This window comes from Panicum virgatum, chromosome 9N (genome assembly GCF_016808335.1).
Source record: "Panicum virgatum strain AP13 chromosome 9N, P.virgatum_v5, whole genome shotgun sequence".
Classification (NCBI taxonomy): domain Eukaryota; kingdom Viridiplantae; phylum Streptophyta; class Magnoliopsida; order Poales; family Poaceae; genus Panicum; species Panicum virgatum.
In genome coordinates this window covers 42,876,050-42,947,604 of record NC_053153.1, presented here as the reverse complement: position 1 = coordinate 42,947,604, position 71,555 = coordinate 42,876,050, and the positions used below count along the sequence as shown (strand labels likewise).

Sequence of the window (71,555 nt, the reverse complement as noted above, 5' to 3'; positions counted from 1 at the left end):
AGAAAATAAGAATATGATAGCTGCAAAATAAAAACCACCAATATCTGTAATTTGTTCCTGAGCAGATCAAATAGGCAAGCAATAAACATGAAAGTGCTCCAAATAGACATTTTTTAGGGCAACAGAATTACAGTGCTGGCCTGGACGCACCAACCTTTGCATGTTGCTATCTCAAGTTTGATAAATTTTAGGAACTATATTATTTCAGTGTAGAGACAAAAGGGCCATATATATTTCATAACTCCCAACAGTACAAGACACACAGATGCCAACAGCTTCAACTGATCAAATGTTAGAAGGCTTAGCTTTTTTAAAAAAATCATTTTTTTGTCAAAATATGTTATGGCTTCTACTGATTTAGAGAAGAGAGAAATGCTACCACACATTAACCAATAGTTAACACACCAGGGATCATCCCATACATATTAACAAATGCTAGTACAAGAGTAAAAATTCAAAGTATAAGCAGTCACTCATGAGTCATGAGCAGGTTTTCTGATATATTTATATTAATCTCTACTACTGTGTAGCACCACCATGAACCAAATTAGAAGCATATATCTGTACAAATTTGATGATCACAAGCATGCCAGATTATGCAGCAAACAACAATATATATAGAACCTATGCTCCATGGTCTGTTAGAATTATTGCGCGGAAGCGATAACCCCAAGAGCACAAAACCAAATCACAAGATCGCACGAACGACAACGACACCGAGGCACGATGTATTTTAACGAGGTTCAACGATGTGCCTACATCCTCGGGGTATGACTACGGGCGCTCCTCCCATAAACAGCAGCTACACCGGCATCCGGGCACCACCGCGGCAATGCTGCCGCCCACACCAGCCGCCAAGTCGTCTCATGGTTACACGGTAGTGCCCTCATATTTATGGACTCTAGGGATACAAAGTACGAACCAAACTCTATCTCTAACCTACCAAATTACAACCAGGGGCGAAGCCAGCCGAAAATCCCACCGGGGTCCGCAGTGTTGGATAACGGGGTCATCTACCATAGTGTACAGTAGTTTTCTATAGGAAATGCTGAAATTCGTCGGGTCTGACGACCCCAATGCTAAAGGGCAGCTCCGCCCCTGATTACAACTCAACTCCAATCGTAACTGAACTGTACACATATTCGACACATATCCAACAAACTTCACCTTGGTGAATATGCACGCCACCTTGAAGCCATCTATACTCGAACCTCTATGTACCGGATTTAAGTTGTCTTCCTTTGCTGCTCACTTAGAACAGCCCAATTAGGCTGATTCCGCCGCCTTGTCGACCTTCGGACAGAACACTGCGACTATTTCAATGCCATCTATGACTCCACCTTCAACAACGCTTCCCATCAATTTGTTTTAGTGTGCACTTGACTTCTCACCAATCATGATTGTCTTGCCTTCCCGCATGACTCTCAAGGTCTTCTTATTAGGTGCCACCTGATACAGCCATCCTTCATCATGCAATAACCCAAGCGAAATCAGATTCCTCTGTAGCCTCGGCACATGATTCACACCTTTAAGTGGCATCTCATATTCATCACACATCTTGAATTTGATATCACCCACTCCTATGATACGATAACCCGAATCATCTCCCTAGTGAGCAAGACCACCATCCTTCTCAATGTATAACGAGAACCACTCCTTCTTTGGTGTTGCATGGAACAAGCTAGCTGAATCCAACAACCACGCTTCACAAGACTTTTCACTTAATGTTGTGAGAACATCACCATCACTATCCGAGTGATCCTGATTTCTGGCAATCACCACACTTACGGTTCCTCCGCCCTTCTTTAGTTTCGGACACTCAACCTTTTTATGTCCCTAGCACTGTGGGCCTTTCTTCTTCCTGTTGCCCTTTTTATCTTCAGTATTATGATGACCTCTGACTACAAAAGCACCTCCAGAAGGATCTTTTAGATAAATTATTCTTCCTCCTTTGCTCATAACCGAGTAATGCAGTAACAATTTCATCCACCTTAACATCCTCCTTACTATATGTCAGTGTAGTAACCAAGTGCTTATAAATCCCTGGCAATGAATATAGAAGAATAATTGCCCTATCTTCATCATCAATCTTCACATCGACCTTTCCAAGATCAGCAATTAATTGATTGAGGACATTAATATGCTCTGCAAGATTCGAACTCTCCTGCATCTTCAGCCCATTCTCATGGTTTTATCTTCCATTCTCGTAAATTAAATTAACACGGCAGAATCGGCACATTGGTTCACCAAACAAAAGAAAAAAAATCACATCTGGAATTTGAGCAGTGAGACACCGTTTGATGCGGAGCCACACCAAACACGCTGCTCCATGGAGCACTTCTGCGGGAGTTTTCGTGAGAACCGAAAAGTCCGTTTTTTTTTTGGAACCGAAGTCTTTGTTTGGTGTGGAGCCACACCAAACACGCTGCTCCGCCTGCTTCAGCTCCTCTACCCCATAGGCAGCACTGCCAAACGGCATTTTAGAGCAATTATTATAAGTGGCGGTAAGCCGGCTAAATGATGAGGTAAAGGAGAGAAAAGAGAGGAGAAGCGGGCTGTAAGTTTAAAATCAGCATAGACATAAGAACTAAAAAAAATTTATGAGAGAGACAAGTGGGTCATGTATTAATTGTGAAAAGCTAACTATTGTACAGCTAGGTTGAGAGAAAACTGAAAAAATCTTTACAACTGGCTTGTTGGCTATATTATTAGACTTGCTCTTAGTTATTCACGAGTGCTACTACCTAAGCATCTGCAAGGAAACGGTTAGGAGTTGGCAAGAGAATATGTATGGTGGTACAGATTACCATTGCCGGCTGCCACACCGAAGTCTCCAGAGGCCGTGCCCAACGGTTATCGCCGACTACTAGCTCTTAGAATTACGTGCAAGTTCCACATCAACACCCATGGGTCCAATTTTTCTCACGCCTCTTGAGTTTCTTAATAGACCCCACTTTTAGGCATTTTTACTCCCTCCATGGCGCTCCATCCCGTGATTCTATCTTTCTCATCGTCTCCTTGGTCTTAGAGCATCTCCAGTAAGGTGATTAAATTAGAATGACTAAATTTTATTTTAATCATCCACTCCTAACATTTAGTCACCTAATATTTGTTTCCAACTCCAGCAGTACTGATCAACTCACTCCCTATTATTCATCCTGACATGTGGGTCCACCATGTCATAGAAAAATCAAACAACCCCCGCTCGCCCCTCCACGCCCGTGCTCCCGACCGCGCGCGCGCCGGCGCCGCCCCCGCTCCGCCCGCCGGCCGCCGCCAGGGCCGCCTACTAGCACCGCTGACCTGGGCCGCCTCCTCCCGACGCCGACGCCGACGCCCCACCCTGGTCGGGCGTCCCTCCTCTGCTCGGTCCGGCGGCGCCTCCCCACCCTCGTCACGCCCCCCCCCCCCTCACTGCCATCGCTGCGAGGGGGATCCTGCCCTCCTTCATCAGATCCACCCCGGCTTGCTTCTCCTCACCTTCCCTGCCTCAGCATCGCTGCGAGGTGAAGGTGAAAAAGTTTAAACTTTTGTCTCAATGTTTACTCAGTTTTCTTGGCTTTCTGAAGTAGCATCAAGTTATTTGTTACCTCTACTAGCCCTGCTATGCTCTTTAACTATGAATACTGAAGTAATGAATCAACTACAATATGAAAATCAAGTTTTGCTGAATGCCTTCTGGAAACACTAAGTTGGATGTGCATTTTTCTTGCAAAGGTTCACAAATAGTGTGGCTCTGCATACCTGGATTGTTGCTGAGTAGCCTGATTTAACTGCAAACAATACCACACCACAGTGGAGCATGACAAGCATAACCTTTTCATTAGGACAATTGTCTCATTAGGACACGTTTTCTGATTCTTGCATTATGTTCCACTATTTTGTTTCTCACCTGCCTATATCTACTTCATTGTAGTGACTTTGCAGTGCTTATTGTTGTACAGGTCAGATATTGTAAATGGATAGCCTTCTTAAGCATTGGTGGGATAAAGAGGAGGAATTTGACGATGATGACCTTTTCATGGTTGGTGCCGTTCTTACTGGATGAGGAAGCAGAGCAAGAAGAAATTTCATGGCTCGTTGCTAGGTCGGCACAGTGTGCAAAGAGGCATCCAGGGAGGGCACCAGAGACTTTACTTGGACTACTTCACGCCCCAGCCTGTGTACAACAATAAGCACTTCAGGTGAGTACCATTATCGAGTGCTTGCAGCATTTTGTCAGAGGAGTTGTTGATGTCTTTGGTGAGGAGTACCTAAGAGCCCCCAATGTCCAGGACACACGGAGTTTGATGGCCATGAACACCGCAAGAGGATTCCTCGGAATAGGCAAGCATTCTGAGAGCTACAGCTGCCTTCTGCCAAGAGCCCCAACCTGGTCTCTGCCTGAAATACTCGTCATGAGCCTCTAGTGCCGCTGCTATCCGTAAGAAGAGGGACTTGGGATAAGTGCCCAACAACGTGGAAAGGGATGTACACAGGCCACAAGGAAGGCCCTACTATGATCCTGGAGGCCGTTGCGTCTCATGATCTTTGGATCTGACATGCTTTCTTTGGTATGCCTGGTTCGCTTAACGACATCAACGTCCTGCGTCGTTCTCCCCTTTTCGACAGATTCACTTCTGGGACGGCACCTCAGTTGGAATATACAGTCAATGGAAACAAGTACACGATGGGGTACTCTCGTTGACGTGATATATCCTACTTGGGCAACATTTGTCAAAGCTTTCCGAAACCCGCAGGGGAACAAGAAAGTTCACTTCACGGCGGCACAAGAAGCTGTAAGAAAAGATGTAGAAAGGGCATTTGGGGTACTCCAGCTACGGTTTGCTATGATACAGGGGCCTGCGAGAATGTGGAGCAAGGAGGACCTATGGTACATCATGCAGGCTTGTGTCGTCCTTCACAACATAATCATTGAAGATGAGAGAGAGGACGAGGATGACTTCAACTACAATTAGGAAGGTACCGTTACCAAGGTGTTGGACCCTAAGGACTACGAGCATCATGATCCGCAGCTGTTGGAGGAGTTCCTCAAGATGCGTCAAGAGATCGAGGATAAATCGACACATGAGCAGCTCCGAAACGATCTCATCGAGCATTTGTGGACGATCCATAGGTAGTTGAGGTATTTCTTTGAGATGTCATATAATCTACTTGACTAGCCATAATAAGCTATTGTCCTTCTCTGCTCTCCAGGTAAAGGCAAGGGTGGTGCTGAGGCTAAGCCTGTCCCAACTATTGAACAACTGCATGCTGTTGTTACCAGAATTCTTGGCTAGGTAGACTCATGATGGTGCTGAGGAAGACTCAGAAGATGATGGGTTTAGTAGCTTTGTTGCCTAGGTAGCTTGCCTGACTGTAATATGCACAATAAGTGGTTTTTGTACATTCTTGGCTAGGTAGACTCATGATGGTGCTGAGGAAGACTCATCCATATATGTGTACCCTGTTTGTGCTAAAGCAGTGTGATCTAAATTATAATTATGAAAGCAGTGTCCCCTTTGAGCTGCCATTTGTTCATTCTGAATTATGTCTGACATTTTTGTTACTTCTGCTGTAAATGGCAATGGTGGATGTTGTCTGTTGTTCGATTTTCAGACAAATGATTGTTTGTGCTAATGGAAACTGGATGATTTCAGACAAATGCTGTGTCCGTGTCTGCTACTTCTGCTAATGGAAACCTGTTGATCTTTTTGTATGAAATAGGGGAATGGTGGAAACTGTATGGCAAGTGAGGTCTGTTGATCTTTGTCACATATGCTAAAATAGGGGAATGATACATTTTGTGATTACTTCTGCAGATGCAAAGCAGGATGTAGTTGATTCATTGCTCAGGGCATCAGGATGCTTAGACTACTATGTGCATCGCATACTTGTTCAGATACCTGCACATGTCAAGTATGCACTCACCCTGCAAATTATATTAGCCATGAGAAATTGTCAGCTCTGAATTTTCCTCCAAGCAAGTATTTACTGTACCTTACCTCTGAATTGTTTTTGGATGTTATGGTGCTGAATTAGTAATTAGCTTGTCCTGTCCAAACTGCACAAAACAGTGTGTAGAAATACAACTTGGTCTAGCTTATGAATGTGAAAAGGCAACACTGTCAGTAAAGAGGAGGCTAGCCTGTAGTTAGTTATTTTTCTCAGGTCAGTATTAACAAAGTCGATATCGAATGAACATTTTCCTGAAGTGGAAATGCTTCCAGTGTGTTCTCAAATGGAAAGAAGCTTCTATTGTTCCTGAAGTGGAAATGCTTCCGGTGTGTCATCTTCATGGATTGAAGCACTCGAACCAGTTGCCTAGTCTCAGTGAACTTTCAGCAGATTTACAGTGCCAACCAGGTCATCAGCAGATTTACGGTGCAGGTCATCAGCAGATTGCCAAGCACTCGAACCAGTAGTTTTTTATTTAAAATTGTTGTATGCCATTGGGCATGTTTTAGCCTGAGTCAGCAAGCTTGAGCACCTTGTATAGTTCAGCAAGATTTACAGTGCTTCCTGGTGTTGCCCAAACTTGATGCATGTTGACTGTTTTTGGATATTATCTCACATGTAAATCCTTGAACGAGACACAAGTCACACTTTCAGTCTTCAGTGTGTCAGCACAACCTGACGTAAAAATAGGCCAAACATAGCATGTCTGAAGCTGCTTCTCTGAAGATCACTGCATGAAATGTTCAGAACTTGCAGGGTCATGAGATGCATGCATGACAATCACTGAAAATAATATCCAAGCAGCATCAGTTTCGTTCATCAGCCGACGATTCCCTTCCTCCTTCAGGGCGCCTACTTGGATCTCTGCCTTCCACTGCACACCAAAACAAACCAAGCTGCATCAGTTTCGTTCATTAGATAATATCCAAGAAACAGATACCAAACAAGAAACAGACAACAAAAAGGCCAGACCTTTTGTTAGAACCAAAGCTTTTGTTAATTTTAAATCAAAAACTGTACAAAGGGCCAGCTATTCTGCTAAAAGGAAAAAATCAAAAATGTATACATTCCTTCAAAAATACAATCACTCCACAATCACAAGAGATTGAACAGAACTGAAATTAGCAAGATGAATAATGTACAGGGTCATATTTGGCTTGCTCTCATGTCAGTCTCAAGTTTGCAAGGAAAAATACAAGTAGTTTACTAGCACATCAGTCTCAAGTTTGAACAAAAATCTAAAGCATATAAGCACATAAGCATACCTCGGGAAAAGGATCACACGGAGCTTACGTCATCCCCAGCCGCCCCGCTGGCATGCTCGTTTGCCCCCGAATTGAGTGAGGCAACCTTTGCAGCTGCAATCTGTGCCCTCATTGCTCGAACATAGACCCTCTGACTCTCGTCCATCAAGCTGAGATCACAGAACATAATCTTTTGCTCTTGCTCCCACATCAACCGCCGTCCTCTATCTCTAGCTTCTTCTCCTCAATCCTGGTAGATTCTTCAAGCTTCGTTCTGCTCAATCCTGGCACTTTCTTCAATCTTCCTCTCCCCAAGCCTGGTTGATTCTTTCCATCTATCTTCTTTTTGTTTTGCTTCTTCCACCTTCATCTGAACAAAGCTGCCCCAAACCTCTATGCACTCATCAACTCCTCGTCCATTCCTCTTCAGCTTCTCCTTCGACTGTTTCCGACTCGGAGGTCGACCTTGCTTGGCAGGAGGCATGGAAGAGTTAGTTGGTGTCGAGTCTTGACCTCCTTCATTTCCTTCAGCTTCAGCTGGTGTAGCACGCTTGTCTGATGTGCATGGCCTCTTTGATTGCTTCATGGTCTCTTGCGGAGATAGGAACTTCTCGGTGTGCCTAACCTCCAACGAGTAGTGGATGAAGGCGAAGGAGTTGTTTTTGGAGTCACATTGAGCATATCGAGCTTGAGCTTCTTTTATCTGCAAAAAAAGAGAAAACAATAAAGCAATTATTAGAAGATAATAAGCATTCGAACATTGAAAGTAACAAAGGTGATGTTCGATGCCACTTACATGCTCAGTGTAAGGAACACCACTTAGATGTCGACGCTCGATCTCGTCGTAGAATCCTTGAAATCTCATGCAGTCCTTCAGTATGCCTCCCATTCTTTTCTCGAGCGAAGCAGCAGTCCTATCGGACTCAAAACATTTGTTGTCGTGGAAGTGGTCAGCGATCCTTGCCCAATACGACTTGCTCGACTGGTCATTTGCAGTGATGGGATCGGTTGTGATGTCGCTCCAAGATCTGCAAAGCTGGATATCCTCATCGTGGTGGTAGTTGCCACCTCTCTTGGTTCCACTGCCTTGATGTTGCGTCAGCACATCCAACCCCGACTCAATTTCTTGTGTCATAAGATTGACGAAACCTTCTGGGGGGAATGGAATCCTACAAAAAGGTCGACAAGTTAGAAGGTAATAGAAATGTGAAAACATATAACTAGGACAAATAAGCCACAAAACTATATAAATCTCTAACTTGTTGGGTGGAGTCCGAGGTGGGGGTCCAGTCAAAGAGGTTGGGTGCACTGAAGTCGTCCACGGTGGCCTCGTAGTCGAGTGCTGGTGTCGAGGAGGTGCTTTGAGTGTCCCAGTCAGCGGCGTGGCCGAAGGATGACATGGAGACTTGTCGCAGAGATGGTAGGCGAGACGACTCAGAGATGCTTGGCATCGGGGTCTTCATGGTGCTTTGATGGTAGCCGCCGCCGGGAAGTGGACGCTGGCCGCCGCCGGTACTTGGTTGATGCAGGCCGCCGCCGATACTTGGTTGATGCAGGCCGCCACCGGGAGGAGCCGTCGGTCGGGGAAGCGAAGCGACGAAGGATTGGCGCTTTTTCTTGGACGCAGTAGAGGTAGTCAGCCGAGGAGGCTTGCGGTCGCTGGAGATGGAGCGGGCCGGCAGCGCCACGTTCCTCGAGCTCAACCCGCCGCCGGTAGCCTGTTGCAGATGACGTCTCTTCATGGCGGCGTCGAATCGGTCCTCGGCGGCTAGGGCGGGGCCGGGGCGGAAGCTGGAGGCCAAGTTTTTCGACGGCAAGTCGCAGTTGTTCACGTCTCTGGTGGCGGTGGCCGGCCTAGAGGACCTACCCAAGCCGCCAGCGAAGCGGCTCAAGACGTCGCGGAGCTGCGGCGTCGGCATGGAGGATGCACACCGCGGCCACCTCCCCGCGCCCGCGGCCGGCAAGAAGCAGGCGCCGGCAGCTCCGGCGGCGGATCCGGGGAGGAGGCGGACCGGAGGCGTGCCGGCCGGCGGCGGCAGCTAGGGCAGCCGGTGGCGTGGCATCGGCGGGGGCGGGGCTGGGGCAGCGGCATGGTGTCGGCGGGGCGGGGCTGGGGCGGCGGCGGCATGCGGGGCGGGGGCGCTCGCCGCTGGCGCTGGGATCGGGCGCCGCTCGGTGGAAATGAAAAAAATAAAGAAATCGGTGGGGCTCAAAGTTAGCAGCCCAAATATAGTGCCACCAATTTTGGGGTGGGGGTAAGAAATTTGAAAGGTCTACCAAAATGACAATCCATTTAGAAGACCTGTTGAAAATAAAATTTTTACACCCACCAATTAAATATGGAGATGATAACCCATTTAGTCACCCTACTGGAGGAGATGCTCTTGTGCCTCTTCTGCTTCTTCACGCGCACATGTAGCCATCGCCGCCACCGCCCGCAGCCCGTCGATTTCCTATCCTGCTTCCCTGCCAATACTACCGGCCTCTAGCCCTCTACTACTTCTCCTGCGCCGGCTGCCATCGCCGACCACCCAATCCCTTCCTCCCGTGCCTCCCTCAATCGAGACAAAGAAGCCAATGGTGGTCTGTTCATTCTCTCAAGCACCGGCAGAGGGCAGCACACATGCAAGCAACCTATGACCGCCAGCTTTATTGGCGCCACAGGCTGCCGGACCCGGCAGATTATTTGAGCCGCATCTGCTCATGACCCACCGGCCCCTACCTGCCATGCATCGGTCCCCTCCCGATGAGGGCCGCGAGGTAGCTCGGGCTCCATCTGCTCAAGCACCGCGCAGCGTGCTCCGTCGCCGGCTGCACGTCCACCTGAACACCTCCACCCGCTCGTGCGCGGTCGCGCCGCGCTACCGCTGGCCGCACACTCGTCTCCGACGGCTTGTGCATATAGATTTCCAAATGGACCGGGTCTGGTGGGAGTAGGGCTGGAAACGAGCCGAGCCGAGCCAGGCTCGGCTCGGCTCGGTGCGGCTCGGCACATGAGCGAGCCGAGCCAGGCTCGGCTCGGTCTTCGAACGAGCTGGCCGATGAGGCTCGGCTCGGCTCGTATGAGGCTCGCGAGCCGGCTCGAGCCGGCTCGCGAGCTGCCGTACTTGGACAGCAACACAGCGTTCTAGCCATATTTACATCATTTGCATCATCCAAGATCAATATATATATATTATGCAATTGAAAAATGACAAGTTCACACATGACATGATGCATATCTCCTGCGTCTTTGAGACCATGACTCCGTGCCGATTGGAGGAGGTAAGGAATAAGGTAGGATTTGCCTTCTGGGCCGGCTTGAGCCATGTTGGGCCGAGCTCGCGAGCCGGCTCGCGAGCCTGACCGAGCTGGCTCGGCTCGGCTCGGAGTTTTTACGAGCCAGAGAAATAGGCTCGGCTCGGCTCGCATGAGGCTCGCGAGCTGGCTCGAACCGAGCCGAGCCACCTCGAGCCCGAGCCGGCTCGCGAGCCTCGAGCTTTTTTTCCAGCCCTAGGTGGGAGGCCCGAGACACGGCCCTAAAATACACGGTCCTAGGCTCCTAGCCCAGCCCTAGGTACGGCTGCCGCGGGCTGGCCTGGCTTGATGGATAATTAGTGCTTAGGCTAGTGCCGGGTTAGGGCCGGGCCGCCCATTTGGAAATTTATACTTGTGCGTCGCCACAGTGTGTCGCGGCTTGCCTTACTGTTAGGCATGCATGTCGGAGCTGAGTTCACCGGCGATGAGAGGTTGGGAGGAGCAGCGCAGTGCATATGGAAGAATTTCACTTCGGACCCAAGGCGGAGAGGAGTGTCACGACATAGACTAGAGGGGGTCTACCTCGATTCTTGCAAGGTCCCATACTAACCGGGGGGCTCGGGTGCTATCAGCTAGCGACAAAACACTCGCCTTGTTTGGTTCCTCCTAGAACGTCTTGGAACGCATTTTCTAGGCTCCGCATTAAGTACTAAATAAAATTTATTTGTAAAAAATTTTCAGAAATGGATGTAACTTTTCGCATAAATCTAATGACAGTAATTAATCGATGATTGGCTACAGTGATGCTACAGTAGCCATCCTCTAATTATGCGATCAAAGACCTCATCAGATTCTTCAAAGTTCCTAGCGCAAGGGTTCTGAAATTGATTTTATAAACTACTTTTATTTGACACTCTTAATGAAAGGTCAAAGTTCATTCTAAACTATTATAGAAACAAACCAAACAAAACCTCTCTTTCCTCAAGCTCCGGGAAAGGCCTAGTCAGCTAGCGACGTCGTTGCCATTGGGAGGAGGCCTGTCATTTTTGCATGGACGGCGAGTTGGTGGCAGCATGTTGTGGAACCTTGTGCTCGTGCTACTGTCCCAGTTTAGTCCATACCGTTTAACGGAACGAGAGACAGACCAGCTTAAAAGCTCGGTCGTGGAAAACTAATAACTTCGGTTGCAATTTTTTGCGCGAAGCGAGGACGAAAGCGCAAGAGAGTTATTTAGCAGGTGTGGTTTACACAACAGGTAGAGTAAATCATAGTTGTTATCCCGGGCCGGGTCGTTACAGGGGTATCAGAGGCATACTCTTACAGTTTCACACCACGTACGGCCAGAAGTGCACGTACATGAGCACGTTGTGCACGTGGGAACACGGATGCCACCGGCATGTGTGAACGGACACACACATGAGCTGCTGGTAGTGAACCCACGAACGTGGTACATGGGATCGTTAGTACTAGACATATGGGACGTGGCCCAAGAGAGGAGATCCCGCTCCTTTGTCCCATATGGGTAAGCTGGTTCGATGTCTCGACGTGTACGTCGAGTCCTCAACGGGGGGTGATTGTCACAACCCGTGGGCCGTGTTGGGCCGGACCGAATATGCGACACTATCAAAAGCTACTGTAGCGACGCGCGGTACTGTAGCAGCGGTACAGTACTTCCCAGTTTAGTCCCATACCATACCGTAAACGGAACGAGAGACACACCAGCTTAAAAGCTCGGTCGTGGGAAACTAATAACTTCGGTTGCAACTTTTTGCGCGAAGCGAAGTCAAAATCACAAGAAAGTTATTTAGCAGGTATGATTTACTCAACGGGTAGAATAAATCTTAACCGTTATCCCGGGACGGGTCATTACAAAATCTGTGCAAATAAAGATACAATCAGGATCTGCTGCAAGCCAGGACAAAAGGTGTCGCCGTCGTCGTCGGCCACCAGAATCTAAAAGGTTGCCGTCGGCTGACACCTGTCTGATCTTCACGAATAAAAACAATCTGTCAGACACACCTGGTGGTATATTTTATATTTTTGCTTACATAGATAAAGTAGTTGACTAGCTTGAAAGCGGTGGAGAGCATGAATTGCTTTGCATAGTATTCTGGATGGAGTTTATTTTTTTATTTTTTGCATCAGCGGTGAAGTGATGGATCCATATATTTTCCTAATGCTGTGTTGGCCTTGTTCACGACTTTCAGTACGCCACGCTGTCCAGGACTCATTTATGTTTTTGAGGAAAAGGAAAAGAGTTGATCGAAAGCATGGTGCAGAAAATAATCAGCATATTCTGCATGACTTCCAACAACCAATCAATTTGTCCCTTCATTCTCGCCTTTGGCAAGCAAAACATGTACTCCCTCTCTCCTGAAATATAAGACATTCCAATATTTTTGAAGAGTTTAAGTTTTTCTAATTTGATCAAATTTTTAGAGAGAATTATAAAAATTTATGGCACAAACAGATATATTATAAAAAATATATTTAATGAAGGATCTAATAGTACATAGTTGATATCATAAATGTTATTACTTTATTGTATAAATTTGGTTAAATTTGAAAAATTTTGACTCTCCAAGAATGTTGAAATGCCTTATATTTCAGGACGGAGGGAGTACCAATGTAACAAGAGTAAACTTTCTTTAGCAGCTAAGAAGCAGTATAACATTTTTCTTCATTGATGAAAAGGTTTAATTTTCATTCAGTTATAATTTCGTCTTGAGATGAGGATCTATTAATATCGAGAAGCACATCTATTAATACCATGTTTGGATCTAGCTAATAGATGGGAATTGGGAACTAAGGCCGTTCTCAGTCGGTGGTTTCATCTCACTGTTTCCGATACTACCAGATAATCTAAAATACCAAGAAATTATGGTTGAAACAATCCTAAAATGCAAGATTTCAATTTTGATGATTCATATATACTTAATTTATTTAATTGTAAGACACATAATAACTTAGAAACAATGGCATGGGGTTTCATGTAGATGAAACTTCTTCTATCTCTCTCTTATTTAAATCACTAGTCTATCAACTCGTCCTCCCGCACGGGCTAATTAGAATTAATATAAGAATAAGGTCAATAATTATAATTATCTATCTCACGCTCTTTTCATCTATTAAATATTCTAACACATACTCTAAAATATATATTTTCATTATTTAGTTACAATAGATTTCATTTTGTGCACCTCCATATGTATTCAATATATATTTAGTTGACCTATTTGTTTGTGAATTGGTATTTTTATCTCTTGCATCATACATGAATATATGGTGACATATATCATAGGTAGTATTTTTATATAAATAACAGATTAATAATGATAGAAATTTAGTTATATGAATATATGGTTACTTTAGATTTTTTATAATAGCAGAGGTGGGTAATTTAGTTATATGTTTAGGGGGTTACTTTAGTTTATTTTCATAATAGCAGAGATGCCTAATTTATTATGAAAGATAACAGATCCGATAGTTATTATAATTAGAGTTGTTGGATTGATGGTTGGATGTTTCTGATTTTTGTGAGAATTTATAGGATTTCTCTATTTTTTCAGAGTGTCCATCTACGATCCTACGTGGCTTCACGTGAAGACTCTAAAAAAAAACCTCCAATTAGTAATAGTAAGATTGTCGTGTCATTTAAACTGCTTACGTGACACCTATTTAATGTGAATGAAACACCATAAAACCCCTATTGGGACTAACCTAACAATTAGCTAGGACGTCTAGATCCACCAGCTAGTACGTTGTTGAATTGGTTATATATAGGCCAATGACAATATGATTGTTATGAGCATTAAATTTGTTGACATGATAGAAGAAAGATAATATAAAGTGTCATGAGATGTGATAGGAGTGTTATTACTATGATATTCCTTCGGCTTGGTTATCTAGTTTACAGTCTTGATAACTGTGTGATAACACTCCCACTGAGACTGTACTAATAGTCTCTCTTTCGTTAGTTGGATTATATGGGAGAATAAGTTATCTTTTAGCCATCCAGCTAAGTTGGAGCTAGCTAATGGTTAGCTAACCTCTTACATAGGTTAGAAATAGTTATCATGTTAAAATTAGTTTATATGGTTGGTCAAACATTTTTTCTTCGATTCCCATGGTATAGATTAACCACCTCTACGTTTGATGTTACCATGTTCAACATAAAAGAAAATTTTTTATACCGCAGCCAACATTATTTTCTGTTTACTAGATATTGCTAGTCAATTGCTACCTTATGGATCCTATCATGTAAAAACCGATTTGCATTTTTTATGAGTTAACTCAAACATAGAGAGAGAAGCATATTAATTCATATGCCAATAATTAATCCTCGTGACAGCATAGTCAGTTAACTGTCACAGCTCATTGACCCACCTGTTCCTCCCATCATCATCACCACTCTCTCTTCCAGCTGAGCAGAGCGCAGTCACCTTCACTTCACGTCTTCACGCACTCTCTCTCTCAACCGCCTCTGCCATTCACCTCAAACCTCTGCTTTCCATTCCCTCGCCCCGTCGGCCGGCTCACGCCCGCACCTAGACTGGGAGGGTCAAGTTGTGCATTGCCAATTGCGATGCTGATGGCTGATTAGCGGGCAGGCTGGTAGCTGCGCAGGGGTGATTAGCGGGCAGGCTGGCAGCTGCGAATTGCCAAAGGGTGGGGAGGGACAGCCGGGCAGACAAAAAGGGTAAAGCGGGGGCCGGAGGAGGATTAAAGGCAGTGATGGGGGAGTGAGGGGAATCCAATCCAGTCCAGTCCAGTCCCTGCCAGATTGGGAGCAGCCAAGGAAGAGTGCGTGCGACGCAAAGCTGGAGGCGAGGCCACCAAAGCAGAGCAGAGCAGAGCAGAGGGCCAGGCAGCCCGCCGATCGGATCGGGACCGGCCGGCGCCGCCGCCGCCGCCCGCCGGAGGCTGTGCCCGCTTCCCGGCCGCGCTAGGTGAGCCGTCTACGCTACTTGCTCCGCTTTTCCCCGTTTGGCGCCTGTGGTTTCTTGGCGATGGATGGAATGGTTTCGTCCGTCGCGTCGCGTGTTTTTTTTTTTGAGGGAGTCGCGTGTTCTTGTTGGGAAGGGAAGCGCATTGCGCGGATTCAGGGTGCTCTGTTAGCTCCGTGATTGCAGATTCGGTGGTTTCTGTGTTGCCTTTGAGAAGTTTCTTCTGCTTCGTTTCTTGAGCTTTTCTGGTGACACGGAATGAACGCACAGATCCATCACGCTGTTAATCTTGCTGTTGGCCGTACGAGCGGGGTTTTGCTCCAATTCTACGCATTGCTCCTGCACCTGCCCTCCTGAGCAATCATCAATTGGTAGGGTAGGTGCTAGTACAGTTGTTAATGCCGGAACAAGATGGTCAAGGTCTCAAGGATTGAAGGGAATAGCACGTGATGCAGTCACGTTCCACATTTGCACTCTCTACGGTCTTTGTCGTGCGGCGAGTCCGGCAGTGTGGTAGGGATCACGGCGTTTAGTTCCTTGCGGTTTACAGCCTGTTCCTGTTTGCGACCGGAGTATGTAGGGGCACAATCACGATATGTTCTGAGCAAGGTTCATCTGGTTGGGGGTGAATTGATTGACGCCTTTCAGTGTAATCTTATATGGTTTGCCATCCGGTCAATGCTTGATGCACTTGATGTTTTATTAAGATTTGACTAATCTGCCTAGGTTGAGTAAAACCATACTTTGTTTAGTTCTCCTGTTGGAAGTAAAATTTGCTAATATTTAGTCAAGAGAATGATTCCCAAACTTAGCATGCTTATTCATATGATGCATTGACAACTGGTGTCAAAGTATCCACACACACACACACACTGATACCCATCCCTTTTAGTCAGAACCAGGTGTTAGCTACAACAAGTGGGTGTACTTCTAATTTGACAATATTATGTCACTAGTTCTTGCTTTAAGAATGTGTTATGTGGTCTTTTGTGTTACCAGGACGCCTAATTTTTGTCATGTGCTACTGATGTTGCAAGCTTGTATGTATATAACGCGACAAAGCTATTAAATCTTTTTCTGTGTTGCTTGTCCTTGAGTGTCGGAATTGTTTTTCTACTATCTAAATTAAAAGTGCTTCCTGGACATGTTCATAGGTCCTCTCCTATGGCTTGAGGTGCACTCCTTTGGACGAGGCAGAAGTCGTTAATAGGTTATTCTTTGTCCTTGGAAGGGCATTATTGAAGTGTGTGCAATACTTACCGAACAGCCCCTGAATTTTGGATATGGAACTTGTATATTGGCTTCTTGCTAGCAGTGTCTGTTGTTGAAGTTTATTTCCTGAGATACTGTTTTGCTTCTACAAGTTCATTTGCTGATGTTTTGGATTTTCATTTCAGTTGTTCCAGATTGGTTTCCTTCCTTTCTGTTTTCTTCAGATTTGATTACTGGATAGCTTAATTTTACTTACTTTGGTTCTTCAGAATGCACAATAGATCCACAATCAGTATGGAAAGACGAAGCTGGCTTAGATTCCTTTCTATTTTCATTTCAGTTGTTTGAGATCTGTTTCCTTCCTTAGAATACATGATAAATGTGGATTTTCTTTATTTTGATAAGATAATCAATCAGTATGGATCGACGAAGCTGGCCTTGGAAGAAGAAATCTTCTGAAAGATCATCAAACACCGATGCGTCACAGAGTTCCAATCAAGCAGAACAGGTCTGTGCCACTCTTTGCTTAGTTGTAATTTTAGAGAGCTTGTCATCATGCCATGTATTAGTTTTATGCCCTGTTTGTATCATGCTCTTTATTTGGTTTATTTGTTTGACGTGTTTTCTAGAACTGAAAAATAATATAGAAGCATCACCACTGTACTTCATCTCTTGCAATCCGGCCATCTGATGGCTTATGGCTATAGCCTATAGAAAAGGCCTTTCCGCTTAGCCATTCATTTCCCCCAATTGGATAACTATGGTCATGTAGCAGCTGCGAAGGAAACCTGTACTGTTATACCCTGTTCTTAGTTTAAGTATTAGTACCTTAACATGGTATGAATGGCTTCTTTCATAGCAGAAAACACAATAGTATGTGGTTTATGCACATTCCTACTTAATGCTTTCAATAGTGAATGAACTCAAAGAATTGTGCATTACTTTATTGTCTGGAGTACTTTGACTTTGTTTATAGCATGGCAGATCTTCATGTGTTTGTGCAGGCTATTTCTAGGATCAATATTTAATTCTTTAATAGTACCAAAGCATCACTGTGAGCATGTGGTAAGTTTGACCATGAGATGCTCACCAGCCACTATAGCCTTCAGTGTGCCTATGAATTTTCTTGCGCCAACTGTTGAAATAAAGTTTAAGACAGTCGACCTTAAGGTCCTTAACTCATGTTGTGCTTCAGATAGCATGCTTTTTTTGTTGGATGCTGATCTTTTTTCCTTTTATTTCTCAAGATTGTTGTTAGTCTTAGAAATATTGCAGTTAGTCATTAATGCTAAGGCATATTACTGATTTGTTCATCAACTATTCATGATTATCAGTTATATCATGTCAAGCCAGCGTGATGATTAGTACCGTTCTTGGTTGAGGGTCCCCTGCTTGAACACTTTATTGCTTTTGCAGGATGAGAAAGTTCCAAAATATGTGCAGATTTCACCAGAAAGATATTCACATCTTACTGAATCAGAAGAACAAATCGAAATACTGAATGCAAAGATAAAGGTCTTGAATGAAAAAGTAGCTGCTGCACAAAGTGAGATGAACACCAAAGATGCCTTAGTAAAGCAGCATGCAAAAGTTGCTGAAGAAGCAGTATCAGGTGAACCTGATTGCAATCATTCTTTACTTTATTTTTGATGAAGGGTAAACTATTACCAATGATGTTTGATATTTCTATGAGTTTGCCCTTGCAATTTCCATTGAACTCCAATTGATTGGAGTGAGTAATCCTACATCACCACAATTGTTATTTTGGAATGAAGTTAGTTATCTAATAATATGTACTAATACATGTATATAATGTCAGGTTGGGAGCAAGCTGAGGCAGAGGCCTCGGCACTGAAATTTCAATTGGAAACTATAACTCTATCCAAGCTAGCAGCTGAGGAAAGATCTGCCCATTTGGATGGTGCTCTAAAAGAATGCATGAAGCAAGTGCGGACAGTGAAGGAAGAAGGTGAGCAGAAGCTGCATGATGTAGTGTTTGCAAAGACAAAACACTGGGAGAAAATAAGAGCTGAATTAGAAGCAAGGTTAGTCGAGTTTGAACAGGATATGATTAGAGCAGGTGCTGAGAATGATGCATTATCAAGATCTCTTGAAGAGCGGGCAAACTTGTTGTTGAAAGTTAACGAGGAGAAGGCTCAAGCAGAAGCCCAGATTGAAGTACTTAAGAGCACTATCCAGTCAGGTGAAAAGGAGATAAATTCATTAAAGTATGAACTACATGTTGTCTCTAAAGAGCTTGACATTCGCAATGAAGAGAAGAACATGAGTGTCCGTTTAGCTGATGTAGCAACCAAACAACATATGGAGGATGTCAAGAAAATATCAAAACTAGAAGGAGAATGTCAAAGATTACGTGGCCTTGTCCGCAAAAAGTTACCTGGGCCTGCTGCATTAGCTCAAATGAAGATGGAAGTTGATGGCTGGGGTAGAGATCCAGGAGACAACAGATTGCGGCGTTCCCCTTCAAGGAGTTCTGCACTCCAGTATCCTATGTCTCCATCTCCTGATTATGCTCGTGAAAACTTGCAAATCATGCAGAAAGAGAATGAACTTTTGACAGCACGTTTGTTGTCAATGGATGAAGAAACTAAGATGTTAAAAGAGGCATTGTCAAAATGCAACCACGAGCTACAGGCATCAAAAAACATGTGTGCTAAGACTTCATGTAAGCTCCGCAGCATGGAACTGCACATGTCGAGTGCTAATCTATACAAAAGCCTGACAAATTCATATGTTGATACCTCTGCATCAAGTCAGAAAGAAAGCAACCCACCAAGTTTGACTTCCATGTCTGAAGATGGTGTTGATGATGCAAGAAGTTGTGAGGAATCTTGGTCCAGTACTTTGGTGTCTGAAATCTCACGCATCAAGAAAGATAAAGCTGGTAAGCACAATTTGACTGAAAACTCCTATCAGATGGGCCTTATGGATGACTTCCTGGAGATGGAGAGATTGGCATGTCTGTCTTCTGAAGCTCAGGAGTGTGAGGGCATTGTCGATAAAAAGGTTGGTAAAGTTATTGAGACTCTCTCCTCTATCACTAAAAAAGAGAGCAACGATAATTCATCACCAGCTTTACAGTCACCAGGTTCTCCATTTAGTAGTGATAATCTGATTGCCAACTGTCCACTTTCGAAACTGCACTCAAGAATTTCTGCTTTGTTGAGCTCTCAATCATCGCAGAATAATGTTATGAAGGTGCTGGATGATATCAGGAATATCCTAAGTGACATTGAACATGATGTAGAATCTGTGAATGTAAACAAACTTCAGCATGATGACATTTTTGAAGTTACTGATAATGGATCTTCAACAAAGGAAGCCAAACCCTTGGGCCTTATGGATCATAGTCTAAGAAATGCCATTTTGAAGATTCATGAGTTTGTCAAGTTACTTATAAGACAAGCATCTGAGTTACAAGGAAGTTCTTACTATAGTGTTGTATTTCAGAAGATAGAACAGTTCTCCACGTTAGTTGATGAAGTTCTGTCTGGTGGTAATGGTTTAAATGAGATTATTATTGCATTATCTGAAATATTGCTAGAAAGTGGTGAGTTTAAACTCACATTGTTGGGGGAGACTGCTAATGAGGTAGAAAGCAATAATGTAGATTGTGTTGATAAAGTGACACTATTGGAAAACAAAATTCATCATGAGTCATCGCAAGATAGTGTATCTGGTGCTTGTTCCCTTATGCCACATTCATCTTCTGACCCTGATTTTGAGGGTCCGAGTCTTAGTGATGCATTTGATGTTAAAACTACAGTGAGGATATGCGCATCAGAGGAATATGAAAAACTGAAATTGGAAAAGAGAAATATAGAGATGGAATTAACAAAGTGCAATGAAATGATCGAAACTACAAATCTTAACTTTAGTGAGATGGAGAAAAACCTTGTAGACCTTACATCGAAGTTGGCAGCGTGTGAGAAATCAAATAGCTTGGCTGAAACACAATTAAAGTGTATGGCTGGATCATACAAAACACTTGAATCCCAGAAGGTGAAACTAGAAGAAGAAATAAAAGTTTTACAGACAAAGATAGATACTTTATCAGCTGACCTTGCTGAAGAAAGACGAAGCCATCAGGAGGATGTAGCCAAGTATAGAGACCTCATGGAGCATATGGAAAGGTGAAATTTCTGTTCTTTAGTCTATTCTTTCAGGTCATAGTAGTCTTGGTTCCCGAAATCTATTTATCATTTATTAAACGTTAGTTTCTTCTCTGATATTCTTCCTTTTATGTTATCAAGGTATGAGAAGAGTTCCTTACTCATAGCTGAGGATTCAGATATTAAACAGAAGAAGGTACATGATAAGCCCCAGATCTTGAACTTTCTTTTTCCTCATCATGTAATGATCACATATGTTACATGATCACATATGCTTCTGAGGTGGTATTATTTATGGCCCAGCTCTCATTGATTCATTCCCTATATTTTGTTAGACCAAATGTCAATGTCATGGTGTACAAATACTGCACCCCTGTACTCTGTGTTTTTCAGAGTTGGTGTTTGTGAACACGAAGTTGCTGCATGTTTTTCTTCAAATGCTAGATTTTGAGTTACTCTCTTTAAATGATGACAGGAGAAAGAAATAGCTGCTGCAGCAGACAAACTTGCAGCGTGCCAGGAGACAATATTGCTCCTTGGTCGGCAGCTGCAAACTCTGCGCCCTCCTCCATCAGAATCATGGAGTTCTGCAATAAACACACAACTGGTGGGGCAGTTTCCAGAAGATCAAGCAGGACCAGCTCAAAGTATACATTCTAAGAAGCCGTCAGGTCAATTTGATGCAGATTATATATTCTCAAGTGCCCCAGGAACAGGAAATGTGTCTCCCCTGAGTGGTTATAATCCACACAAAAGTCCCTCTAATGCAGCTGGTAGCCCTTACTTTACTTCGCCAGGCAATTCTAAGCGTCCCAAGCATAGATCTAGATCATCATCTTCATCATTTTCTAACCAGTTACCAGAGAAAAAAGGTCGAGGATTCAGTCGGTTATTCTCAAAAGGCAAGAGTGACCGCTAACCTACTCATCCTACACAGATTTTGGTTTATTTTCCTCTCAAGGTGAGCGATTCAAGTCAAGATTTTGGCAACAGCAGCTGAAAACCTGTTTATTTATCTTGCAAATGGTTCCTTGATTTAAGGATTAGTATTTACTTGAGGTTGACTTATATCTAGATTTCAGTGTGATAGTTTTAGCCACTAGTTGGCTATAGCTTTTTGAGTTGCATTTACATATACCTCAGTAGAACCTCACTGTTTATTTACTTATATTTGCGAAGATTGAAGATGTCGTGTCTTGTGAGTTAGATATCCCTACTGGAGGATGAATTAGCCTGTGTGTTGTGCCATACTTGTGTTTGAACTACACTTGATGTACAGTTAACCTACATATGTAAGGTGTTTGAACTATTGTTACCCAGCATGTTCAGTAAAAGCTTAAAAACCCTGTGTGCGTATTGCTAGTTTTGATTATTTGAAGTATGCTGTGGTTTTCTCTGTAGCGTCGAACACTTTATTACTGCTGTTTTGACTTGGCTCATTTCTTTATCTGTTCTCTAAAATGAGGAATGATGAATTTACCATGTAAGAATCAAGTTCACCCTTGTACTTTTGAGCGTATCAGCTCAAGTTCATGGTTTTTGTTCTGTCGATGTGAATACATGTATAATAATAGAAAATATGGTTAATGAATTAAAATTAACTTTAAATGGAAAGAGTTCACTGTGATTAGCTAAGGTTTATTGGCACCTTTTGATGATATCCTATAATGATCTAGTGACCTTCATAACTTGTGTAACTAAATCAGAAACCGAGCGGAGCTTGCTAGTGAATAGGACAGGCCTAACTTTGCTTTGGGCCAATGATTTTAGATAGAGGACACGGACACCCACCTATGAGCAAAGGCGGTTTTTTTATTTTTTTATTTTTTATTTTCGTTTTTTACAAAAATATATTTTCAATTTGGAAATTTACAGGAATATACCCCGGCCGCCCGACAGCGGGGCGGCAGAGGCATTTTCAAAAAAAAATTCGCGAAAAAAATTACGCGCAGGTCCTTGGGGGGGCCGGTCGCCCGGCAGCGGGGCGGTCGGCCTCCTTCCAATTAGCGCGCGCCGCCGACGCGTAATTGGCCGCAAGTTGCCGCTCCAAGTTGCCCGGGTGGGGTCGGCATGTGCGGCCCCCATGTGCACCAAACAGAAAAGCGTGTGAATTCAACGGAGAAGAGACGCTTTTGCCTGCAAAAATATCTCGGCCGGGAGTAGAGGCAGAGCTCTGGCCCGCGTGAGCAAGAAGAGAGGAAAGGGCACGACGTTTATTTACCACTACGTCATTGGACTAGGCACGAGGTACCCGATTAGTCCCCTGATTAGGATGCCTCTAATTATAGTACCCGACAGGTAATCTGGTTTAAAATTATTCATACGAATGCTGCTATTATCAGTGAAGATATTCTTTTTAAGGGAGTGGGAGGAGGTTTGGGGCTTATTGTCCCTATTTCGGAGTCCGTTTAGTTACCAAAAATTTTCATCCAAAATTTTTTGCCTCCTTTTTTGAACACATGTATGGAATATTAAATGTAGTTAAAAGAACAAAGCTAATTGCACAGTTTGGATGTACATGAGGAGACGAAACTTTTGAGCCTAATTAGTACATGATTAGCCATAAGTGCTATAGTAATCCACATATGCTAATGATGTGGTCAAAGGCCTTAAAAAATTCGTCGCGCGGTTTCTAGGTGAGTTCTGAAATTAATTTTTTAATTAGTATCCGAAAATCTCTCATGATATCTGATCAAACATTCGATGAGACACCAAAAAAATTTCATTTCACCAACTAAAAACACTATAAGCAACCTGGGTTCAAATCCAATAGCCTAGTCCAATGACGTAGTGGTAAATAAACACCGTGCCCTTTCCTCTCTTCTTGCTCACACGGGCCAGAGCTCTGCCTCTACTCCCAGCCGAGATATTTTTGCAGGCAAAAGCGTCTCTTCTCCGTTGAATTCACACGCTTTTCTGTTTCGTGCACATGGGGGCCGCACATGCCGACCCCACCCGGGCAACTTGGAGCGGCAACTTGCGGCCAATTACGCGTCGGCGGCGCGCGGTAATTGGAAGGAGGCCGGCCGCCCGACTGCCGGGCGGCCTGGGGACCGGCCGCCCCGCTGCCGGGCGACCGGCCCCAGGGACCTGTGTGTAATTTTTTTCGTGAATTTTTTTTCAAAAATGCCCCTGCCGCCCAGCTGCCGGGCGGCCAGGTCCCGGCCGCCCGGCAGCGGGGCGGCCGGGGTATATTCCTGTAAATTTCCAAATTGAAAATATATTTTTGTAAAAAATGAAAATAAAAAATATAAAAATAAAAAAACCGCATGAGCAAAGAGAGAACCAAGGCCTAGATCAGCCCACCCTCTTGCCCATATAAACCAATGTTATGGGCCTACATCAATGCAAGGAGCACATGAATGGTTTGTAAGGGTCACGATCACAATAGGCTATGCTAGGGTCACAGTCACAATAGGCTGTACAGACTACAGAAGGATCGTCACATCACTCTATCATAACGAAGATAAGTACAAGGGTAAATTTATTGATGGAACATTCTTCAATGTTGATTTTAGCTGTTGGACATCATACAATCATGTATTTGCTAATAGACACTCTTCAACTTTGGATATTTGCTACAAAACACTATGTTCATTAAAATAATAATAACTAACTTTTCAGTTTAGATGAGAGAGAAAATAAATAACAAGACCAAAATGGCCATGCTGCTAAAATATATTTATACACAAAGAAAAGAGTTATGTATATGACCAGTTGCACTATAATAAAAAAAATCACACAACCATGCAACACTACCGGAATCGACATGTTTGCCGGGTGCCTAGATCACTCGGCAAAGGTCTAAATGCACTCGGCAAAAGCCTTTGCCGAGTGCCACCCATGGCGTACCTCACGACAACCAAAGATTCGGCAAAGCCTTTGCCGAGTGCCACCCATGGCACCGAGTGTTTTATATCGTGCACTCGGCAAAGACTTTGCCGAGTGCCCTGATCGCTCTTGGCAAAAAAAAAAGTTAGGGATACGGCCAGATGACGGTGACGGCACATTTGCTGAGTGCCATAACAGGAGGGAACTCAGCAAAGATTCAAACTTTGCAGAGTGCAGACAGATAACACTCAGCAAACCTTGGTTCCAGACAGTGTGTAGAGGACGGTCCGCCAGTGTGTAGCGGATGGTCCGCAGGCAGTTCTTTTCGGAAGTCCGAACTTTTTGACAGGCAGACGGTCCGTAGATAGACAGCAGACGGTCCGCCGATGGATCATTTGCTGAGTGTTTTGGTCAGAGCACTCAGCAAACATGGAAACTTTGCCGATTGCCTTGGTCAGTGCACTCGGCAAACCCTAGTTGCAGGGGGCACAAAAAAGCTTTTTTACCAAGTGCTTTGGTAAAGACACTCGGCAAAGACCCAGTTTGCCGAGTGTTACACACAGCAAAGCGTTCAATTTTTTCTATTTTTTTTATTTGTTCTCTCAAATAAACATTAATGCATCACTTATACATCACAATACCTATCACAGTCAGTTCATATGGGCACAAGTAATCCACATATGCAAATAAGGCTTAGTATCGTTCATCCACAACTAGAAGTAGTCCACAAGTGCAAATACAAGCAAACCAATACAAAAGCAAGTCCATACAAATATTGCACAACCACAAAGCAAGTCCACAAGTACTCACTGACGTGGCCACTACTACCACGACGACGGTGACAAATCCGGGTCATGAGGCCCATTATTCGATGCCGTCGACTGATTCTGCACACAGAACATGATTTTGCATGTGTGAGATAAGATTGAATCTTTGAACATACAAACTAAAACATTTATACCCACATGAGTAGTTGTAGGAGGAGGTGGAGTAGGGAATAGCTTCAGTGGCATAGGTTGACCCATTCTCTCGCCAAGACCTTGCATCCTCTGTAATAGCTGCTCCATCCTCTGCGGCTTGGCTTGGCGCTCGGCCTCTATCCTCAGTTTCTTGACCTCCATCCTCTGTTCCATTCCTCCCGTTGCCTCGCCTCTTGTTCCTGCTAGTCCTACAATATTTCACTCCAATGTTACAATGCAAAGCAAACATATGTAAAAATCAATGAATGACGAATAACACTGAAACAACCTAGAGTGCTTCCATCCGGGACTATGCAGTGTCCGACCGTGGGCGTATGATTGTACCTCCCCCAAGGAGTGACAAAAACCAAACAAATGTGTACACCCTTAGCAGGAAGCGTACCACTCTTAAACCTAGTCCCCCATCTTGCGCCTTTTGGGAAGCTACTAAAAAGCTAGAGACATCTTATTAATCAGCCATGACCAGAGCCATGTAGTCCTTGTGGTTGCGCTATTTTCCCGGGTGGTCGCTCCATGGTTGATTATTGCATACAAGCATATAATAAATGTTATTAGGATAAAATGATTAAGGAATATACTTGCCTTTATACCAGAGAAAAATTGCTCAGAGTCTTCAACACTTTCTCTTGAAACTCTTCATCTTCTCGAACTGCGTTCCTTTCTACTCGCAATAAGCATTGGGGCAAACATACAAGAAACAAGCAGAATAATCACAACTAAGAACACAACACCAACTAAAAGAAAAACATTACAAGAACAAACTAAAGGAGAGGGATCGGAGCTATGCTCGCGAGACCACAAGAAACACTGAAAACTGAGCTGCAGTTCCTATGCGCGCCCCGGCCCTTACTGCGTACTGCTGCTTGCCTGCGAGCGCCGGCCCTCTTCTGCTGGGTGCGTGCACCACTAGCGCATGCTGCTTCTCCCCTATGTGCATGCCAAGGAAAAAACAGAACCAGGGCTGACCTCCCTTCAACTGGCGCAGCTTGGCTCGCTCCCTACGTGCCCAGCCTTGCACCACGCCAATAACCAGGGCCGCCTGCCCGTTGTCCTGCAGAACCAGCACGCGTGCCTTGCTTCCTCTAGTTGCAGTGCCTGATTGCTAGTGCTCTGTGCCAAACCCTTGTCCACCGCTCCACATACACGAGCTCGTGCAGCACACCTCCCTCCCTCGCGCCTAGGATCCCTGGACACAAGAACAGAGAACCACACAAGGAAACCAAAACGAAATCCAACATAGGGAGACAGTGAATCGATTCAAAACAAAAACCCGGAGGGCAATAGTAGGGAAGGGTCTCCATTCCCATCAAATCATTAGCACAATGTCCCAATCTTCCATAGCAATTTCCTAACTCTAGGTGGTGTAGAAAGGGGGGAAGGGGAAGGAACAGAGAACTGGGAGGTGGGGCGTTGTGATATGTTTCACGCGGCCCAGGAAGGGGTGCCCCCAACATTGCATCTCTTATCCTCCAACTTTTGTCTACTCAAACACCAAAATACCCCGACACTATTAATTACGCTACACACCTACGCAGGGGCAAATTCATCTAGATTTTAATAGGAGCATCGGACAGACACGCCGCCTTCACGACTTCGCTTCGCCTCGATGCAAGCTTCATGATTGCGCCGCGTGTCCTCCGCCCGGACCTTGACCGCGTGAAGTCCGCCCATGGTTTCACGGCCAAAACTGGGAAACCAGCCACCGGTGATAGTTTTGAGGCCTAAACAATCAAAACTATCCATCTCTGCTTGGCCGCCACGTGACCTCTCTGATGATGGCACGTGTCGGACCTCCAACCGCGCCTTGACGCGTTCGAGTCGTTCGCGTGCGCCCGCCGCACGGGCCGCCTACTTGACTCGCCGACTCGACCCACGTCGCCGCATCCTTCCTTCATGCTTGCTTGTCGACCTGTGCACCATGTGGGCCGCCAATGACTCCGCCCGACATCTTCGGGTCCCTTGGCCTAAGTCTACTCGCATTCTTCCCCGAACCTTTCACTTGTCCTTCACCTCATGCCGTCGATCGCCACGGCGCACCCTGCACCTACACTCACAACCAAGGCAAACATCAACACACAATGGTTGTCAATCACTCATCACACTGGGGTGACCACCACTATTCCTCAATCACTCATCCTTTTGAAAAAGCTTAAAACCTTTCGAAGCTGCAAAAGCAAGAAGAATTCGGATGGCTTCCAAATGGGCAACAAGAGCAAAGGTTTCTTCATAATCTATCCCTTCTTTTTGGCAAAAGCCCTGGGCAACCAACTCTCTTTGTTTTGAATAACCAAACCATTTTCACCCTGTTTGTTTTTTGAAAACCCACTTGGTTTCTATAGGATGACAATTTGGTGGAGGTTCAACCAAAACCCAAGCCCGGTTTCTTTCAAAATTTTCCAACTCCTCACGCATGGCATTTACCCAATTCGGATCAAAAAGAGCATGTCCAACATCTCGGGGTTCAAAAGAAGCAACAAACGCAGAATGCACAAAGTGAGAAATTTGCCTAGATTTATTCCTAGTGGTGCGTTCATGCAAGTTACTGATCATTTGTTGAGGAGGATGGTGTCACTGAATAAGCCCCTGACGCTCTAAAGTAGCCTCCCCCTCTACCTCAGCTGGGTCATCCTGGACTTCTTCTTCAACTTGATCAAGTAGGGGTTCATGTTGATGTCCTGGTGTAGTGGAACTAGTGTCTGGACCATCAACAAAGGTAGTCAAAGTAGAATGTACTGGTGGATCAGTTGGAACGTGATCAATTCCATCATCATTAGCACCATCATCTGCATCTTCTTCCTCTTCCTCAAAGATGTCTTGTCCCAATTCCTATTCATCTGCACACTCAAAAGCAGGGGTTGTGCGAGGCATAGTTTCATCGAATGTAGTCTCACAAGTTTCTATGACCCGATTAGTCTTAAGATTCAGAACACGATAAGCACGACTATGAGCCGCATAACCAAGAAAGATTCCATTTGAAGAATGAGATTCAAATTTATCCAAATTGCCTTGTTTCAAGATAAAGCAACGGCACCTGAAAGTTCTCAAATGACTCACCTTAGGTGCACGATGATGCATGAGCTCATCAAAAGTTTTCTTCAGCAAAGCACTTAAGAAAATCCAGTTTGAAATGTAACAAGCAGTATTGACTGCCTCAGCCCAATACTTCCTAGGAGTCCTGTGCTCATCGAGCATCGTCCTAGCCATCTCAAAGATGGTCAGGTTCTTGCACTCAACAATTCCATTCTGAGGAGGCACATAGGGAGAAGAAAACTGATGTTCGAGACCAAGATCACTACAAAAAGTTTCAAAACGAGCATTCTTGAATTCTATCCCATTGTCATTGCGAATAGCTATAATGGGATCATATGGTTGTTCATTCTTCAACCTCAAAATCAGATCTCGAACAAAACCAAAGGCTTCATCCTTTGTCTCAAGAAAGTAGACCCAAGAATAGCGAGAAAAATCGTCTAGAATCACAAGAACATACCATTTTCCACCAACTGAATGCACCTGAGCAGGACCAACATTGTCCATATGTAAAAGCTCAGCAGGGTGGTCAGTCATCACCTGATTCACAGGTGGGTGAGAAGAAGCAACCATTTTCCCATGACGACACAGAGCACAAACCAGATCCTTCTCAAATTTGAGCTTAGGAAGACCTCGGACAAGATCCAAAGAATCAAGTATGAAAGCAAGTCAAAACTCAAATGTCCTATTCTCCTATGCCATTTCCAAAGCTCATAAAAAGAACTAGCAATTAAGCACCGAGAAGGTCCAAAGGAAGTCGAAAAATCAGCACAAAAAATCTGACCCTCAGGGATGATCATGCACACAAGCTCACCCTGGGAATCAAGAATCCGTGAAGAATCAGGCTTGAGGCACACCTCAAAACCTTCATCAAGCAGTTGAGAAACAGAAAGCAGATTGTGCCCAAGAGGTTGAACAAGTGCAACACACTTGAGAGTAAAGTTGTCACTCACCTTGATCGCACCTTCAGAGATGATCTTACCTTTGTTGTTGTCCCTAAAAGTGATATACTCCTTGGTAGTCACTGGGGTGAGGCTGAAGAACCATTTAGGATTTTCAGTCATGTGATGAGAACATCCGAAGTCGATAAGCCACATGTCCTCCAGTCCTTCGATCTGCATCAGTAGTGAGAAGAAGAGTGAGCAAAGGCGCCGACACTGGGGTTAGAAAAACAAGTGTTGTACCAGTGTCGAGCCATCTTCTCAAAAGTGCAATTAGAAAAATCCACAAAATCACTTCTCCTCTGAGGGCGACCACCACGCTGGGGAAAGCGTGGTCCGTCGAACCTCGAAGGTCCAATGCTACGGCCATGACCCCCAAAACCATATTGACCATGGCTTGGATCACGCCTAGCACCCTCACATCTCTCTCCTTCTCGATCACGCTGCTCTCTCCTAGCACCTCTCGGAGGAGGAAACTACCTAGGCCTAAGTACACCGTGGACAGGGTGGTGCAAGTTTTGGTTCCTCCACTGGCGCTCACATTTTTCAGCTCTCTTGCGATGGTAGCAAAACTCAGCTAGGTGACCATCTCTCCCACAGTGCTCACAACGAAACCTCACTTTCTTAGACTTTGGGTTCACTTTAGGTTTAGGCTTCTTAGTCTGTGGGTCAAGAAAGGTGAAAGCTCCTAAATCACCAGGTGGCTGAGGCTTTGGTTGGAAGGGGGGCTGTTCATAACATCTGAGGTGGTGCCACTCGGAATCCACACAGTGGGTCCAAGCATTCTTTGTGGCTTTGGATGTTCATAGGCAATATATGGGAGAGTATCAAGCTTGTTCTTCAGGTGGTTTGGCTTCTCTACCCAGACATGTTTCTTTGGGGTTTTTGAAGGTGGTTCAGTGTAGACACCATATTTGGTAGGGATGGGCTTGGAATTGGAAGCTTGTGTGTCACTCTTCTCAGCAGACTCACCAACAAGCCCATAAACCCAATGATGATTCAAATGCTCAATGATCTTACCAACCCCATGTAACGTCCCGCCTCCATGAGGCCGGGCCCGCTTACATCTGGCAGCTTTATAGGACATAGACTACCCTCACAGACCAACATAAGTTTTTTCTACACACTTTGTCCTCACTCGCGCGCACCCGGGAAGAAGTTTCTGGTCGGTCACACATCCCGAAATTGCTCCAGGCCAAGCACGCTTAACTTTGGAGTTCTTTCGAGATCGGCTTCCGGAAAAAAGTTGCAACTTGTTGGTACGAGTATTCTATTAATTCTATTAAGCCCTTGGGCTGGGGTGTCACATCCTCACCCCCTTAAGAGACCGACGTCCACGTCGGTCAATCCCAAGCCAGGAACGTCCTCTCTTGGCCATGTCCCGTATGTTCAGTGCCAACGGCCCATGTGCGACATCCGTGCATCCAGTGCCAATGGTCCCTATGCGACGCCCGTGCGTCCAGTGCCAACGGCACATCCCAGATGCCCGCGCACCAACCCGCCACGCGCCCGTCCACATGCCCGTGCACTTACGCCGGTACGTGCCCGTGAAACCGCGAGAGTTTGCTCTGATACCATTCTGTAATGTCTCGCCTCCCCGAGGCCGGGCCCGCTTACATCTGGCAGCTTTATAGGACATAGACTACCCTCACAGACCAACACAAGTCTTTTCTGCACACTTTATCCTCACTTGTGCGCACCTGGGAAGAAGTTCCCGGTCGGTCACCCATCCCAAAATTGCTCCAGGCCAAGCACGCATAACTTTGGAGTTCTTTCGAGATCGACTTCCTGAAAAGAAGTTGAAACTTACTGGTATGAGTATTCTATTAATCCTATTAAGCCCTTGGGCTGGGGTGTCACACCCCAAAACCATCATGCCGCTTGAACTCACTGTAAAGCATGCCTAGATGTGGTTCCCTACTAGACATCCAACTCACTGTTCTGAGATATTCATTTTCTTCCTAAGTCAAAGCTTGGATAGCCCTCAACTCATTCAGCTCATCCACTCGGGCTAAGCACAAATGCACTCTGGAATACTTGATTTCTCAAGTTCTCTGATCTTAGCCTGAGCCTCATCAAGTTTACTCTGGAGAGTGGAATAAGTGTCACAAGCTGACAACAAGACACGACTAGCCTTAAGGTCATCCAAAGAAGCCATAGCAATATCCCTTTCTTCTACAAAAGCAGCACACTTGGATTGCAAAGCTACTAAGTCAAGCATACGAGTAGTGCATTCAGAACATTCAATAGAAACAGACTCAGCAACTTCAGATTGAGTAGCTTTCAATTCATCAAGTTCAGACTTAGCAAATTTAAGTAGCTCAATTTCTTTCGCACATTTCCAAATCAATTTTAAACTGAGCATGCCTAACTTTGGTTTACTCAATGGGCTTGTTGCGATTATTCAGACCATGTGCGAGAGCTTTAACCTCAAGAACAAGGTCATCATAGGTTCTAACCTTAGACTCATTCTCAGAGTCGTTGCTGCCGTTGTTCTTCTCATCCTTGGAATTCTTGGCCATCAAGCAGTAGCTGTCGAAGTTCCTTTTGGTGGCAAAGTAGAAGAGGCCATTGAAGTTCTTGGTGGCCTTCTTCTTCTGCTTGACCACGACCTCCTCTTCACTTGAGCTCGAGTCAATGGAAGTATCGTTCAAAATAGTAAAGTCATCATGGTCACTCATGGTAGCTTCAAAGGCACGCTTCTTGTGGTACTCCTCCTTATACTTCTTCTTTTTCTTGTGACCCCCTTCTTGTGGCTCTTCTTCTTCTTGTCGGGGGACTTGGACTAGTACTTGCGGGAGTCGTACTTGCCCTTCTCCTTGTTTGGGCTTTCAGCAGCAAAGTGACCCAGCTAGCCACACTCGAAGTAGGTGTTCTTGCTCCTCCACCTCTCCTTGCAGTTGTTACTGAACCACTTGATCCTCTTCGCGAACATAGCGAGCTCAACATCTCTAATCTCCTCTAGCTACTCCTCTATCATAGAAAGTAAAGTAGACATAATGAAGGCACTTGGCCTTGGGTTAGCATTAGCAGCCTGTCTAGAACCTGCTACAGGGGCCAAGGAGTTAGGATCCTTTGCATGACCCTGTTGTTTGGTTCTGAGTTCAATATCAACCTTAGTTGATTTCAACTTGGAGAAAAGCTCATTGGCGGAGAGAGTTTCATAACCAGCAGACTTGATAATAGCATCAACTTTTGTGCCCATACACCTCGATCCTAAGAATACAATAATTTCATTGCTTGATCATGATTAGTGTAGGGCAAAACAATAGCATTCGCTTTCATTTTGTTCACATTAGCCACAAAGCGCTAGAAAAGGGCATCAATGGTCTCGTCGGGGAAATGTGAGAAATTCTCGTACTCACGGCGATATGTCTGGAACAGACGAGCCTTCACTTGATTTGCATCCTCGTGAAAGTTCTGGAGTGTGGACCAAATCTTATTGGCAAGAACAAGATCCTCCACTAGATCGAACTCAGCGTGACACAAACTTGCAAGCAAAATGTCAACAGCTTTGTTGTTCGCATAGTATTTGTCCTTGCCCCTTGACTCATGTGAACAGGAGGAATCTCATAGGTCTCATCCTGAGTGATTTCCTAGATCCCTGCTCCACTACTTTCGAGATGGGCTCTCATGCGAGTTTTCCAGTATCGGTAATGCGACCCATCGACGTGAGGAGGCGAGGTCGAGGAAAGACGCTCAGCGGTCGCCATACTAGATCATGGAACCGATTAAGGCAACGAAATGACCCAAACCTGTTCTGATACATATTGAAGGACCCAACAGGTGACCAGCTGGGGGGGGGGGTGAATGGGAGCCTCAAATCTGATTTTAAAAATCCGGAGAGAAAAGTTCAGTGAGTATCCGTACCGCATAGTTCAGGACGGCTATCGGCACTAGGAATACCCACACAACAAAACTGGAATACACACGCAGAAGCTCGACAGAGAAAAGCCCGAACAAAAAACTTAGTTGCACAAACTCGCGAACGAACATGAGAGTAAAACTGGCGGAAAGCAAAACAACTCGAGAGCTCGAGAAAAGATGTTAGTGCACAGGTAAAAACAAGAACTAGAACAACTGGAATTAAATCTAGCTAACACATACACAACTTAACTAAATTTTGTTTTCTTTTCTTTTCAAACAAAGTCCTAACAAAGTTAGTTAACACAAGTGCTAAAAAGGAAAGCTAACAAGAGCAAGGAATGAAAAAACTAGCAAAACACAGAGAGAAAATGAACTAGACACTAAGCAGAGACAAAAGCTAGGGAAAGTGCTCACCTTGACGGAGAAAAGCCGTGTTCAATATTTCCTCGAACACTGTGGGCGTCGATGAAAACAATGGCAAATCAACAGTGTCTCACCACGGATTTCCCACACACATACACACGCTCCATGGAGACCTGCAACACAACAAAGAACACACACATGTGCAACAAAAACTTGCTAAAAGAATTCTCTCGAACACCTTGTGTGCGTGGCAAATCAGCTATAACTCTTGCGGTTCATGTGCGCGTGCTGGCTCTTAATGCACGTTGCTGCTTGCTAGTGAGTGCCGACCCTCTTTTGCTTGGCGCGTGCACCACCAGCGTTTGCTGCTTCTCCCCTATGCGCACGCCAAGAAAAAATAGAACCAGGGCTGACCTCCCTTCAACTGGCGCTGCTGGCCTCGCTCCCTACGCGCTTAGGCCTGCACCACACCAAGAACCAGGGCCACCTTCCCTTTGCCCTGCAGAACTAGCGCGGATGCCTTGCTTCCTCTGGTTGCAGCACCTGATTGCAAGTGCTCTGCGCCAAACCCTTATCTACCGCTCCATGTACAGGAGCTTGTGCAGCACAGCTCCCTCCCTCGCGCCTAGGGTCCCTGGACACAAGAATTGAGAACCACACAAGGAAACAAAAATGAAATCCAACACAGGGAGATAGTGAACTGATTCAAAATGAAAGCCCGAAGGGCACTAGGAGGGAAGGACCTCCATTCCCATCAAATCAGTAGCACAAAGTCTCAATCTTCCATAACAAATTCCTAACCCTAGGTGGTAGAGAAAGGGAGGAAGGGGGAAGGAACAGAGAACTGGGAGGAGGGGGCACTGTGATCTATTTCACGCGACCCAGGAAGGGGCGCCCCCAACATGCCATCCCTTATCCTCCAACTCTTCTCTACTAAAAGACTAAAATACTCCTACACTATTAATTAGGCTACATGACAACGGAGGGGGCAAATTCAACCAGATTTTAATAGGACCATCGGACGGACACACCGCCTTCACAACTTCGCTTTGCCTCGAAGCAAGCATCGTGATGGTGTAGCGTGTCCTCCATTCTGACCTTGACCGTGCTAAGTCTGCCAACATTTTTGTGGCTGAAATCGGGAAACCAGCCACCGGTGATGGTTTTGAGGCCCAAACCATCGAAACCGTCCATCTCCGCTTGGCCGCCACGTGACCTCTTTGATGACAGCACGTGTCAGACCTCTCGCCACACCTTGATGCTTTGTAGTCGTTTATGCGCGCTGTTGACGGTCCTTAAGTCAAAAATAGAACCATCAACTCTTGCATTTTTCGTACTATTTGATCACCAAACTTAGTTGTAGTGCTTAATTCTAACAAGTTCCACGAGCTTTGGTGAATTATGATCTGCAGGCACCTACTGGTGAAATATGATGAAAACACAAGTGAAAGCAGAGAAAAACACATAGAAGATCACATCCTGCGTTTCACCTTCAAAATGGGCCCATTTGACAGAGAAAACTGACGAACAGAGCCCCGGCACCGACATACACAAGTTGGGCGCCCACTTAGCAGTGTCCAGGACGAGAGGCGGTGTGAGAGGTGCCACCCATGGGCCGGCCGAATCACAGGGTTGGCCGGCCCCATTTCGTTGCCAACCGGCCTCAGTTTTGGCGGGAAGCTGGTTCTTATCCACTCTAAGGCGGTGCACTATGTTTCCATATTTATTGGGGGCGGGAACCGACCTATTAGCACTATATAAGGGGCCTCCCTCACACCCTCTCACACACACCATTCAAGAGTAGGAGTAGTGCCACATTGTAAAGGTGACACGCTAGTTCGCTAGTGCTAGAATAAAGGAGGAGAGTGAGGAGTAGTTCAGGGAAGCGCCGGGCCTGTCGGTGTTCTTCTCCAAGCTGTACCTCTACAGATATCGGCTTCTTTCTAGTAAAGTAAGTTGGTATTTGTGATTCTCTATTCTTGCATAGTACTTATCTTTGAGTGAGATCAGTTCTCTTACCCGCGGGTTCGTCGCTCTGTATTTGTACAGAGTGCCGTAGTTTGCTACGGGGTACCAAACGTAGTTAGACTGCGGTAGTAATCAGTGGTTTAGACGTGGTGTCTAGGCTAAGGGTTACCTTCATTTGCCTTATATCCCACGGTATGTGAGGTAGTCCACAGGTGGTGACAGCCCTGTTGGTCCTTAGTAGCCCTCCACGTTCGAATATAGCGTAGAGCCGTTGGCCGGAGTCTCCTGACCATTTCAGGGGTATGCCGGTGCCCGAAGAGAGTATCTAGCCCGAGAGATCGGCCTTAACTCATCTCTAGTACTACCTCAGGAATCCTCTCTATCCTCGCCACTTATCTTGGTGTGTCCTTGGACCGACTCTGTAGAAGTTAGTACACACACGTTCCCTGTGGATAAGATAACCCTTGAATACTCACGGGTGAAAGCTACAATGGTATCCGTGCGCTTGCGGATTTATTCGCAATTGTTAAAATACCCAACAAGCTTTCTGGCGCCGTTGCCGGGGAACGGTTGCTGTATCTCTCTTCGAACCTAGTTGGTCCTCGTATCTTATCTTTTCAAAACAAAAAAAACTCTTTTCTTTTGTTTTTCCTTATCTTCTATCCTCATTCTTGATATCATGGAGCAGCCATCTATCCTAAGCTTCTCTGCTCCTAAGGGCGAGCTCCTAGAGCCTCAGCAATCCGAGCACCCAATTCTTGCATCTAGCTATGAGCTCCGCCCCGACCTTATTGCTATGGTTCAGAAACTATCCTTCTTCGGGTTAGATAGCGAAAACCCTTACCATCATCTGCGAGAGTTTGAGCAAGTGTGTTCATGTCACGCCATCGTAGGCATGTCACATGACACTCTCAAGTGGAAGTTGTTTCCCTTTTCTCTTGTTGAGAGGGCGAAACAATGGTACACACATACCGTAGGATGCATGAACAGAAGCTAGGATGAACTGAGAGACAAGTTTTGTCTTTCATTTTCCCCCCAGTCCCGTATCGTCGCTTTAAGAAGGGATATCCTCTGCTTTCAGTAGAATGAGAAGGAATCCATAGGTGCGGCCTGGGCCAGGTTTTCACTCCTAATATCTGGCCTGAACCTATCGATATCCGATCATGTGTTGCTTCAACATTTTTACATCGGGCTCGATACGAAATCCGCCCTTTACCTTGACATTGCCACTGGAGGATCCTTTTCCCATAAAACTCTGTCCGAAGGAAGGGAAATCCTAGATCGTATCACAGAGAATACCTCCTTTGTTGCTAACGCCGGATCCTCCCTAGAAGAGCATACGTCAAGCCATGAGGACATTCTAGCAGCCGAATCAGATTTTTCACCTCCCACAACCCAAGATTCAGCTCTAGAACCCTCTTCTGAACCACAAGCTCCGGGGAAAGAAGAAATTCAACCTTCAGAGCTCCCTTTCGAGTTCGAGGATGATCTTTTTGAAGATTTCGAAAACACCTCGAACTATCTCTGCACGAGGAAGCCGCCGGTTCCCATCCCATCCACAGATCCTATAGAAGCCACATTTCTTAGGGAAAATGTCAAGAAGGTAACGGCCATCATGGCCAGCGAATGGTCAAGGGAGACGGAGCTATCGCCGGAAGTTCTCTGAATCAACTCCCCTCCGTCAACCATTCCTTGTACCATAAGAGGAACCTCGGTAGACATCCTCTACAGTCCCACTGCCGGAGCCAACATCATCTCTAGCGAATGTGCTTTTCAACTCTTGGGAGATGAGCCGTTGGTACAAACCGACAAAACCTTTCAGACTTCCTCTAGAAAAATTCTAGAAGGAATTGGGATTTTACAGAATTTGACTGTCAAGCATGAAAATGTTGATGTGATCCTTGATTTTCATGTTTTCGATGTCCAAGACTTCAATCTCATGATTGGGCACCCCATTGAGAAATTGCTTATGGATGCCCCGACTCAAGGTAAACTTGATGTCCGTCTTGGGAAGGAAACCTTTTTGGTCCAAATCTCCAGAGCCGCAAACTCTTTGGCCGAACCTTCCATTGACTCTGAAACGATCATGGAGGTGACGGGAATTCTCCCTTTTGACTCACCAGAATCACTCCTTGAAAAAGATGCTGAAAAGTTTATAGAGGAGGTTAATGATCCCACTAAACCCTTAGACATATCCGAGTTCGAGTCTCCCCCTAGACCTCCGATCGAGTTGAAACCTTTTCCCGCAGGCCTCCATTACGCCTTCCTCTATGGTGATCCTCAGTCTCCTATTATCATTAGCGACAAACTCTCGGAAGAAGAATCAGCGAGACTAATCACCGTCCTAGAGAAACATAGAACTGTTCTGGGATATTCCCTTGAAGATCTAAAGAGAATTAGCCCAACTCTTTGCACCCATCACATCCCCTTGGATCCAGCTTTCACACCTTCTAGGGAACCTCAAAGGAGGTTGAACAATGCGATGAGGGAAGTCGTTAAGAATGAGGTCCTGAAACTCCTACATGCCGGGGTTATATACCCTGTTCCGTATAGCAAGTGGGTTAGTCCCGTTCAGGTTGTACCTAAGAAGGGAGGGTTGCCAGTTGTCCCCAACGAGAAGAATGAGTTGATCGTTCAACGTCTCCTTACTGGGTGGAGGATGTGCATAGATTATAGGAAACTTAATAAGGCAACAAAGAAGGATCATTTCCTGTTGCCCTTCATTGATGAAATGTTGGAGCGGATTGCAAACCATTCCTTCTTCTGTTTCCTTGATGGGTATTCCGGTTATCACCAAATTCCCATCCACCCTGATGACCAAAGTAAGACCATGTTCACATGACCTTATGGAACGTACGCCTATCGTAGGATGTCATTCGGGTTGTGTAATGCACCTGTTTCATTCAAAAGGTGCATGACGTCTATTTTCTCAGACATGATTGAGCAGATCATGGAAGTTTTCATTGACGACTTCTCCGTCTATGGAAAAACTTTTGATCATTGTCTTGAGAATTTAGATAAGGTCTTACAACGATGCGCGGAGAAAGACTTGGTGCTTAATTGGGAAAAGTGCCATTTCATGGTCCGCGAGGGCATTGTCTTAGGGCACCGTGTTTCTGAACGTGGGATAGAGGTCGATCGAGCCGAAATTGAAGTTATAGAAAAGCTCCCACCTCTTGTTAATGTCAAGGGAATCCGTAGCTTTCTAGGCCATGCTGGGTTTTATCGCCGTTTCATCAAAGACTTTTCACACATCGCTAGACCCCTCACGAGCCTCTTAGCTAAGGATGCACCTTTTGACTTTACCGATGAGTGCCTTGATGCCTTTCACACTCTCAAGAAGGAACTCATCTCAGCGCCAATCATTCAGCCCCCAGATTGGACGCTCCCCTTTGAAATCACATGTGATGCTAGTGACTATGCCGTAGGGGCCATCCTCGGCCAAACTAAGGATAAGAAGCATCACACGATCGCTTATGCTAGCAAGACTTTGACAGGAGCTCAACTAAAATATGCTACCACTGAAAAAGAGCTCCTTGCCATTGTCTTCGCTATCAACAAGTTTAGATATTACCTAGTAGGAGCAAAGATTGTTGTTTACACCGATCATGCTGCCTTGAAATATTTGCTCACTAAGAAAGATGCTAAACCTCGCTTGACACATTGGATCCTTCTACTCCAAGAATTTGATATTGAAATAAAAGATAAAAAGGGAGTAGAAAACTCTGTTGTAGATCATTTGTCGCGTATGCATTTCACTATAATGCAGGAGCTACCGATAAATGATTTCCTCCGGGATGACATGCTCTTGAAGGTAACAGACGTCACACCCTGCTATGCAGATATTGTGAATTTTATGGTTGCAGGGTATGTACCACCAGGGGAAAACAAGAAGAAGCTGGTCTACGAAAGTAGACGCCACCTGTGGGATGATCCGTACCTCTACAGAGTTTGTGCTGATGGTTTGCTGGGAAGATGTCTACCCACAGCTGAAGGAATGAGAATCATTGAGAAATGTCATGCGGCACCATATGGGGGACACTATGGTGTGTACCGTACTCAGGCCAAGATCTGGCAAAGCGGATTCTTTTGGCCAACCATGTACGAAGACACCAAAGACTTCATCCGGAAATACCGAAGTTGCTAGCACCATGGAGGAATCACTGCAAGAGATGCAATGCCCTACAGAACAACCTCCAAGTAGAATTATTTGACGTTTGGGGCATTGACTTCATGGGACCATTCCCAAAGTCCTATGACAGCGAATACATCTTGGTGGCAGTCAACTATGTGTCAAAGTGGGTAGAAGCAATGCCATGCCGTGCTGCCGATGCCAAGCATGCTCAAAGGATGTTCCACGAGATCATCTTTCCTCGTTTTGGAACACCAAGGATGGTGATAAGTGACGGAGGGTCTCACTTCATTAATAAGACCTTTCAAAACTTCCTGAAAGAGCTTGGTGCAGAGCATAACATTGCAACTCCATATCACCCCCAAACCAATGGTCAAGCAGAAACATCAAATAAACAAATCAAGAACATTCTGCAAAAGACAGTACATGAGATGGGGAAATCATGGAAGACAAAGCTACCCGATGCGCTTTGGGCATATCGGACTGCATACAAAACACCATTGGGCATGTCACCCTATCAGCTAGTATACGGGAAGACACGCCACTTGCCTGTTGAGCTAGAACACAGGGCCCACTGGGCAATCCGAAAATTCAACATGGACTTTAAGAAAACCGGAATGCTCAGAAAGCAACAGCTATCAGAGCTGGAAGAATGGAGGGACAAAGCATACCACAGTGCCAAAATCTACAAAGAGAAGACAAAGAAGTGGCACGACAAAAGGATCAAGCACAAGGAGTTCAAGCCAGGAGATAAGGTATTGCTCTTTAATTCCAGGGTTAAGCTATTCGGACATGGCAAGCTTCGTAGCAAATGGGAAGGACCATACACCGTCGTCAACGTTGCGTCACATGGAGCAATCACTCTCCAAGATGACGGAGGTAGGACCTTCAAGGTAAATGGTCATCGTCTGAAAATCTTCCTAGAACCCGATAATAAAGAGTATGATGTGATCAACTTCATTAAAGAAACCTAGCCTTTAAATCAAAAAAATAATAAAAATAAATAAATAAATAAATAAATAAAATTGGCTAGACAACCCTTATCCTCCTAGGTTCCTTTTGTTTTGCTTTGTCCTCTAATAAAATGCAGGCAAAAGAACAAGTGTGGGGGGTCGCCTGACCCCCAGATCGTCTACACAGCATGAAGGTATGCAACCAAAAGCCTCACACTCCTTGGTTCCTGAGTTTGAATGAGTTTTAAAACTGATCCTTTAAATCAAGCTCAAATAAAATGAATCAACATGACCCTCTTGCTCTACATACTTTCTATGGTTGGCTTGCATATGTTTTATTCCTTACTTATCATCTTAATGCTTGTGAACAAATATCTTTAGGACCACATGCTCATCTAAGTAGTTGATGGGTGTGATATGGCTTGATGACATGATCTTCACTCTTAATGTTTAAGTACTTGGGAAAATTTATTTGAAAAAAAAACTTGCAAAGCTCCTCTTTGATTTGCCAAAGTCCTACCAGAGCCATATAATTAATTATTTTGAAAACCCCTACATAATTGCTGCTTGTCTTTGCATTGAGCATTGTCAAATTGTTGTGACCCTCGGAAGAATTCTCTTCATGCTTTCATGATCAAGATTCACGTGCACACCATATACCCCCTTGCTATGCTTCAATGAGAAGTTAGCATTGTACCACTTCTTACATCCCACAAAATAAAAACTCCACATTATGTGATTGTGGTCTCTCTCTCTCCATCCTTTGTTACAAAAAAAGACATGGGCTATAGAAAAAAATGGACATATGAAGGTCCAAGCAAAAAAATAAATAAAAGAAAAGAAAAAAAGTTGGACACATGAAGGTCCATAAAAAAAAGAAGAAAGAAAGAAAGATAGCCATGCTCTCAAAAAGAATTTACAAACGGAGAGAGACCACACAAAAGGAGTATCCATCCACCATATACCATCCACTATATCCATACACGTGCACATCTTGATCTGATAGTATGACTAGTTTTCCTCCTTGGATCCGGTTTTTGACTTTGCAATATATGTGATGCAAGTATGCTTTTTCCTTCATTCCTACCTTAAGCTCCACATATGGCCATCATTAGAAGTAGGATGAAGAAAAAGGGCAAGTCAAATGCCTTGGTGAGGAGTTATACACCTTGAGTGATCCGAGAGTTTCAAATGAGGAGCTAAGCAAGATTTATTTTTTTAAACTCTTTGAAAAAATCCCAAGCTACTTAACATGTAGAGTTGAGGTGACTTGATTCATGATCGTTCCACTCCTCAACTACCCAAGATGGCGTGATAGACACTTCAAAGTTCACAAGTACAAGGTGAGGTTCGGAATATCTCTTATGCTTGCTTCATACCTTTGGAAGTTATGTTTCACCTTAGTCCTTTCTCCTTCACTCGAGGATGAGCAAAGGCTAAGTATGGGGGTGTTGTTGACGGTCCTTAAGTCAAAAATAGAACTGTAACATCCCGTAAATTTTACGGAATGTTATAAATTCCAAAAATGCGAGTTTTCAAAAACTTTTTGTGTGCTTGTGTTAATAGCTAGAAATAATATAAGGTTGATCTCTTTTCCCATCTCAAATCATAGTAAATTAAAAATCGAGACAAATATAAGGATGATTTGTTAGTGTGCAACATTTGGAGTTTTGGAGTTTATTGGATCTACCTTGTTTCAAAAATTTGTTCGAATAATTTTTTTTTGAAATTGTGTGGCATTTGATTTGAATTCAACCACTCAAATCAAATGCAAAAACTAACATGACTCTAACCCAGTTTGGGCTCTAACCCTCCTAACCCCCCTAACCAAACCTACCCAACCCGGCCTGCTAACCCCGTCGGCCCGATCCGCCCCCTTTCGGCCTGCTGCCGTGCACACACAGCCCAGCTAGCCCAACCTTTCCTGCCGGCCCGATAGCACTGTGTCGGCCCAATCCGCCCCACGCACGCGCGCCGCGCAGCTTGGTCCCCAGCCCGCTGCCGCTGATGCCTTGACCCCACTCGTCAGTCGCCTTTTCCCCCTCTCCCCTGTTCTAATTCTCCCCCAAGCCGTCCACTCGCGTCGCTCACGCCATCGCGTTCCTATCCGCGCGCGGACGCAACCGCTTGGTCACGGGGGTGGAGGACTGGCCCACGCTTGTCAGAACCTGTCGGCACACCTGTCCACGCCGCGCGCTCACAGCCGTTGGGGCCCGTCGGTGCCACACCTCGCCTTTACCCGCGTCACCCGCGTTCCGCGCCGGCCTCACCTGCTCTGAGCCAGCCACAACCCCGCGCGCGCTCACGCCTGCCGCGCGCGCCTACCCTTGACCACCCGCGTCCGCTCAAGCCCGCGGAAAGCCACCGCGCTTAGCCGTCCGATGCCCGCCGCGTGTCCCTGCCTCGCGCCCCGAGCCCGTCCGGCAATCCTCGGCGTCTGTGCCGCCCCGGAGCCTCCAACCCTAGCCACGCCACCTATAAGACCCCCCAATCGGCCGTCCCCAAACCCAAAGCCTGGGGATTTCTTCCCTTTTCACCGCCGCCACTAGAGAACGAGAACAGGAAGGAAAGAAGTAGAGGAGGGAGTGGACGCCGCTGCACCTGGAGCCCAGCAAGAATAGGAAGGAGGAGAAGGACATCGCCGAGACCAAGGAGGACCGCCGCCATTGTACTTCGCCAAGTCTGCGCCAGAACGCCGACATCGGCGTTGCAGTTCGGCACAGCACTGCACCGTGCCTTCTCTACCTCAGCTTGTCACGGTGCCATCTCCTTTCGCCCCCAGTCCGTCCGGTAGGTTCCCTCGCCGCCAAACCCTCCGTTGCCCTCCTAGATGCTGTCGTGTGTAGCACCGTAGAGGGACCCTAGGACCCCGTAGCCGTCGTCGCCCTTCTCACACCGCCGTGATGCCTCGCAAGCCCGGAGCGCCGATGCTCCTTTTCGCGACATGGCCACGCCGCGGACCTGGCACGCCAGGATCCCGTGCGCGAGCGCATGCACCCGACCTGCTGGCCGAGCCCAGGGTCATGCCCTGGCATGCTCAAGCCATGCCGCCTGCCCTCGCCATGCCACCGTTGCCACGGCCGCCGTCTCGACGTCGCGGCGTGGTGCACGCAAGCGCGTCTACGGCATTTCGCCGAGCGCACTGCGTGCAATCACACCGCATGCCCACGGACCCGCCATGGCCTTTGCCATGGATGCACCTCGCTTCGCTCCGCACACACAACACCCTCACACTCACGCACTCTATGCCGCCAGGTACCGCCTTCGTCTGCTCCGTACAGCCTTGACCGCTCTGCTCGCCGTCGTGGCCGCACACGCTGCACCCTCGCACGCACCCACGCCTTGCACCGCCTCGTCGCCGAGCCCGCCGCCGCGCGGCACGGCCTCACCACCACGCCAGCGCCTCACGCCCGCAAGCACCGCCGAAACCACCGCCTGACCTGTCTCGCCGTGGCTGTGCTTCGCACGAACATGCCGCCATGTCGCCACACCACCGCGGATCTGTGCCAGCCTCCTAGCCCCGCCGTCGTGCTGTCCTGCACCGCCGGCATGCCGCATTGCCTCCCCACGGTCCCGATGGACACAAACCCGGCCGTGCCACGCGCACCCCGGCCGCACGCGCACACGCCTCACCTTCGTCCTGCCCTGTCCTCACCGGAGCAGGAACCCGCCGTTACCCCGTCGCTGTCGGACCTCGTCGCCACCGCCGAGGAGCCCTCGCCATGCCGTCCCTAACCGCGCGCCCCTACCATGGTCCATCGGAGGAGACGAGTGAAGCAGAGATGAGGAGGATGCGCTGCCACGCGGGCCCGGCTCACTAGTGAAAGGAAGGAGAAGAAAAGGAAAGAAAAGAAGAGGAGAAGAAGAAGATGGGCCGCCGTTCTCCACCGGCCCAGTTCCCCGAGCCGAGCTGCAAGACATGGGCTGGGCCGATCCCCCAAGCCGGCCTACTGAGCCGAGTTCCGAGGCCAGCCTTCTTAGCCGTGAACCGAGCCGGCCATTCTTTTGAGCCGTGGGCCAAGCCGAGTTAGTGGGCCGCCAAGCCGGTCTGATCGTCCTTTGAGCCCAGAAACCCTTTTCTTTTGCTTTAAACCCTGCTGACACGCGGGACCTGCATGTCAGTGTTTCCTGTGAGACTGACTGGTGGGCCCCACTGACTGCGGACCCGCTGACCTGGACATGGACCCGTTGACTGTTGACTTGGTCAATGTTGACCGAGCCAACACTGACGTGATAATGACGACAGCAGAGCCTGACCCCGTGCTGATGTCAAACATGACACGTGGCGCTCCCAGAGGCTGCCACGTGGCTGACTGTGTGTTTTTCTTGTTCCGAAAACCTTTATTTAATTCTAGAAATTGTTTTAAGCTTCAAAAATTCATAATAAATCAACCAGAGCTCCGAAAATTATGAAACCAGTTTCATAATTCTTCTAAAATCATGATCTACACATTAAAGTAGGTTTTGTTATGAGTTGGATCTTATTTGAGTAGTTTTGTGCAGTCTTGCACTTTGGCCCTGTAGTAATTCGTAATTACGAATAGGTCCTGCTGCTGAAGAGAAGATCGACGCCCCGGACGCCCAGAAGACCCAGGAGGACGTCCCGGACTACGAGAAGACCCCGAGGACCCCGGAAGACTACGAAGAGCTGCCAGGTTCACGCCCATCTTTGACTTGAATACCTATTAGGCATTGCTTGCTAGAATTGCTATCGCTCTACTTGTGTGTGTGTGAGAGATAAGCCTGCATGGCCTACTTGTTTACCATATTCCTTGCATCCCGATTACACCTTGATTGATTATTGGATGCTTTGGCTACTATGAGAGTGATTGGGTATGGGATTCCATGATATGATAGTCTTGGCATGCATGAGATCCACTTTGTGAGGCTTGGCATGCATGATATCCACTTTGTGAGGAGCCAGAGATAGGGCTTTTAGCGGGGGCAAGCGACTTGCCGGGGATGTGTGGTGGGCACATCCTAAGGAGCACCTGTGGCGGGTGCGGGATGAGGAGGGGTGTACCTGTGTGGTTGCCCAAGGAGAGGCGATACCTATTATGGGTGCCTTTGGCGGACCTTTGCGGAGGACTGCGCGAGATGCTTTCCCCGGCAATATAGTTCAATATAGTGCCCCTGGTGACGGAACTATGTCAAACATGCACACCACTTACCCCCGTATGGGCAGGGGTTCCAGCCATTTCTAGCCGTGCGGTACCAGACTGTGGCTGTGTTTAAGGAGAGGGTAGGCCAAGCATGCCCATGGGAATTCAGGGTGCGTCGGGGCCGGTCGGGTGTTCCGACCTAGTCTCCAAGAGAGGGTAGACTGCGTACGCCCACTTCGGGGTGTGTGGGCCCGGTCCGGTTCTCCGACCCCAGTCTCCGAGATTCTCGAAGCCATGGCCAGGCTAGAGATCCATAGCCCCGGAACATTCATTGCGGCGAATGTATCCCACCCCGGGAAAGCAGGATGATACCGTCATGGTTAGGGAGTCATGGTTGTGGGCTGTGTCTCAAGATGGCGACGGCTGTCTTTGCAGCCCAAGTGGGTACAGGTGTACAACCCCTACAGGGTGAAAACTATACGTATAGCCGCGTATTCGGTCATGTACAACTCTTGATCCGGCCGCACTTTCATAGAGTAGTGAACCCCAGTATTCTACCTCCCTCTAGTCTACTTCCCCCTGTGGAGTCAGATGAGGTGCAGGGAGAGGGAGTTTCCTGCACGGACCTGGGATGGGTGAGAGACATGATTATGGATATATATATATGTATATGCTTGCATAGGAAACCCTAGCCTATCCTTTGGCTACTTTTTATATGTTTGCATCCACTTAAAGCTTGCATACGGATGGTGACGTGAACCTATCCTGTCCTTGGGGATAGTTTGGCAAGATGCAGGATCCGAGTAGGAGTTCGACGCCAACAATGACGGATGGTACGACTGAAGCTTAGAAGCCCGTGCTACGCTCAAGTGCTGCCTGTGGAGTTGAAGTTCGAGATGAAGGATGGCCTAAAGACCAGCTACCGTTTCCGTTTTCTGTTTGTTCCACTTAGCCCAATGGGCTTGTAATAAATTCGTACTGCAGATCCTACGGATCTTGTAATAAATAAATCTATGTTTGAATCTGTTTTAAGTGAGTATGAACTGATTTACTGCCTGAAATGAGTTCTGTATGTGACAGCTACTGATCCAGGGACTATCACGACGATATAGGGATTCGGGTTCTTCTTTCGAAAACCCGGGTCGTTTCAAGAACCGTCAACTCTTGCATCTTTTTGTAATATTTGATCACCAAACTTAGTTATAGGGCTTAATTCTAAAAAGTTCCACGAGCTTTGGTGAATTATGATCTGCAGGCACCCACTGGTGAAATATGATGAAAACACAAGTGAAAGCAGAGAAAAACACACAGAAGATCCCATCCCGCGTTTCACCTTCAAAATGGGCCCATTTGACAGAGAAAACTAACGAACAGAGCCCCGGAACTGACATACACAAGTTGGGGGCCCACTTAGCAGTGTCCAGGACGAGAGGCGGTGCGAGAGGCGCCACCCATGGGTTGGCTGAACCACAGGGTCGGCCGGCCCCATTTCGGCGCCAACCGGCCTCAGTTTTGGTGGGAAGCTCGTTCTTATCCACTCTAAGGCGGTGCACTATGTTTCCATATTTATTGGGGGCGGGAACCGACCTATTAGCACTATATAAGGGGCCTCCCTCACCCCCTCTCTCACACACCATTCAAGAGTAGGAGTAGTGCCACATTGTAAAGGCGACGCACTAGTTCGCTAGTGCTAGAATAAAGGAGGAGAGTGAGGAGTAGTTCGGGGAAGCGCCGGGCCTATCGGTGTTCTTCTCCAAGCTGTACCTCTACGGATATCGGCTTCTTTCTAGTAAAGTAAGTTGGTATTTGTGATTCTCTGTTCTTGCATAGTACTTATCTTTGAGTGAGATCAGTTCTCTTACTCACGGGTTCATCGCTCTGTATTTGTACAGAGTGTTGTAGTTTGCTACGGGGTACCAAACGTAGTTAGACTGCGGTAGTAATCAGTGGTTTAGACGTGGTGTCTAGGCTAAGGGTTACCTTCATTTGCCTTATATCCCACGGTATGTGAGGTAGTCCACAGGTGGTGACAGCCCTGTTGGTCCTTTGTAGCCCTTCACGTTCGGATATAGCATAGAGTCGTTGGCCGGAGTCTCCTGACCATTTCAGGGGTAAGCCGGTGCCCGAAGCGAGTATCTAGCCCGAGAGATCGACCTTAACTCTTCTCTAGTACTACCTCAGGAATCCTCTCTATCCTCGCCACTTATCTTGGTGTGTCCTTGGACCGACTCTGTAGAAGTTAGTAGACACACATTCCCTGTGGATACGATAACCCTTGAATACTCACGGGTGAAAGCTACAATGGTATCCGTGCGCTTGCGGATTTATTTGCAGTCGTTAAAATACCCGACACGTGCCTGTCGAACGGGCAGCCTACTTTACTCGCCATCGTCTTCGCCGACTGGGCCCACATCGCTGCATCCTTCCTTCATGCTTCTTTGTCGATCCGTGCACCATGTGGGATGCCAGTGACTTCGCCAGGCATCTTCGGGTCCCTCGGCCCAAGTCTACTCGTGTTTTCCACCGATCCTTTCATTTGGCCTTTACCTCGTGCTGTCGACCGCCATGGGCCACCCTGCACCTGCACTCACAACTAAGGCAAATATCAACACACAATGGTTGTCAATCACTCATCACATTGGGGCGACCACCACTAGTTCTCACCGGGAAGGCAGATTGCTCCACGCATTTCTGTTCGTGGCTTTTCTCCTGGCGGTGGTGCTGCGTGTCATGGGGGTGATGTGGGAGCACGACAGATGGGATCGCAAGTAGCAGGGTGTGTGTCCTGCGGGCCGAGAATGCTAGGGTGCCGGTCAACTATGCTCGGCTCTTCTTTCTGGGTGGTGGCAGCACACTGCTCGGCGAGGAGGCTTGGGCAGCAGCGGTGTCTTCGTAGGGACGAGGCAGGGCGCTACCCGTTTGCGGAGGCAGCGTAGGAGCAGGCCGGGCCATGGAGGGGGCGAGAGGGGCGGCCGCCCCAGCACCCGATCCCAAGGGGCCCTACTAGGTAGTACGTATTAGGCCATCTCCAACCCATAGTGTATATAGGTGGCGTCTAAAGAAAAAAGAGAGTAAGAAACTACCCATAGAGACTACCTCCTCAATCACAGTTTCTATGATAAATGAAGAAAATAAATCTTATCCAATCCTCTCACTTCTCTTTCATTACCTCATCCTATCACACTTCTTCTTTTCTTGGTTCTTGTGTAGATATGGTGTCTTGCATGAGAAACCATGTTTTTCTTTTCCCTCATTAACTCGCTATGTGACCAAATTGCTTATGTGGCATCCTCATTAATGCTATGGAAACCAACCTAGATGGAGGGTTGGGACTGATCTTAGACATTTAGGTTTAGGTTTAGTAAGTCTAATCAAAATTCCAATCGATGCTCTGTGCTCACGCGCCGCAACTCTGCGAGGCCTGGAATTCTCGTGATCACATCTTCTGACTCTTAGGCTTCCCTCCTCTTCGTCGCGCCGGGTGACGCCGCGACTGCCGAGTGCCGAGGTGGCGAGGCTGATGGCCGACGGCAGGCGACACGCAGACGCAAGTATGGAACAGTCTGGCCAACAGACAGCGGGCGGCCAGCTGCCCTACGACGACAGGAAGCAGCCAAGCAGGACCAGGAGTCTTGAGTCCAGGATTTAAGCGTCAAGCCGGCAAGTGTCTTGGCTTGTTTTCACAACCGTTTCTCTCCCATGAATCAACATGCTTACTGATCAATCTTGTCTTGTTTTCTCTTTTTCAATTTTACCACATAGTGCAGCAATCAGCGAGCATATAGGGACATAGATCAGCCAACTTTGCATCTAAAAATAGTAGAAGAAACTTTTGAGGTAATATATATAGTTTGCTTGATATTAACATTATATATACAATTTAAGTGTTCAGTGGTACTATTCGATTCAAAATTAAGTATTTAGGGGTACTATTTGTTGATATATTATTTATTTAATATAATGTTTTAAATAGTAGGCCATAGAATTTAGCGGCAAGGTCCTCAAAAAGCTATTAACGTCGCTATAGCCACTATTTTGTACTGCAGTGATCATAGCGGCAACAACTCTATAGAACTTACCGCTACAACTTTGATATGGAACTACTCTACATCCTCCGAGGTTGTTTGAAAAAAATCAAAACTTGTAGGTTTTTAAACTATAGAACTAATAATAATTTTTGGACTACTATATGAACTTAAATTAAAAGTTATCAAATATAAAATTTTAGATCTCATCAAGCCCTATAATTTTGGTATAAAGTTTATCATCATTCGAGAGCATACGAAAAAGCTATAATTTTTTTTACATTCAACTATTTGTAGGAGCGGGTCGTACCATTGAAAAAAAACGGGACGTTCCTTTATAGCAGTGGTAGTGCATCATGGTCTCCTTTTGACAACCCTGATGTGATATACTCGGTATATAACGAAGTTTAGTATATAGTATATAGAATGCAAACCACGCACGAGTAGTGAAGTCGGAAAAATAATTTGAAGACCAACCCTTGCCTATGGTCTCATATTATTCATACCCTAACTGCTCGTCTTTTCCCAACAATGATAACAAGGAGTCCTGAATACAAGGGCATTTGACATAACTTCAAGAGACATAGGAATAGAAACATGCATGGTCTTAGTCAAAGCTGTGCCACAATGCTGGTGTGGTTTGTTCCTCTCTCTCTCTCTCTCATCAATTCAATTCAAGGAGCACTGTCCAATCACCGAACCCAGGTGGTATTCTCTAGTTCGTCAGGCACAAAAGTTCTTTGCTTTGACAGATAATCTAGAATTATCATTAAATAGAAAATTCATTCTTACAATATAAATACCAGAAAACTAGGAATACAATTAAGCCTATTTTTGGTATATCTTTAATTTTTATAAGAAATAAAACAATCTACGAGCAGATGGTAGAATCTAGAGCTAGCTAGGTATACGGCAACAATTAGATCGATCAGGCTTAATTCTAACTAGAGCTGTTTCAATTGAACAGTGACAGAAGCTAACATTTGTTAGGCTATCCCCCAGGCTTCATTCCTCCTTTGGAGCAGACTCCCAGGCAATATAGAAAGGGGCAAGTGGGCACCCTTGCACCCCCGGCCAAGAACAAAGCTGGTACGCGAAAACCGGGCGATGCCTGTTACCTACCATCTCCCCCACATCGTCATCGTCTTCGTCCTCCTCGTTGATCACAGCCTCATTCTATTCCTCTACTTACGAAACACAAAAAAAATTGAGCAGTTTTAATTATTCACTCTCCGATTCTGCTCTCGACTCCAGCAATATAATGCATGAATGAATGATTCTTTCCTGATCAAATCAGACCACCTAGCAAGAGGATGGTGCTCCATCACTGTGTGGCTGGTGTCGCCGGCTTGGGCGGCGAGCCCACAGCCACCCTCTGACGCCGGTCCAGGAGCTCCATTGCCAGAGCTTGCAGGTCACCGCTATCCACGGTGCCGCTACCACTGGCGCCCCTGCTAGAGCCTTCCCCCATCTGGAGGTACTGCTGTTGTTGAAGCAGCAGCAGCTGCTGCTGCTGCTGGTGGTGGTGGTGCTGCTGCTGCAGGATTTGTTGCTGCTGGAACTGGAAGGCCCACTGCTGGGACTGCGTCTGCGAGTCGAAGAGGGTTGAGAGGTCGACGGACGCTGGGACGTTGGATGACGATGGCAGGTTGGAGACGGAAGAGAAGGCGGCGGTCATTGGCATCTGGGGCTGCCCGGCGAATGGTGGTGGTGTTGGTACCTCCGTCGTGGCCAGGTGGCCTTGCAGGTAGGTGAGCTCGGCCTGGAGGTTCACCACCTGGGGAATGGTGACATGAATCAAACAGAAAAAATGAAGTTAGCTATATATTCAGATAGTATCCTCAAATAATATTCTTACAATCACGGAACGTATGGACAAGACAATTGCACTTTAGATTCTGATGCTTTTTGCTCGATTTGAAAAGATGAGAAAATGATCATTTGTCTCAAAGGAGAGGAGCTGGGTGGCTGGTATGTATGGTAGCTAGGTACTTAATCTACGACTAAGACAACGACTACTAGGGATTGATGCTAATAAGGCTCAATCACCTTTTTTTACTCTTGAGTGAAGAAATCAACCTAAACCAGATCTTCATCCCTTCTTGGTTTCATGACAAAGGTAAACAAGGGCAAGAGCCAGATATGTAATGATGCGATATATAGATGCAATAAATTGTCATCAGAGAAGTAGACAATGGAATTTATGAAAAGATGGATGAGATGAGATGCAACAGAAAGTCCCTTCCAAATAAACTCTGATCCATGGCAGGCTTGCGTGCCTCTTTTGCCACCCTTGCTTGGCTTGCCATCCTTACTTCCCCACCAGAAACAAGGCCCCCCGTGCCTTCCTTCCTTAAGAAAAAGATCCCCCACCCCCCACCCCCAAAACAACCAAGAAAAAAAAGGAATGCAAATAAACCCCTGATCGAAGTGCAATTTCAAAAAACAAAAGCTCAGGATATTTCGTCCGCCCATGCATCTGCTTGGATCGTGCGAAAGACGAAAACCATGATGACGACGGTGGTAGACATGTCCTTTTGTACTACTACTACACGAGCGACATACCTGTTGCTGGAGGGCGAAGATGTGGGAGACGCAGCCGTAGATGGGGTCGCGGAGGCGCGCCTGGGCCTCGTAGCAGACGGTGACGACGGCGTCCAGGCGCTTGTGGGGCGGGATCTGAAGCAGCAGCTTGGAGACGTTGCTGGCGCCGAACACCTTGTGCACCGACGCGAAGTTCGCCGCGCCCTGCTCCGAGTCGAAGTAGGGCGCGAAGATGCACCCGCTCACGCACTTGCGCCGCAGGAACTTGCAAGCCCCGCATGGCCCTTCGCCTCCGCCGCTGCCACCACCGACGACTCCTGCTCCTGCCCCTGCGCCGCTGCTGCCGCCGGCTCCACCAGCGCCGCTTCCTCCCGCGCTCGCCACAGCCACCGACGACGAGCTCATGGCGCCTGGCCTGGGCCCGGAGCTAGCTACGCTCCTGATCAACCAGGCAGCTCTCAGTCTTGTTAAAACAAGCCAGGATTGGAGAGATCGATCAGGGTCGAAGACGAAGTAGTGGTGGAGGGGTGGGAAATGGCCTGCAGGTATACAAGGGGAGGCGGCCGGAGGGCAAAGATGTCAAGTGCACAAGCTAAGTGATGTCTAGGTTGTTTAATTTGTCCCATTGGTGGAGGGTGGTGTTGGTGTGTATATATAGGCCATATGGATTAATTACCTGGCTGAAGGCTTTATTTACTGCTTGATTTTATGCTACCTTTTTAGGGTGCTGCTTGAATACATTTTGGTCTATCTATCTACTGCTCTTCAATATGTGCCTCTTTTGGACCCATCGTATTTATGAAACTTCCAAGCCAAGGCAGGGGGACGGAGGGTTGCCATGGCCTACACTCATCTTTCTCCAGGGGGCTTAGAATATTGCGTGAAGCAAACTGTACTTGGCTAACAGAGGAGAAGACCGGAAATAAGGCCAATTGCACCCATCCACTTCTCTTCTCTGTTCTCTTCCCCCGATTGTTCTATATGCTCCATCACTCTCTACACCACGCCACTCTTGAGAGGGGTCTCTTCCCACACACTCCCTCCCATGTGAAACTAACATGACATTCTTCCATCCACACGTTATACACGGATACTATTTCTTAGTTCTTGACGATCCATTGGGTTCGATTTTGCTTAAAGCTTCTCTGCTGCTATCATTTGCAGTCACATGCCACATATGACGCAACAAAAGATAATCATCTATATAATTACAAAAGTACAATGTTAACAACTGTCATACGGAAGTAGTCACAAGTTTGGCTACATGACACAAAAGGAGAGAACCACTTCTTGTAGCAGGGGTCGGTTGAGAGCGCGCGGTTGGTGTGAGACGGCGGCCTGGCTTTCCCGGTGTGAGTTTAATTTGGCGATAACCGCTAACATTAATTAGTAGAAAAAATGGTGTTGTAAATGCAGTATTACATATTTTAGTTGTGCTTCTAAGCAATATCTTTTTAATTGCACTGCTAAATAATATAGAACCGCAGGTTGTGATCTTACGGCTCAATTTACGACACACATAAAGCGATGACAGTGATCTTAGCACAATGAAATTTATTTTAACAAGAAATGACACCTAAAATTGTTGTTTGGCATCTTAGACAGACTTCAATAATAGACTATTTCATTTGGAAAATATTCGTAACGGACTTCGTGAATGATAGGATAACACCATTGCGCTCTAAGGAGCGATGGGTTTTCGTACATATATTTGAGAGAATAGCTAGTATTAATTTCTGACAACTGGCAGTGTTGAGAAGCTCATTGTGCATTTAATCACAACTACGTTATTTCTATCGCATCAACTTATATGTTAAGAAAAAATGATTTAACACCAGTCTAAATGGTATTCATGTCACAAAAAAGAATTTTACCACTTCTTGTAGCAGCGGTGCGCGGTTGGTGTGTGACTAGGCTTTTTCTGTATGGTTTAATACAGAATATTAGCTAAGTTTAATTCATTAAAAAAATTGTATAGTGAATGCAATAACATTTTTCTTTTCATTTACAATGATATAAAAAGAGAAAATTTGTCTATGGCGCACTACATTTGGTTAATCAGGGGTTTAAATTTTTTGACTGTATGCTGTTGTGTAATCTATTTACGGCATCACCAAATACTACAATGTTTTTGGTCATCTCACAACATGTAAATATTATATGACACCAGTTCATGCAATTTAACTAAGCGATCATGTTCATATTCCCATGATATGAAAAGAATTGTTCTAACCAGATATGCCATCTACAATCAGGAGACTATTCCTTGCACTTCTTTTATTTGCGTTATTTCTTGATACCTAACTGCCAAATGAAGCACAAAATATAAGTGTTAACAATATGTACCATCGGTATTGCATGTTGCCAGTCATACATAATATGCTAGATAGCTTCTACTCCTTTTTTCTTCCAAGAATGCTGGATAGCTTCGTTTTTTTGAAGGAGTGAAATACCATCAAGTGCGTGAAATAATGTTCCACTATATGCGTTCGTCATATATATTGGTACGGTTACAAATTAAAAGGAGACGACGACAATCACCATCTGCATCCGGAAACTGTCTCGGAGCCGTGTGAATTTGGAGACATATATAGTATATTGGACTCAACCCAATGTAAGGGCTTTAGATACTCCGCCGGCCGCCGTTTCTCACATTATTCGATCCTGGTTATACAAATTTGACCAAACTTTACGTACATGTATGGGCCTTTTAGCCTTTTTACCAGGTCCCGCTATCACATGCTATGCACGTCAATTACTTTTTGATATGTGACACGCTATATAGTTGATTGTACACGCCATGCATCCTAGCTAGATAGGTAGCTAGAGTTGAGTCGTGGTTGGACAATGTGTGATATGACTGGTGCTCTGCATGCATATCAGATCATTTGTCTACGCATATGTGTGGAAGGCAAATGTAAAATTAGCATTACTATCTAGCAAAGAAGAAGCATTTTGTGACCCAAACACATAAATCATTTTTCTCCTTAAAGGACACATAAATCACTAGTTACACACTTTCATCAAGCCATACCACCTAAACCAATTGTGTCACCCCTTCTCATATGTACCGACGATAATGTTTTTTTTTGGGTTGGTATACCTGCTGCTATGGGCCATAGTATATTGCATTGAGTGATATAAGTGGAAATGTAGCAAATTTACTTTCATTAGATAGATCGAAATTAAAATCCTATCTATCCAATTAGGCCATGCATGATTTAATTTTGTAAAAGAAATTACTTAGCTTTAATTTGTGCCTATTGGGTACATATATGAACCCCGCAAACATTTAAAATTGAGGTAGTATATATCCTCAGTAAAAACAGGAAACAGTATCCGGAAAAACTGGAAGGCGATCCGAGATTTCCGTATACTGATTCTATCTATCTAATTAGGCCATGCATGATTTAATTTTGTAAAAGAAATTACTTAGCTTTAATTTTGTTCCTATTGGGTACATATATGAACCCCGCAAACATTTAAAATTGAGGTAGTATATATCCGCAGTAAAAACAGGAAACAGTATCCGGAAAAACTGGAGGGTGATCCGAGGTTTCCGTATAGTGACTTAAAACTGGCAAATAACGGACAGTTTGACCATTAACATTTCAATAAAATGAGGCAAAAGGTTGTGCACATCAATTCGTATGAATATTTTGGAAACAAGAGATTTCTAATTACACCCGATCAAATATAGACACGATGTTCTTAAGAAATAGTGCACTACAAAAAAGAAGCCATATGATTGACAATGTAACCAGAGGTTATTATTTGGAAATGGGTGGGACTACTGATTGTTACTGTTGTTAACCGTTGGTAAAAAATTACACAACTTCTTAATAAATCACCCTAGTATTTTTAACACAAATAATTTTAGTTCATCTCTAAGAGCCTATAATTATAAGCAACGGCGGCATTTTATGTTAATTACCAAGTATTGCATTGCATGCAATGCAATGAAAAAGTATTTGAATATTTATTTCGGACAAACATATACCCCGGCGTCGATATCATTTAAGTTTTAACGCGGCCCCCACTATACGTGCCTTTTTTGCCTTTCGCTTTCCTGCACCCTTTTGCAGCATTCATTCATATTACATATTTTGCTCTTATGTCTAGAGACATGTGCCTTGGTCGAATTCTCTATGTTGCATTGCTATAATTCAACTATATTCTGTTACTAGGAAAAGTTCAGGAAGCTAATTAAACGGTTTAATGATATAAGTTTAAGATGCGTTGCTTTGAAATGAGTTGAATAACATCAAGTTGATATACGCTTTTCATCAGTATGTACTATGCAGAGCATCATCAACAGGAAAATAAGAATATGAAGGGAATACTAACACTCCACGGAATATAGTTGAGATCATGAGGTTTTGTCTTCCATTTGTACATCTTCAGCCTTTTTGTCCTTTTCAGAACCCAAAAGGCATCAGTTACTGAAACTTTAGTCTGAGATTTAGGAGAAACTGTTGGATGCAAGCTCCAGAAAACATGGTAATAATTAAGAAAAGCTTAACGTAGCATTCTCCTTGGAGCACCTTCGACGTGATGTGCTTTGAAGTATCCAAATATAATTAGTATATGGGCTACCAGGCCGTACCTGCCACTTGCCGTCAAACTAGTAGTATGAATTGACCGTGTACTTTTTTCATCACTTTCTTATGAGCCTTTTTTTTATTCAAGCAACAAGTTTATTAGTCACGACTCGCGCGCGACAATAGCTCTGGCTAGCCGAGTGCACTTGTCAGGTGATCCATCTTTAATGAAATGCTGGCCTGGCAGTTAGTTTGCTACTTAAATTTATAAGTAGCTTGGAGAAACATCCCACATATTTGTGGAACATGCAAAACTACAAAAAAAAATTAATTTTTTTGAGTAATTATTTGAACTCATTTAAGATGAGGTCAAACTCAAGTCAAACTTTCTAAATTTGATTCTTATTTGAATATATAGTAATTATTTGTGGATTTAATATAGCTCATGAAGCATGTGATGTTTATTTGGAGTCTATTTGCATCTTAAGTTCATATTCAAATTGTATCTGCCATGACACGCCTAAATGAGCACCAGGGCGGGCCAACTCCATCAGACGACGGAGATGGGCGGCCCAACTCCAAAAGTAGCATGCATCATAAGGATACGAATATATAGATTCTTTTTTTTTTGAAACACGAATATATAGATTCTAGTAGCTTTTTTTTCAGTAGGAGGGCTGCAGAGGTGCCCCGGGTGCCAGCCTCGGGGATCGAACCTGGGCTGCCCGCGTGGGAGATATAGATTCTAGTAGCTGGTTAGCAAGTCATTGATTGTAATCAGATCCAAATCTTGTACTTTGTAGCCGACTGAGGTTCGGTAACATATTGAACTGTTGGTAGTCGATATCTCAATATCTGACGTCCAAATATTCTTGGAAATAAATAGAGGATAAGAAAAGTTCCATACATTTTTATTTGATTTAATAAGTGTTGGTGGTGATATTTTTCGCAGTGAAGAGGTATCACAACGGCCTGATGAGAAACCTCTAGACAAAGATCACGAAGAGACAGAGAAATTCATGTCAAATTCATTCAATTCATTTCGGACCAGCTGTCCCATCAGTTACAGTTACAAGGGTATTTATAGAGGTCTTATAGTCCCTCAAGATTACATCGTTTTACCCTCTTAGCAATATTTTAAGGATATGCTTGGGGTACACCGTAATTTTGTACCTGCCCTGCGCCCTTTAGCGATTTTTACAGCTCAATTCGCCTGCTTTCGGGCTTGGGCCCTTTGGCGCATTTCCGAAGGTATGTGGGTATTGTGGTCAATACCAAATTCTTTTTTTCGTAACTTTCAGAATATTAAAAAAACGAAAGACTCCACAGAACATGAATGAATTTAGGTACATTTCACTTTCTTTCGCAATATTTCTGATCATATTGACCCCAACTTCTGTATTTTTTATAGCTTTCATCGCTGCCCCTCCAGTAGATATTGATGGTATTCATAAGCCTGTTTTTGGTTCTTTACTTTATGGAAACAATATTATCTCTGGTGCCATTATTCCTACTTCTGCGGCGATTGGATTGCACTTTTACCCAATTTGGGAAGCTGCATCTGTTGATGAGTGGTTTTACAATGGCGGTCATTGGGTATGTCAGACCCAGAACCATGAGATACCTTACGTGGTAGAGATCTATACAGAATAAGGGATAGCACATTGTATCCTAACATGATGTAATACACATACACAAGTAGATAAGGAAATTACTCAGATAAAGTTCGGGTAGGATTACTAGGCTTGTATCAGGCTAGATTTTCTTATAACCTGCCCCCCAAACATCTACAATAATCTCACCGTTAGTGTAAATTGTACAGTATTCCACATGCTGTATTACAGCATCAGTCATTAATAAAGAGTTGGTCCATACAAAACGACTACTTTTTGTCGGAGCTACCTGTATTACTCGGGGCTACGGTCACGACACTACTACAGAACAAGCTTTTGATCCAAGCCATTTGTCTCGACTGCCTTTGGGCCCAGGACCAAAGGTGGCTTTTGTCCTGGGTCCAACGGCTCCATGGTCAACTCCTCCGCCACTGGCAAAAAAAGCAAAAAAGCAGCTGCCGAAGATAGCTGCACCGGCTAAGGAACCTCCAAAGAAGAAGAACAGAAGAAAAAAAAGGAGGATCCTATTAAACCCTAGGACATGAGTCTTGAAGAATGTGGACGGATAAGTGATCAATACGTTAAAGAGCACTTCAAACCAAAGCCGCCACAGCCAAAGGAGAAAGTAATAACTGGAGATTTGAAATTTTTTATTAGAATGTGCGAAGCAAATAAGAGAAAATTTATTCCAAAAGGACCGCCTTCAGACTATGACCGCCAAATTATGAAGTCTCACGAGAAGAAGAGACAATCAAAGTCGTCGTCATCCGACGTTCCACAGCTCGGAGCCCAAAAGAAATAAGCAATAGAGCCTCTCGTAGTAGGACATACGTCGACGGCGCAACAACAAGACTTCATTACCTTTTTGAAAGAATCAAACCTCACGGCAGCTCAGATTGCAGGGGGAGAAGATATTCCAAAGGCCGAAATGGTCGTCAAATGGAAGTATGAGCTGGGCAAATCTCTTGTACCCCCGATGTAGTGTCTGTGCTTCCAACGCAAATGCGAAGGCTACACGAGCAATACATGCATGCGATGGCCGATTGCATCTTCATGCAGGGTGCAAAGATTAAAGATGATGTTTTTTTTTTCGGGGGGAGGCCATTATATGGATAAATTGGGAAGAAGTTTACCAACTATTCCATCAGGAGGACCTCGACATATCTATGGTCGGCTTATGTGTTATGTAAGTATTTTACTCCTTATGTATTATATTGCATGATCTCAACATACTGATTCCTTGATTTATTTGGTATCATGTAGAATGGAGATTCAAACTTGCAGGAGAAAGAGATACTCTCACCCCGGCTTCATGGACCCAATTACTTGTAATTGGAGGTTTCTACGTGACAAGCCCGATGAGATGTTCCAAAACTTGTTCAAGTACATAAGCATTCAGCACAACAAGTACAAGATATGGTTTTCTTACAACTTTGCGTGAGTGATTCCTATCGTCTAACTCTTTCTATTCTGTATCATCGAATTGTTTAAACCCTAACTACCAAGAGTTTGCCTCCGTATAATCTTGCAGTGAACACTGGATCCTAATTGTCATAATTCTCGAGAAGAGTTTAGCGGTGGTTATGGACTCATTGAGGAGAGATCTAGAATAATACAATGATCTTCTTAAGCTGTTGAAAAAGTAATTCTAGCACTACTCTCTCGATGACCGGTACTTTGAAATTATTCTGTCACTTGACTATAATTGTTCTAATCATCTATAGGCTTTGGAAACAATTCATTAAAAATCATAAACGTAAATACAGGAAGGAATTGAAAATCAAGACAAATTTTGCGGTACGCACTAGGATGATTCTTTGCACGTTTCATTACTTTATTATATATTCATGTAAATATCTGATAACTTCTTTTCACTTATAGTGTATGAGGCAGAAACCAGACACTAATTTATGCATATATTATGTTTGCGAGAACATCCACAGTCTGGTAGGTCCTCTAAAGGACTTGGTAGATTGGGAGCTCGAAGTAAGTAAAAAACTTGTTAATGTTTGAACTCGTATTGTAATTAGTCGAAATTAATTTTCCCACTTTTCCATAGGTCGTGGCGATTCAAGAACAATTGTCCAGATTTATTGTTGAGCAAGTCCTCGACCCAAAAGGCAAATTCTACTATGATGGGCAGTCTTACATTGACAATCGCAGCAAATATGATAATGTACGCATATAAATGTAATTAAGAATGAATATACCTATGTAAATATATATGTAGGATATCTATTTATGAGTATGTATGTATTATATATATAAGACCTCCAATATATATATATGTTTATATAATATTTGTCCTAGACATTTTCATATGTAAAAAAATTCACACATATAGATATGTGTATATATATAAATGTGAATTACTTTATATATGAAAACTATCTAGGACAAATATTATATATATATATATGTGTGTGTGGAGTTCTTACTCACACTGAATTCCAATAAATAAGTGTAATTGAAATAAAAAAGTATAATTAAAATGAAAAAGAAATGAGGAAAAGATAATTGGAAAAACCCGGTTGGTCACCAACGGGGACAAAGGGTTTGCCAGCCCATGTGGCGGTGGCAGCCCCTTTGGTCCCGGTTGTTGTTGCCAACCGGAACCGAAAGTCCCTTTTAGTCCCGGTTGCCAGACCCGAGATAAAAAGATCCCCTTTTTGTCCCGGTCTGCCGGTCCCGGTTGAGAAACCGGGACAACAGGGGGTTCCCAATCGAAATAAATTAAGGGTTCTCTAGTAGTGCGAGTACTATCAGTATGCTCACCCGGCCCTATATGCAATAAAATTATGTCAGGATTACTCGGGGGCTGCGCCACGAGTTCGGCTAAGTCGCATGAAACACTTGTGCAACTATATATTGTTCCAGCAGCTCCGAGTAGCAAGGCCGAAGGGAGCATCGAGTCTGAGTGTTCATCTATATATATAGTGCATAATATGCTACACAGATAACACCTGACTTGTTTGAAGAACCCTCAAAAGGAGTCATGTAACGAGAGCCAAGTTGATGACTACTACAAGAGTCACTGCACTCGGAGTAGTTTCAACCTAATCATCTCGAGTTTATTTCCTACGATCATCAGTACTACTTAACACTGAGAGTACTTTGAATGAGTCAAATAGGCGGAAAAGCATATTCACATATATTACAGGACATGTCAAATGTTCATTACAAAGCATATTCTAACTCAAGTCCGATCCATCTCATATAATATATGGTTGGCCACTGGTTCTGCCTCTCCTAGGTACTCGGAGAACAACTCCTCGGTGCAATCCTCAGCCATCCTTTCAGCTAATGGCTCCAGCTCGGCGTCTGGATAGAAAGATTTCACCAGTGCGAGAACCTGAGTAATCACAATCTTGGCAACCCATAATGTCAGTGACAGTCAGTGTTTTACCGGCAAGCCCACCTAAGGATACTCTAAGGTGGTAGGGTCACTACTACAGATCGGACTTTTGTCCCGGTTCCAAACTACCTTTTGTCCCTGTTATGGAACCGAGATTGCTTTAGTCCCGGGTGGTAGAACCGGGACCAAATGTCCTCGACGCTATTTTTTTGCGCCCTGCGAGATTCGATTCCAAGACTTCTTGCCTTGCGCATAGTTTCCTTACCAACTCACCTAAGCAGTACATGTGACTCAATATAGGATGACTTCCTTTTGAACTATCACGTTGAGGGGCCTTTAGTCCGGGTTGGTGGTAACACCAACCGGAACTAAAGGGTCCTTTAGTCTAGGTTGGTGCCACCAACCGGGACTAAAGGGTTATCCTTTAGTACGGGTTGGTATTATCAACAAGGACAAAAGTGTTAGGCTCTTTAGTCCCGGTTGGAGCCACCAATCAGGACTAAAGGGTGAGTTTTAGTCCCAGTGGCTCCAACCGAAACTAATAAAGCTCCTCACTGCCCCCTATCCGTTGGATCCGGGACTAAAGCCTTCATTGGTCCCCAGTCCAATGGTTGCCGGGATTAATGTGCAGGACCAAAGGCTATTTCTGTAGTAGTGGGTTTAGGCAAGGAGTCGCAGAGATCAAGAATATGATGGTGCAAGCAACACAAGAGTTTAAACATGTTCAAGTCCCGCGAGACCAATGAAGGCTAGTTTCCTTCACTTGAGTAGTTTCCTTTAATACCGACTAGTTGTAGATCTATCTGAGTATTTTATATGATGTATATGGATATGAGACATGCTTCATCCCATATCTCGTACAGATCTGTGCCACATCATGTATCCCGTGACCCTGGGTTTGACTGTTACCTTCTGCGGAGCATCATGAAGTCGCTCCAACAAAGTCGTGGAGCACACGCCGGGCTTCAGAGGATTCACAATGTCAACTACGGCTGTCTTATCTTTCTCCAATAATTCACCTGGATTTGATCCAACCTTTTACAAGCTAGGTATCAGCGTCTCACAACTGCGTGCAGGTGACCTTTTCATCCTCCATCAAGTCGGCATGAGCCATCTGCAGCTGCTCAAAGGCTTATTTGATGGGCTCGTTCTCCACTATGAGACTATAAACACCACCATTTTCTGAATCAGTAAGCAATCTCTCTATGATTAAGAGTAATACCGAGTTCTGTGGAAGTAAAGGGAAGAGTACTCAGAATAGAAAAAACAAAAGACTACTAAGCTAAATTACAACTCGGAGACACTATACTACAAAATTCTTTTTTGGAGGCGGGCGTTTTCTATTTTCGGAGGCGGGCAAAGGCAACCGCCTCCAATAAAAGATCACCATTAATCAGTGAGCTACGAAGGCGGTTGAACAGCCCGCCTCCATTAATCAAACAGAAAACTTTCTTTTAAAAAAAAGAGAAAATCCATGGATGGACCCGCTGTGCCCATCCACGACCATCGCCGTCGCTCCCTGGTCACTGCCGGGATCTGGCCGGTTGTCGCCGGATCCACCACCTGGGCCATGGCCGCGCCACTGCCCTCCGCCACGGCCTCGCCGCCGCCGCCCCCTGATGCACACGACGCAAATCTCCAGCTCTGATGCATGGCGTCACACCCCTGATCGCGGCTTGCCAAGGTGAGCCATTGTGCCGCCTCGGCCGCGCCGCCGACCGAAGCCCAACCGCATCCGCCGCCGACTGCAGTGTGCGCGGGTTGGGGATGGGAGGGATAGAAACGGGAGGGGAGGGATAGAAAAGAGATTGAAATGATAAGTGTCGAACCCTAACAAGTATATATATGGAACTTGGTAATGGGCCTTCTAGGTCTTGTTTCAGCCTCGACATTTTCCGAGGTGGGCCTCATAAGGTGCCCGCTTATCTATTAACCAAGGCATTTACCTTAGAACAACCATCTTGGTTATTCTATATTAACCAAGGTGGTTGTCAGACCCAGGGCCACAGGATATCCTATGTGGCACGGTCCCGTATGAGATATAGAGTAGGGAATATCAGGAATCAATGTGCCATATAACCACCTGTATCATATCTTGTACCAGTCGAACTAGATAGAAACTACCCAGAAAATAGTCAGGATAAGCTCTAGGCGGTAAACCGACCTAGGGTTTCCATGTAACCCTGCTCCCCGACCTATATTAACCAAGGGGGGCTCCATTCATCTCTACACATATTGCTACACCCAAGCAATACAAACCACACATGACATAGGGTATTACGCAACATCTGCGGCCCGAACCTGTCTAACCCTTCCATTCATCTCTACCATCATGTTCCTGATCTCGGCGCCTTCCCACGATCATGATCATCTCTCTGCCTAAGGGTATCCCTAGGTAGATGCGATAAAACACTAACAGCTAGCGCCCACCGTGGGGCGAGTCTCCGACGATCTCCCGGCGAACTCGATGGCATCTCCCAACCGCGATGACACCCTCGTGAAGGGCACAACCTGTCGGTGTTTAGCCGCCAAGCCTGCTCAGATACCCTTAGTAGTAGGATTGTAGGCAAGGGATCGACTAGCTCTGGAACTCGATGGTGCAAGGAACACAAGGATGTAGACAGGTTCGGGCTACGAGGTGCGTAATACCCTACGTCCTGTGTGGTTGCTTGTATTGCCTTAGGCGTTGATGTCTTTTGAGGGGGTCCCTGCCCGCTCTTATTTACTCTTGGGGGACAGGGTTACATGGAAAGTCCTAGCCAAGTACTGTTGGAGTCCTACTACAACCCGGTCGGGTAGTTTCCTTGAACTATAGCTAGTTCTATGCCTATTCGGGTAGTTACAAAAGAGGTAAGGTACATCCATGCGCTATCCCTTGCTCTAGAACATGGCATGCCTATGAGCATTCCTGCTATCCTGGGTCTGACAAGCCCCCAAGCTCTTCGTATGTAGCTGAGTCTTGCAGGCATCGAGTACTTGTAGAGCCTTCTTTGAGTACTTCAAGTAGTCAGAAAGTCCCCCTAGTTGCTTCTGGGCCTTCCTTCGAATATTTCGAGTAGTCTTCCAAGTACTTCTGGTTGCTCCGAGACTGTGAGGTGCTCATGCCTTGAAATCTTGATCGTATATGGTGCGTGAAGTACTCGCGCTCCATATGAAGTAGCCCGCGAGCCTTAGGTTGAATCGTAAAATTAGGCTGAGGGTCACTTCAGTCTTTTTTTTCCTTTACTTCCCAAAAAATTTGAAAAATAAATCTCTGATGCCACATATCCCGCAGCCCCCCGAGCCTTAAATCTAAATCCCGTATCTTGTGGGGAGCCCCCGAGCCAAGATTTGGAATTAAGGATCTGATTCGTGGCATCTGATTTTATTCTAAAAATATCTGCTAGCATAATCAGACCCGATACCTAAAATATCTCTTTTTCGGGCAATATCCTAGAAAAATGATACGATTAGATATACCACACTGATTGCACCTGTGATATCTTCGGAAATAAAATCGGGGATATATGTATCTATTTATTTATGTGTGGATTATCTATAGCAAGATTCTGTCCCTTTACACATGTGATTGCTGCCACTGTGGAGTCACGGGCAGAGTTTCAGCGATCCATCCTCGTCTATAAAAGGTGGGCAATGGTTCAGTTGAGGATCACACAGTAATCAGAGTCATGACTCAAAATTGGTGTTCTCGGTTAAAAAGCTCTCGTCCTCTTGATGAAAGTAGACATTTGGCTGAAAAAAGGTGCTAGAAGAGTACTTGCGAGTGATAAGTGTAGTCTTAGTCACCACAACCTTCGTTCATAGCCTTCCAAGCGGGTCCATTCTGGGCATCATGCCCCTGCAACTACCCTGGAGGGAGGTTCTCTTTGAACGGGTTGTATCTAGTTGTGTCATACTCTTGGGATTTCCAAGATGGAAGTTTCCAAGAAATGGCATGCGTGGTGACAGGACTAGTCCTTGTTACAATGTATTCAAGGAGAAGGAGAAATTATTTTTCAAGATGCAAGAAGAGGACTTGTGAGGCACTTATTGTAATCTGCCTCCTTGCACTTGAAATTTCTCTCCCAGGATAAGAGTATTATTATTCCTGTAATGGGAATTACAAGTTTCAAGCTTTGTAACGGCTTTGGGCCGATGTAGCTGTAGCTGTCCTCGTCCAGGAGGTTTAGGAGGTGCGCGTGCAGGTCCAAGCCGATGTAAAACTTATAGTGGGTACTCCAAATGTGATATCGAGTAGTATTATAGGATTTGAGCATTTTTTTATCTGGAATGTAATCCGAGAAAAAGGAAAAGTCAAGTCGAGTAGTTTTACGGGTTTTGAGTGTTTTTCTCTTTTTTCGTAATGTAATCCCTGATAAAGAAATATCTCAGAAAAAATCCCGTTTTTACCGCAAGAGGTAACTTAACTCTTGGTCTTCCTAATATTTAACCTTGTACCACCGCCACTTCTATTTAAGTGGGCGGTAAATTAGGTTTTACCACGCTGGCCGCCATTCTCTGCCTTCGCTTAAGATTTAGATCTGTTCTTGCTCTCATTAGGATTTGCATTCCCAGATCTATTCTCTTTCTTGCGCCTCCGCCTTCCTTGGTTCTCGGTTAGCGTAACCATTGTATGCGCGTGAAGTGTCTGTTGAATTTCCGAATGGTGCCTAAGAATCGACAAAGGGGAAGGAGGTGGAGAGCGGACCCACCCACGACGAGGGGTGGTTGCCAAGTAAGTGTACAGAATCTGACTTGGAATCCCTTGTAAAACAAGGTTTTTTGCTCTCTAAATCTGTAGTCCAGTGGTGTCCTGCCCTAGGCCAAGGTCGTCCGTATGAAAATACGAGCAAAATCGTTTATTTTGCTCCTTATTTTCAACAGGGATTGGGTCTTCCTTGTTCGAATTTCTTTTCTGGACTTATGTACTATTACGGAATCCAGTTGCATCATCTCACCCCCAATTCCTTTGTTCATCTTTCCATCTTCGTACACTTGTGCGAGGCTTTTCTGGGCATCGAGCCCCATTTTGAACTCTTCCGGAATCTTTTCTATCTCAAGCCCCAGCCCAACTCTACAAAGCTAGATGTAGTTGGGGGTGTGGGTATTCAGCTTAGGCAAGAGGTGGATAAAGTTTATATCCCCTGCATGCTATCGAGCAAAGTAATTGACTGGAAAACAAAGTAGTTTTACATTGAAAACCACGGTAACACTCTTCCAGTGATTACCCCGGGGCCCCCAATTATTAGGCCTGAATGGAAGAAGCAATCACTGGATACCAGCCAAATTCCAGATATGTTGAAATTGATTGTAGATCTGAAGCAAAATCAGATAACCGGAGAGGCTATAGTATTTGATTGGATGAAGCGTAGAATCCAGCCTCTCCAAGCCCAAGAAACATTTGTCTTCAAGTATCAAGGAGCATGCAAGTGACCCGTCATGGTACTCGACCAAAGGGATCTCCAATGGAGAAGCTCTGCGTCGAGTACAACAACTACTCGAGAAAGTAGATCGTGCACCTCATCTACTTGATACTTTTTTGGCGTCGAATCCTCCGAGCCAGGTATGTATAAAGTAGTCGATTTACTTTTCGAGTACCTTGTCTTTGTAGATGTCATATATATGACAACTTTTGTCCTGGTTTAGGAGGACGTGAATGTATATTGGAGCACCAGGCATATATCACCCTTTTTTATCTTCTCCCTAGTGCTCATGCACCGCCTCAACCGAATTCCAAATATTCTTCAGGAATTGAAGGCTATGAGTCTGATGATGAATCTAGTCATGCAGAGGCTGGAGAAGCAGCTGGAGAGGATGAGAGTGTTGGTGTCTCTTATGCTCAATCTGAATAGGTATTCTGCAAGCGCACAGAATTCACCGGTGTAGCACTTCACCTTGGAGTATTCCAGGGTATCGTGAAAATCCTAAAGGAAGCACTATGGTAAAGTGTATCGTAACTTGTAGTGACAATCCTTACCAAAGTTATCGACTGACTAATTCAGCAGGGGCAAGCCAGATAACTGATGAGATAAATGGCCAAGCTATGACCGTGTGACACACAAGAGATTCTATACCTTAGAGAGGTAGCAGCTGGGAGGGCAACAAGCGAGAAAGGACTCCTGAAACACTACTGAGCTAGCCTCTCTAGAACTAATCTAAGTTTCTAACTTGACGTTAGAACTAGGAGCTTACTTCGGCGACCTAAGCGAAGGGCGCAGATAGGGGTGAGAAGGGGCCCAACATACGTTTGGCAATCCTACTGCTATGAAAACATCCAAACGTGGTGGACTACGAAGGACAGATAAGGCTGTCACCACTTGCCACCTACCACTGCGGTACCCTGGGGTGGAACACACTTTCTAGATAACACTGAGTCAGACACCACGTCTGCTCTCGGTACTAGGATTTCACTTGAGGCCTTCAAGAGAAATCCCCCTCAACCTAGTAAACTAACTTGAGTTATACTAGTACGGGCGAGAAAACCCGTAAGACTAACTCCGACAAGCAAGAAAGGGAACTTAAACAGAACTAGAGGTAAAACTTATTCCCGCAGACAAGTACTAGTACTTGGGAAGATAAATACTTGTGGAAAGTAAAGCTGACTCAAGTAAATAAAGAAGATAACTTATATTAAAAATATTCAAAGAAAAAGATATAAGAGCTTTATCGAGCTCCGATGATGACTCCGGATCCCCGAGACAAGCTCGACTCGAATCTAACTCCCAACTACTAACCTACTCTAGACTTGAGAAGAGAGAATTGCTCTTTTGAGTGTGTGTTTACAAGTGAGGGGGAGAGTGGTATTTATAGGCTTCCAAGGTCGGTAGAAGGCTGGTAATTCCGTTAGCGCTTGGTGCACGCAACTGTAGAGGCGGTGCTTAACTTCCACGTGAAGCCAGGAGCCGTGAGGCTACAAGGTGGGGCCGGGTGGCCCATCCTAGGTCGGTTGGCCTAGGATTGTGCCACCTGGCCACCGACCTTCTGTGGATGGCCTCTGATCCCTCCTGGACATCTGTGGCGGAACCACCAAAAAGACTAGGCCCGGGCGCACTGATCTTCATTGCTAAGCAACTCGGACCCAATTCGGCACACACCAGTAGTTTCTTGAGTGAAGTCTTGATAAAAGCCACACTATTCCAGCATCACGTAGACAACACTCACATGAAGGTGAGCCCAGAGATTACAACACAGAACATCTCATACATCTCAGAGTTATTGAAGTGGAAGATAAATTTATTATAAACCAAGTTCAGAGTAGTAAAGTACTATAGAGTTGAACTACTCAAATTATTCAAGTCTCATTGTTTCAGCGGAAGCAGTAAAAGACAACTAGCAAAAGAATGTGATGCATCGATAAAGCCCATACGAAACACGTCACTCAGCGGGAGGGTGATCAGCACCAGCTGACGGGCCATCTCACTCAACAGACCAGCCCGGAGGCAGAGTACAAGGCCAAGTCAGACTCGCAATCATATCTTCAAAGTTAGTACCTGAAAACAGTGCCACAAGCAAGGCTGAGTATACTAATACTCAGCAAAACTTATCCGTCACCGGATATAACATAATCCGATAACTAGACATGCAAGGCTTTTTGGTTTGTGGGGTTTGTTTTGCCAAAAATGCCACTAAGAGTTGATCCTTACTTTCAGATTTTATTTTAGCCACTTTCTAGTTGGATTAACCATTCTATGTTTGCAACTATCTCTACTCAAACAGGGTAGATCAACCATTTAATCATACAGCAGTATTATCAACATTATGTTCCACTTATTACTCGATGTGACCGAAATCATTAAGCAATCTCATGCCGTGAGAGGCGGACGATTTAGAATCGAATTTCAACCTGGCCAGGGGAACCTAAACCACACGCATGGGGATCGACTTCGCTCCCGCCCACGCTACTGTTCTCCTTTCTTTCCAGTCCGTGGATCCGGCACACCCTCCCTGACTACAGAGTCCGACCACTCTGCACCCGTACGTCCGGACAAAAATAAACCTACTTCTACCAAGAGGGTACGACATTGTTCCACTCGCTAGTCCAATCAAGTACTTAAGCTTACCGATTACCATATTTCTCGGTATGTGGCTAGTACTTTCAAATACTTAACGAAATGAGCCACACACTGTGACCTTAACCATTTTTACTACACCAGCGGGGTATCACAACTACACAACCCCACCCGTTGTCCTTATATTTCAACAGGAATTTAAAGTCAGTCAATTCCTATATGCTCGCGAGAGGCAAGAAACCACTCGACTTCTATCATTCCTAATTAGCAGGGCAACTAGTCGATAAAAAGACCTGGATATCATACATAGGTACCTAGGGATCATGCATCTAGGGTTTTCAAGCAATGCCTAGAAAACGTAAATGCGCAATAAAAATTATTACAACACATATGAATAGTTAGATGAATAATAATGCTGAAAATAATGGGATTATGCACCGGGGCTTGCCTTCTTGGGCACTATCAAGCAGAGAGTCTTCTGGGGCTTGGCCCAGGTCTTGTGCTAAGTTAGTGCAGTTCAAAATAACCTCCGAAGTAACAGAAGAGTCAGCGGGAACCAGCTCGTAATCTCCGTCGGCGAGATTAACCGCGTCTATATGCAATGCAAGATTCTCATGGTTATAAAGTGATAAATGATTTCTTTCCTTCACGATAAAGTTGTAGTTCAAACAAATTAACTTAATGATGATCCTTGTGAGTATAGTTACTAGGCAGTCATTTATGAAGTAGTAATTACCACTATGTTTCTTCGTGAATGAGTGTGGGGGTTGGTTTTCATTTTCAGCATTAAAACATAGCATGTTTTTCACAATTTCATAATAGAAAATCTACCCACGATCTAATGATGAAAATTTAATATAGAACAACTCAGATACTTTAGCATCTACTGTAAAATTTTCAGCATCTAACCATTATGCATTTAATCATGAAAATTCATGCAAATAGATCACTATAAAGACTTCACAAATTTGCACAGAATGATTGACATGGGTTCTGGTGCTACAAAATTTACAGGGGCATCTAGTTATCATTTACTCAGTACTGTAAATGTTCCAGGTTTTATTTTCTTAAGCATCAGGGGCTATAAAATTAACAAAATCATCAAGACATTAATCAAGATAATTTCTACAGAGAGTTATATCAGGAATATGGATCTCAAAATTTTACTAAAACCTAGATATGACCTAAGCATGTTCCAGAAAAATTAGCAAGCATTATTTCTACTAGATGAATTAATTATACATTTAACTTTACATGATCTAGCATATTAATTCAAGGTACAAGATAATTAGTACTGCATGTGAAACTTTTACCATAGTAAGTATGTGATCTAACTAAGATTATGTTCGAAAATCATAATCAAATATGGTCTACTTTACTCAGAACAAAAATAGCATACCTAACCATGATATACTAAGCATGTTTTTTAACTGAAGCAAAACTCAGTAAATGTAGCTCAAACTTTGCATACATGATTACAGAACTAAAACAAGATTCCAGTAATAAACCTAGATTTTGCTGAGTACAACAACTATATATGATGAATTAAGTTGATTAAAAAAGCATTAAACATGGTATATGGCAAACTAACTCTAACATTTCTAAAACTCATAGCT

General features: G+C 45.1%; 3 protein-coding genes and 2 long non-coding RNA genes across 8 annotated transcripts; 2 read left to right on the top strand and 3 right to left on the bottom strand.

Annotated features, from left to right (window-relative positions):
• The first annotated feature begins 3,407 nt into the window (after positions 1-3,407).
• On the top strand, positions 3,408-5,544 carry LOC120693070. Its single transcript, XR_005682847.1, has 4 exons — positions 3,408-3,512; positions 3,945-4,184; positions 4,275-5,116; positions 5,197-5,544. It is a non-coding gene; the product is annotated as an uncharacterized LOC120693070 (long non-coding RNA).
• A 466-nt stretch (positions 5,545-6,010) lies between these two features.
• LOC120693068 (glutathione S-transferase T3-like) lies at positions 6,011-8,637 on the bottom strand. The gene is made up of 4 exons (XM_039976470.1): positions 8,441-8,637; positions 7,978-8,350; positions 7,203-7,884; positions 6,011-6,811 (listed from the first exon to the last, which is right to left on the bottom strand). Exons 2-3 carry the CDS (start codon positions 8,314-8,316, stop codon positions 7,444-7,446), a joined length of 780 nt encoding a protein of 259 aa, XP_039832404.1. The 5' UTR covers positions 8,317-8,350; positions 8,441-8,637; the 3' UTR covers positions 6,011-6,811; positions 7,203-7,443.
• Positions 8,638-15,155: 6,518 nt separating this feature from the next.
• On the top strand, positions 15,156-22,081 carry LOC120689574 (filament-like plant protein 4). The gene is made up of 6 exons (XM_039971878.1): positions 15,156-15,367; positions 16,982-17,084; positions 17,993-18,188; positions 18,396-20,730; positions 20,851-20,905; positions 21,185-22,081. The coding sequence occupies exons 2-6, from the start codon at positions 16,995-16,997 to the stop codon at positions 21,626-21,628; spliced, it is 3,120 nt and encodes a 1,039-aa protein (XP_039827812.1). The 5' UTR covers positions 15,156-15,367; positions 16,982-16,994; the 3' UTR covers positions 21,629-22,081.
• Positions 22,082-25,219: 3,138 nt separating this feature from the next.
• On the bottom strand, positions 25,220-34,614 carry LOC120693318. 4 transcript variants are annotated; one of them, XR_005682960.1, is made up of 6 exons: positions 34,462-34,614; positions 33,770-34,352; positions 26,487-29,662; positions 25,789-26,181; positions 25,506-25,708; positions 25,220-25,427 (listed from the first exon to the last, which is right to left on the bottom strand). It is a non-coding gene; the product is annotated as an uncharacterized LOC120693318 (long non-coding RNA). The 4 variants fall into 4 exon arrangements; XR_005682961.1 differs by having other exon boundaries at positions 25,789-29,662; positions 33,770-33,891; positions 34,133-34,352; XR_005682959.1 differs by having other exon boundaries at positions 25,789-29,662.
• A 16,023-nt stretch (positions 34,615-50,637) lies between these two features.
• Positions 50,638-53,047, bottom strand: LOC120687759 (LOB domain-containing protein 18-like). Its single transcript, XM_039969784.1, has 2 exons — positions 52,464-53,047; positions 50,638-51,675 (listed from the first exon to the last, which is right to left on the bottom strand). The coding sequence occupies exons 1-2, from the start codon at positions 52,845-52,847 to the stop codon at positions 51,223-51,225; spliced, it is 837 nt and encodes a 278-aa protein (XP_039825718.1). The 5' UTR covers positions 52,848-53,047; the 3' UTR covers positions 50,638-51,222.
• Positions 53,048-71,555: the final 18,508 nt, after the last annotated feature.

Excerpts from the sequence above, each read along its gene's own strand:
- LOC120687759 (XM_039969784.1), bottom strand. The coding sequence starts at position 52,847 with ATGAGCTCGTCGTCGGTGGCTGTGGCGAGCGCGGGAGGAAGCGGCGCT. Across the intron at positions 51,676-52,463 it reads TCTTCGCCCTCCAGCAACAG|GTGGTGAACCTCCAGGCCGA; the intron begins GTATGTCGCTCG and ends ACCATTCCCCAG.
- LOC120693068 (XM_039976470.1), bottom strand. The coding sequence starts at position 8,316 with ATGACACAAGAAATTGAGTCGGGGTTGGATGTGCTGACGCAACATCAA. Across the intron at positions 7,885-7,977 it reads GTGTTCCTTACACTGAGCAT|ATAAAAGAAGCTCAAGCTCG; the intron begins GTAAGTGGCATC and ends CTTTTTTTGCAG.
- LOC120689574 (XM_039971878.1), top strand. The coding sequence starts at position 16,995 with ATGGATCGACGAAGCTGGCCTTGGAAGAAGAAATCTTCTGAAAGATCA. Across the intron at positions 17,085-17,992 it reads GTTCCAATCAAGCAGAACAG|GATGAGAAAGTTCCAAAATA; the intron begins GTCTGTGCCACT and ends TTGCTTTTGCAG. Across the intron at positions 20,731-20,850 it reads CTCATGGAGCATATGGAAAG|GTATGAGAAGAGTTCCTTAC; the intron begins GTGAAATTTCTG and ends TATGTTATCAAG.